The sequence below is a fragment of the Delphinapterus leucas genome, chromosome 3 (assembly GCF_059928025.1).
Source record: "Delphinapterus leucas isolate spDelLeu-1000000601 "Yukka" chromosome 3, BTC_Dleu_Yukka2, whole genome shotgun sequence".
NCBI classification, from domain to species: domain Eukaryota; kingdom Metazoa; phylum Chordata; class Mammalia; order Artiodactyla; family Monodontidae; genus Delphinapterus; species Delphinapterus leucas.
Genome location: NC_143131.1, coordinates 4,119,942 through 4,192,030, shown reverse-complemented (window position 1 = coordinate 4,192,030; position 72,089 = coordinate 4,119,942). Strand labels below are relative to the sequence as shown.

At 44.1% G+C, this 72,089-nt stretch overlaps 1 long non-coding RNA gene across 3 annotated transcripts; it reads right to left on the bottom strand.

The window, feature by feature from the left end:
- Positions 1 to 41,038: 41,038 nt before the first annotated feature.
- LOC115802647 (uncharacterized) lies at positions 41,039 to 46,732 on the bottom strand. Of its 3 annotated transcripts, none has more exons than XR_016392585.1 (4): positions 46,603 to 46,732; positions 44,180 to 44,359; positions 42,303 to 42,686; positions 41,039 to 41,819 (listed from the first exon to the last, which is right to left on the bottom strand). It is a non-coding gene; the product is annotated as an uncharacterized LOC115802647 (long non-coding RNA). The 3 variants fall into 3 exon arrangements; XR_016392586.1 differs by having other exon boundaries at positions 42,308 to 42,686; XR_004023160.2 differs by lacking the exon at positions 41,039 to 41,819 and having other exon boundaries at positions 41,826 to 42,686; positions 46,603 to 46,719.
- Between the last annotated feature and the right edge of the window lie 25,357 nt (positions 46,733 to 72,089).

Sequence of the window (72,089 nt, the reverse complement as noted above, 5' to 3'; positions counted from 1 at the left end):
TCATGCTGTTTTTGTCACGAATTTTAATTCTACATATTCTATAAACCCTATGCAGTGTTTTCTGGGGGGGGGTATGGACTACCAATTATCTTTAAAATTTACTAAAATGTTTTCTGAGGGGGGGTATGGACTACCAATTATCTTTAAAAATTACTAAAATATAATAATGACTGCCATATACATTTATCTATATGGTCATCATTTCTGGTGCTCTTTATAGTTTACATTAATTCAAATCTCTATCTGGAACCATTTCCCTTCTGCCTGAATAAGTTATTTTAATACTTTTTATTGTGCATGTCTACTGTTTATTGTGCATGTCTAGAGTTTATAAATTCTCTCAGCTTCTGCTTATTTAATTAATCTTAATTACTCTTATTTATTGAAGATGTTTGTGCTAGCTAACGAATTTTCAGTTGATAGCCTTTTTTTTTTTTTTTCTTTTAGTTCCGAAAGATATCCTTACTGTCTCTGACACATGCTAGGTTTTTTTGTTTTGTAACAAAATCTGCTGTTTTCCTTATGTTTGCCCCTCTTTATGCAGTGTGTCTTTTCCCCTTCTCTAGTTACTTTTAAGATTTATTTCCTATTCCAGAATTTTGATTACAATATTCTGCAGTGTGTTTTTTCTTTAAGTTGATTTTTCTTAGGGTTCATAAAGATTGTTGGATCAGTGGATTTTTGATACTCATCAAAGGTACAACAATTTGCATACTATATTTTCAAGTATTTTTCTTCATTTTTTCTTATTTCTGAGATTTTATATATATACCTGATATTGTCATCCCACAGATTACCCTTACTATGTCCATTTTATTTTAGTCTTTTTAGTCTCTTTGCTTCACATTGTTCAGTTTCTATCACCATGCCTTCAAGTTTATGGTCTTTCCTTTTGCTTTGTCTATTATGCTTGTATTTCCACCCAGCATATTTTTTTTATTCAGATGTTTTTCTATCTATAGCAATTTCATTTGTCTTTTAGAGACATTCTATTGTTCTATCATATTTATGTTTTCTTTACTTTTGTGATCATACTTTTTTATAGCTGTTTCAAACTCTTTTGTCTTCTAGCTCCATGATGTGTGTCATTTCTGAGTTTGTTTTATTGATAAATTAGTCTCCTAGTTAGTAGTCATACTTTCCTATTTCTTTGTATGTCTGGTGATTATTTATAGATTTCCAGATATTGTTAATTTTTTTCTTTTGGATTGCTGGATTTTGTTGTATTCCTTTAAATAGTGGTGAGTTTCCTTCTGGTACACAGTTAAATATGGAACCAGTTGGATTATTCTGACGCTTGTTGTTGGATTTTGGTGGAGGGTGGCTGGTTAAGTTGTGTTCTGAGAAGCTGTTGCTACAGTGTTAAGTTAGCACCATTACTAAGGTGATAACCCCTGAGCTTTCCTTCCAATGCCTTGTCCATTATGAGAGCTGTTGTTGGGAAAGAAACAATTCCCAGATCTGTGTGAATTCCAAAACGTGTTCCACCTACTTCTTTTCAGTGAATACCAAATGATACAGGTTTCTCTTCATTCCAGTATAGTCTGCTTTGGCCCAGCCTACACTGGTCCTAGAGAAGAAAAAAGACAGTGTGTAACAAATCACCAGGGTGGTTCCTTCACTCTTTGGGAATGTAGATCATCTTATTCTTAGTGTGTTCACTGCTCTCAGATATCTTCAAATTATGATTTTCACATTTACTATGTTATTTCTGATTGTTATAAAGAAATATTAGCTGTCATGACTTACTACCATCGACTTAGAAAAATCAAATAATTCCTATAGACCCAAGTCTGTAGAAAAAAATTTGTACTCAATACATAGATGTATCGTCACTAAATGTGCCAGGTATTCACCAAAGTAGAGTTTATCTATTAATTCTCATAAAAATAGCAGTACTAGTGAGGTATCCTGTTATACCCCGGGGGAGTCAGTTTCCACCTTTGCAGAGCTTACAATCTATTGAAACATAAGAAAAAGAGGAAGACTTTCCCAGCTTGACACTGCCTGTAAAGCAGGAGGACCCATTCATGGGATACCCAGTTACAGATGTTTGGTCGACAGACGGACACAAGGCTGGATGCAGGGAAAGAACTAGAGGTACAGATTGAGAGCTACCCACACAGGTCACATTTTGAACTACAGTCTTAAGATGATATGGTCCTAGCTAGAGATTAATAAATGGATATATATTTCCTAGGAGCCTTGGGAGACTGGCCAGCTTTATCTTGGCCATAGTAGGCCATCTAAATTATGTTACTTAGATCATGGCAGGTATGAGCCAAGCTGTAGTCCCGTCTCATCCTGTAACAGCTCTTGATCTCATTGTCCTCAGTGGGGATTCTTGTTAGGGGTGGTTGTGACCTTGCTGACCCTGGTCTGGTATTATCTTAATCACTCTAAGAGCTTTAGTGCATTCCTGGAATGAACATATCAGTGTGAGGCCAAAGCCAAGGACTCCTGATCACCTTCCAAACACCATCCATGTACTGAAGTGCCGACCAGGGAAACCAACCAACACTTAACATTAACCAAAGGTGTTTGAGTTTGGCTTCTCTGGGGAGCAAGTCATAATTCCAATTTTATTTAATTGGAATGGTAAAGAGAATAATGTAATAATGTTTTATGTGCACAAAACAGTACTTTTCAATACTTCATTATGTATGTATAATTCACTAAGATCCCTATCATGCTTTACTTATTATTTGTGGTTTTTCCCCCCTGGAAATTTACACAATTTATTTTTATAACATTTTAATGTAAAACTAACACCATATTGTGAGCAAGACTTCATAGTTTATATAATTTCCTTGGATTTATTGCTTGCAGTTCCATGTATAAATCCTGGCAATATCATAAATTAGAAATTGCTTCTCTACCTTGTCCATTATATTTATAGATGGGGTCATAATTACCAAAGTATTCATTTTCAAAGTCTCTTGGTTTGACTCCAGTCTCATTTATTATGGTTGCATTATTTCTGTAATGCTGTTTATTAGTTGGTGCCCGTCAATATGATAATACATACCCTGTGCTGGAGCCAAGTGGTAGAACAGATATGAAATTCTGTGAGTCACATACTTTACTGTCTTTTCAGTTGTCTGTGAATGAAACTAATTAAATTTTTTTTTTTCTTGTGTGTTTATAAGATGCACCTATTTGCCATGGTCTGGACAGAGAAATGACTCAGCGACTTGGATATATAGAGAAGGTTGTTGACATATGGTGAATCACATTGTTTTCTCATTAGTAAGATAAGATTCACCTCATTGAGGGGTTTTTAGTCCATGATTTGCAGAGCCCTGAGTTTCCTTGGAGGTGATGTAAGGGATGTCTCTGAGAATTTGAGAGCTTCTTCTCACATCATGACAACAGTGGGTGCATTTTTGTCTTGTGCTTTGGGTATCCATTCATAATTATGTTAGGATAAAAGTTTCTATAGGTCTATATGATCTGTGATGTCATGAGGCAACTACTTAGATTGCTATGGATGTGGCAGAAAGAATAGTTAAATCATGAGCCCATGAAGCTTTTTGCCTACATGTGTGGAGTACCCAGGGTGAGGGTGAAAGGAACGGACCTCATTAAATGAGTGTTAGCTCATTCCCCAAGCCTAGCTCCTGGGAAAACAAAGAGGCCTAAGGTAAGGTTCCCAGCCTCAACAATCTCATGCTTTAGAGAAGACAGACACGAGGACCCCAGGCAGGTCGAAGTAAGCTAAAGTTGGTGTGGGAACACAGAGGAAGTCTCCTGATTCAACAGGTCCATGGTGCTGGGGGTAGGGGAGGATGGAGGGGAGTTGAGGCAGGCTCCCCACTGAACTGTGGTGGAAGCTAGCTGTAGACTTCTTAGCTTAGGGTGCAAAGTACTTCATTTTAAGATCCCAGATGACTACAAACCTACCTGCTTGTTATTTCTGCCCAAATACTTCAATTACTCAAGTCCATGCATCTACCTCCTTCTCTCCAGTGTGACAAACACAAATGTCTCCAGAAATGGCCACATGTCCCCATGAAGTGGCAAAGTCATCCCGGGTAGAGAACCACTGATCTACGATTAGGTGCTAATTAAGGACAGGTGTCCAATGCCAACATACAGAAAAAAGAACACGTAGAAATGAAAGGAATTTTGCGTCCAGAATGTTGACGACTGTCAGAATACATTAAATACATCACATTATTCCAATGCAAAACATTCCTTTTGAGTGACTTTGGTATGTGTCTGCCTAACAGCAATGTCAAAGGAAGATAGTTTTGCTTGAAGTGAGAATGTATCCAAAGGTGAAATAAGAGGATCACATCCACCATTTGCCCTGGAAAGATTTAGAATACTTTTTCTCTAGACAGTAGAGGGAGGCTTTTTTCCCTTCCTCTTTAATTTTTTTTTTTTTTCACGTTTGGTCCACCAGGGATTTTTCAGATTCAGAAGAGAGTATTGATATTTCACAAAAGACAAGTAAAAAGGACTAACACGCAAGCTCTTGGTTGCAAATGGTGTGCAGAAAGATGTCCCAGAGCGCCAAGAAGAGGACATTTTTTCTTCTCAGCAAAAAGTGCAGAAACCTCAATTAACTTGCAGAAATAAAAGGGATGCAGGAACCTGCCTGTCACTCAAAAATAGTGGCAAAGATATCAGGGGTCTATCGCCAGAACCAGGTTTAAATAATTCGCTCTGCTTGGTCCCAGACTCCCCAGGTCTTCAGTGATCACTGGACGGGGCTCCACTAGCTCCATGTCCGAGGCTCCTGGACGGCAGATGTCACCTGGCATCGCTGACCCCACATGGGCGCTCGCCGTGCTTTCGGCCTTCTGCTCACTGATTCTGCCTTTTAATCTGATACAGGTGGTGGAAAACTTGTCCTCAGAGCCGTCCTTGTTCAGAACCTGTGGTGAGAAAAAGATCACCACACGTGCAGCCTGAGCGCGGTGGAATGAAGTTATCTGGATTCTGAAGCTGGCAGAGTTTTGTCCACCGCCAGGGCCCTACAGCAGCCCGATCCTTCCGTCTGCAAATGCCAATTCCCACCAGCTCTGCCCCCAGGCCTCTACTTTTGGCCTCCATCCTAATTGATAACTTGAAGACGTTTTCCTGCTTAAAGAAATCTCTGTTCATCACTTAGAAAGAACAACCCAGAGTTGAGGGATCATCTAGGTTTCATCATACACCATGGATCTCACTTCTCCCACTTTGGAAAATTAATTACATTGTCTGAGGCATAGAGAGAATTTCTAACCAGGGCTCCTTGTTCGGCTATAAGCCACAGTGTAAAGCCTCACCCAGTCAGGACAGAGCCTGTGCACCAGGCATAGCTGTGCTGTCCCGGAGCCTTGCTGATATGCATGCTCTGGTTTTGTTCCTGATGCTCTGACTCTCTGACCTGAAGCTGTGATCCCAGGGGACACGTCTGGGTTCTCCTCATTGGCGCACGCCAGGTGGTGCAGAAACGGAGCTCTCCCCTGCACCCCCCTGTGGCTGGAGCCCCAAGCAAGCCCACACCCTGTGCCTTTGCCCCCTGTGGCATCTGGGGGAGGGTAGCCTTTCTCACACACATGTGTCATAATAACGACCAAACCAGGAACGTGTGCTGGCACAAAATACAAAAGGCAGCCCTGGGGCACAGCAGCCTCTACAGCAGTAGCCATCAGCATTGATGTATTGATACTCGATTCCAGAAAAGCACAACTAGAAAGCTGAACTCACGATGGCCACCCAGCAATTGTGGAAAAGGGTGGCCTTTCTGGGCTGAGCCTGGCTTGTCTTTATTCCACTGTCATTCAGCAAAAGTTTGCTGATGACCACTATGTGTCCTGTGAAAAGCTGGGAGAACATAATGATGACAAAGACGCAGAGCCCTGTTATCAAGATGCTCAGAGATCGCTGAGCCATATTCTCGTGAGGTTAAGGTACCTGCCTTCCAGGAGGGCTGAGGCCGACAAAGCCAGCCTGCTGAGGGGACAGAGGAGAGAACTGACCCAACTGAGCTGGGGAGTCCAGGATGGCAGCGTCAGGAGAGGTTGGTGGAGGAGATAAGGTCAAAATGACTCTAATTTGATGACTAAGCATTTTCCTGAAGGGTTGAAGTCCACAGAATTCTGTGTTTAGCCAGCACCCTGCCCTGCAGAGGGCTTTGCCAGATGGGTGTGAGCGTGCATGACTTCCTGGTTCTGTAGGCATCAGAGGAACAAATCCTGACCAGGGGTGAGGGGATCCTTTTCCAGCAGCCCCACTACTATCTCCTGGATGTGAGGCACATGACCAGGAAAGGGTCCCTGCACACCTGCTGCCCCCGAAGCAGGTGTTGACAGCCTTTCATTTACTGGGAATGTGCGGCCCCTCCTCCATCAACTCTGGACCCCCTCCCTCCTGGCCTGATAGTTCGTACCTGATGCTCCAGACAGTGCCTTCTGGAGTCTTGCCTATGAAGTAGACCCTGATTCCCTTTTGAAGAATAGTCTTCCTTACACACAGAACACAATAATTTTCCCCAATATGGAGTCCTGCTTTCCCCTCCAGGAGGCCTGTTAACTCACACAAGCCTACAGGAGGCGGCTGACTTGGTGAGCACCCCTCCCACTGCCGGGCCGCCTATGGCTGGTGGCCGGTCTAATGTCACTCTTGCTTCTCCATGACCTTGCATTGCCCACCGTGGATCCTCTAGTTAAAACACCAGCTTTGCCACATGCTTTTCAGAGCCTTTGAGACTTCTCCTCAAAGGCTTTATCCTGACCACTTCCTTGGGATTCCACAGAGGCCTCAGGACCCCTGGCTGCTGGCTGCCATCACACGTGGGGCCGACAGGTGACCCACTCAATATGGGCTCTGACAGCACGTGGGCATTGAACTGCCCTTCTTCCACCCGACAGCAGCCCTTTCTCTTTCCAGCCTCAGCTTTTCTTTGCTATCGAGCCCTTGGAAGTCTGCTGTCATTTATCCTCAAAACATCCAGGGGGCACAGGTCACTATAATTGCCCAAGGTCACAGAGGGACTGGCCAAGGTGATGGGAGGTGAGTGATTTGCCCCAAATTACCTGGTAGGAGTGTGGACACTGTTGTAAAATTGTTCCCCTGAATTAGATTAAGCATCAATGTTGGGTGTTCCCTACCTTCATCTCCTCACCTGGGGCCGGCTCCTTGCTATTTGATAAGATGACTTTCTATCCGCCCTACCTTTAATCCATCTTTAAAAAGAATGGAATAGATTGGGTGTACACCTTATTTTAGCTTTATTTGTAGTCTTACTTTTTAAGATCTTTGCTCTGGGCATTGTAATTGGAGAGGTACTTACTACCTTCCATTTGTAATTCTTATTAATTTAAAATCTGTGAGGCAGGAAAAGCCCAGATCATTATCAATATTCTAATACCCACAGAAAACTTAGTCAGGCACCTTCCAGTTATAACTCCTCTACTCGAGGAGATATTTGTTGTTGGCAAAGATGATCCTGATGTAATGGAAGCATTTAATGTAGAAAATGTTGCTCTATTTCTCTTCATGATGGCACCAGACAACCAGGGCGGCAAGGTGGGGGGAGAAGCTGGAGAGGAAGGCTGCCCAAGAAAAGCAATGTGTTGGCTGGGCTGATCAATAAGAAGATTAAGTTAACCCAGTAGAGGACTTATCAATCTTCTTATTGATCAGTTTAGCAAACGTATTAGTATGCTGTTGCAGCGTTGCAGGGCTGTCCTGGTGGCGTTTCATCAGGTCCGGGGTAGACCAGCTATCCCAGCTTGGCTGGGGGACCTCTCCTTATAGCTCATTCACCAACAAAAAAGGCCACCTCTCCTCTGTTCCTGGGCATGATTGTCCCCAGAGAAAGAGGCTGATGGAGAAACTCAAGTGGGATTAGGTAGGCAGCTCTTAGAAGCTGGCTTCAAACTCAATCAACAAGTTCTTGTTTGGTAAGAATTCTGGCGACTCAACTTTTTTTTTTTTAAAAAAAGGATAAAGTGAGTTTTATTCATTGAATATCTAGTGAAAGCTCAAAGAAAATTATTTTAAGTCTTCACATTTGTGAGAGACCCAGTTGTGGTCATTTAACATTCCTTATACGGGCGTCAGAGAAATGGATAAATATTCATGTTCAGCGTAAATGCTTTCACATTTTATTCTTTAAAAAAAGTAATGCTTTGAAATTATTTGGACGAATGTCAAATAGTTTATTTTGAATCACTTGTATGAAATAATGAAGAGGTTTTGAAGTGATATTTATGTAGCTTAAAAATTGTTATTTATTCATTCAATAAATATTTACTGTACATAAAGTCCAAATCTTTCATCTTCTGCTGTAAGGCCATCTATTCTGTACGGCTGGTGGTCAACCCCTCCAAGGGCAGGGGAATGGAACAGAGTCCAATGACATCATTTCCCTGAGCTGCAGTGGAGCTTTGCTCTGTACTCGTTCACCACAGTAAGAAAACAGCAAATCCTGAGCCTAAATGTTCCCAATTAAGTACATCTGCCACTTGAGTAATTTTATTGTAAAAATAAGTTCCCTTTCTAACTAATTCCATAATTGTTTGCCTCATTCCACCTCATTTCATAAAGGGTAAATACTTGCCCAAGATCAGTTACCTCTTATTTCCCTTCAAAACGTTTAGAACTGGAGTTCCATCCCAGAGGGACTTGGATGCCATCACATCTTAATGTATTAGAGACGGGATAAATGTACGGTGCACCTTGCAGGGGGAAACATGCTTAGCTACAAGGAAGAAAGAAATGTCGTCTATTTCTCTGAGGAACTCTTGGCCCCTCTGGGGAATTCTTGTGAAAATCCTGGGGAGAAGAGTCAAATGTCAGAGGGTGTGGACAGTGAGGTTTTGGAGAGAACCCCGGATGGAGACGGGGACAGCCACCTGTGATTATTACATCTTCATCTCCTGTAATTTTATAGGCTTCAATGGAGAAAATGGGGGGGGTCATTTATTGGTTAACTTATCCAGAAATATTTATGGAAAGCTTCATATTTCGCCAAGAATTGGGGCTGAAAGATGAAAATACATGTTCTGTGCCTTCCCCAAATCCAGAGTCTAGACAGAGAGTAGGCATGTGTTGCTGTGCCCATTTTGGGGGAACAGGGGACTCTTTAAGTTGTGTCGCTTCTTTGTGTGGGTGTAGGGACCATCAAACACCTTGCAGCAAGTTGTCCTTATGGGAGACCTCACTGCAGTGCTCTCCATTGGTTGTGTGAAAGCAAGGCAGAAATCATCCTTTTTCTAGAGAAAGGGAAAAACAATGTAACTTTGTCCGGTTTGGGGAAATGTACCATTTGATGTGCTGGCCTGTAGGAAGGTAGAGTTGGGACAGGCAAGCAGGAGGGATGCTGGCCTTCCAGGACCAGCCCGGGACTCTGATCCTTCCCAAGTCTATTTTAGGGTGTGTAGTATAGATGGCCACAACATACTCAGTTTGCCTAAATAGAAAAGCAAGATGAAAGATCCCTGGCCACACACCTCTCTGGGCAGGACTGGGCCCGGTCTGGTTGAAGTGGCTCTGAGGTCTGCAGTAACGTTGGATCCTGGCTCATCTATGGAGACTGTGCATGGCTCTTTCCTTCAGGACAACTCAGCTCTAATTCAAGTCTTAAAGGACACTTTCCAGCTAACCTGGAAACCAGGTGGAATTCTCATATGCAGCAAGCAGTTTTCAAGACACAGCAAGAAATAGTACTTTCCTCGGTTCCTTATACCAGAAATTATGAATTAGTTTCCATCTTAAGATACAGCATTTAGGGGAAGCAATCATTTTAGGGTTTCCTCATCCAGATTGTTAGTTTTGTAAAGCTGGTTATATACACAGCAAATTTTTAGCAAAGGAAAACATGAACTTGAATCATAGAGCACTGCTTACCAAAGGGTGGTTTGCAAGACTGCTAGGATCAGATTCAAATAATGAACTAGCTACAGATTTTCATTTCTAGGCCCTGCCCCAGAACTAATGAATAAAATATCTAGGGTTAGGGCCCAGAAATACTGAATTTTAACAAGTCCTCATAGTAATTCTTATGCCCCTTAAAATCTTAGGGGTAATTTAACAGGCTTGCTTTAAATTTGTTGACCATTATCAATATATTATCAAAGTTTATATATAACTTGTATATATCATTATAAAGTATATATATACACACACATATGGTTATAAATCTGTCAGTTTAGAACATACAACCTTCATGTGACTTGCATGGAAACCATGTCTTGGAGCTTGAGTCCTAGATGTCTTTAACCCAACACTGACCTGCAGTAAGTATATAGTTAAAACCTCAGACAATTTTCACGGAGGTCTGGTGGAGACTGAAGAGTTAAGTCTCAGCCCCAGTTTTACATTACTTAGAATCCAAACATGATTTGTGCCCTGGTGGATGGGGACTAACCACTCAGACAGAAGGAAGCGAAATATCTGAGAGGACCTTGTGGGCATCACAATGGGTCCACCTGCACTGGGAGATTCTATGTAGCACTCACTACCTGTGATGAAACCTAGATGTCCTTGTGAAGCTGAGGCCGTGTGTCTTTCGTGTAGGGCATGTCCCTGGAAATGGGTGGACATAGAGTTTGGGAAAGCACGTGCCTGGGAAAAGGGCGCTGCAGAGGCATCCTAGGGTGGCTTCTGTGAAATGAAAATTCTGTTTCCATTTGTAGATTTGACACGTAAAGATTAATCCAAGAAGGACACCCACACATATGAGACACATTAGTTTCTGCATGAGGCGGAGCTTTCTAACAGTTTCCCCAGGATGGGAGGCCCTGCCTTCCTGTCTGAGAATAGGGCAGCTGCCTACCTCCAGGCAAATAAATCAAGCTTGGGTGGGTTCGCTGAAGGCCGTGACCTTTGTGGTTCCTTCTAAAGCTAAGAGTAATCTGGGTCTGTTCAATGATAGGTGGATAAAAGCAAAATTTCATCCAAAAGCCCCTGTTTACATCGTGAGTAGCCAACAAAGCAGTGAAATCAGTGGCTCAAGAAAGCCAAGGGTTTAGAAACATCATCTCCAAAGCCGCTTCTTACTGAAATACCTGGACCTGACAAAACAAAACATTTGTCTCCGGCTCAGGAGATTTCCATCTGTCATTCCGACCGCGAGGCAACCCCAACCTGCAGACAAAGCTTTTGGGCTGTCAGCTGTTTTCCCAAGCTGGGACGGTGTCGAGCATCGAAACTTCCCTGCTCTTTCCCTCTGTTCCCCTTTGGGGTCAGCATCACACATTTATGGAATCTCTAACTGTGTTGAAGAGGGTAGCTTTTGACCAGGGAATGGAGTTTTTCGCTTTGCTCAGAGTTAATTGGCCATAAGGGGCCCAGGTCTTCATTGTGGTCGCATTAGTGCCAAGTTTTAGCTAAACGACCTAAGTGACCCACGTCCAGAGCCACCGTCCTCATCCACCAGGCCCATCGTTCTCCACAGGCCCATCGTCTGGTAACATCTACATCGTGGTGGCTGGAACGCAGGAGGCCACTGGTCTGAGGAGAACGTGGTCCTTTCCGAATTGGCTCCAGCCTTTGTAAGACTGTGGTGCTACCTGCACTGACTTGAGCTTCTCGCCTGTGGGCTTAATCCAGGTGAGTCTCCTGTGGCTCCCCAGCAGCCCCTGAGAACGTGGACATGCAATGTGTGGACGTGAGGACGGCAGTGACCGTCACCTGCTCTGTGCTCACACACCTGAAACAGCCAAGGGGTGAGAAATAAGTTGTGACTTATCTATACGTGCTCCTCATTTAGAAAGAAGAAATGGTAAGATTATAAACACCCACAAGTAGCTAAGTGTCAGGAGGGGCCATCTCAGCCTGGGCTCCTTGGAGAGCCAGGGCCGGCGGAGTTGTGCGCAGTTGTTTGCTGGGGTGAGCTGGGGGCCGGGTCAGTAGGGAAAGAGGAGACAGGACGGTGTGGGGAGAAGTGACCTGCTCTGTGGTGCAAGACGAGGTCTCACCGGTGCTGGAGCTGGATGACCCTCAGACTCCTCCGAGCCGCTGGGTCTTGTCTTCTTTCACGGCAGGCGATTGGCGGCCCCTGGAAGGGGTGAGACCTTGGGGCAGGCAGTCCTCTAGGCTGTTTTTTAGCAAGTGATATTCCCAGCATCCCATGGGGATAGATGCCTCAGCCCTGAAAAGAGGTCTGGGTGGAGGATCCTAGGATCCCCTACGGGCATCACCCAGTCCAATATTCCATCCGATGGAGGAGTCCCCATACCATTCCTCTGACAGACGGTCACCCAACACATACTGGAAACTTTCCAGTCCCTTTGGCCACTCAGCTTATTTTCTTTTAGCCTAATTATGGAGCTATCAAACGTTGTCTTCCTTTTATCCAGCAAAATATGCCTTTTTATAACTTTCACCTATTACTGATATACATACAAGAAGGGGCAATTAAAAAGCCACCCGTTGGTCTTCTTTCTGTCATAAAAAAAATCTATTTCTTCTTTCCATCCAGAGGTCTTTAAATAATCAGGGAGAGTCATCACGACCCTTGACTAACTTTCTTTTCTTCTCTCAACTAAGCAGATACTACTGTGTCCTGAGAGCAGACGCACAAGAGTGATGACAAACTAAGGAAGAAAAGGTCTTTGAGAAATCTTCAAAATCACTTAGCCCAGGAAAACTTTGGGGAGAAAGAGAGAGTGATGGTTGAAGTTGGGCTCCCGTCGGGGGGGAACACGTTCCTCGGGTGTGATTCTGACCTAATGACCTGGTGCTTGGCAGGGAGGGGGGCAGCCGAGGTTCCCCAGATCGATATCAGACTCACAGATGTTTGCCAGAAGCTAGTTCAATGACAAGCCATTCCTGCCTGCCTTAACCAAGGTGGCCTCCTCTCACTGCTGCCCTACTTTCCTTTCCGAGGCTCACAAGGCAGCTGGGCATGTTCACACTCTTTCTGGCTGAGACATCTGCTCTGCAAAGCAGGTATCCTGGGAGGCAGGGGGCATAAAACTGGAAAACTCAAAAAAGAAAAAAAAGAAACAATAGATTCTACCTCCAAGGCACAGGATAAGGCCCTCTTCCTCCAGGCCAGTATGAACAAGTTCCTCCAAAGGGAGGGTCTGGGGTGTCCCCTGCCATCCCCAGGCCGACACTGTGTAGCGATCTGTCCTTAACACAGGCGGAAACCATCTGGGAACATCAGTCGTTAAAGGTTTGATGTCCATGGAAAAATAAAAATGCAGGTAGCATATCTGACCTAAGTTTCCTCACCTGTACGATAAGGTGATCCTCAGGGCTTCCACTCATATAGAGGGAAGTATAGAAATATTTAAAAATAGGTCACTAGTATCAGGTAGGAAAAGAAAATAAACCCTTGAACAGACCATATCTAAACCCAGAAGTAACATAATATGATTAAGCAAAAGAAATGATTTCTGGCTGTTGAATAATGGTTTTATTTTTGAGACGTGTGTTTTTTAAATTTTACTTATTATTTTTAAGTTTTATTATTTATTAATTTCAATTTGGAGGCATGAGCCCCGTCCTGTTCTTTATGCTGGCTGCCACCCCCTCTGTGAAGCCAGTGGGAGAACCACTCTCATTTCTACTTACAGATCCCGAGGGAAGGGTTCTGACTGGCCAGCTTGAGTCAAGCATCCAGCCAGGGAAGGCATGAGCCGACCTGTGCCAGGCTTCCCTCTGAGCCCCTCACTCATCGTTGCAGAGGGGCATCCTCCTGGTTGGGGTGCAGGTGGGCCCTGGCTAGCACACACTGGTACTTAAATTTTTGAAGCACTTCTATGACAGTTGGCAGATAGCAACTGCCATGAGGCCCGGGATGTCACATCTCAGCCAGTGGGACCTCCAAAGCCCCCAGACCTCCTCACCACCTAGCAACCAAAGGGATACATGATCTGGTGTCCAGGCATCATCCCTTTGGTTGATCAGCGGCCAATGTGCAGGACATTTGTTTGTTTACTGCTCCCCCAGGAATAGGGGTGCTGTGGGGAGGGAGCTTAGGTGGATAGGGTGGTTGTCAGTTTCTAGAAGAGCCGAGTTGGGGTGAAGCAGCAGACAAACAAATGTTTCCAGGACACCCATCCAGCTGACCTGATGTGACCGGTGGGGTCTCCAACAAGCTTTTTGCCTCTCTAAACCTCTGCTTCATCGTGGGTCAGGGGGCAGAATTCCATTCGACCCTGTGGTATGTACAGCACTTGGCATACAATAGGCTAAAATAAGTGATCATCTGGAATGTGGATTTTAGCAACCAGGAACTCCCTCCAAAAAAAACCACATGGAAAATATGTCTCTCTGCTGTCCCACTATTATTGGAAAACGGTAGCACTAATTCTATCAGAAACTTGAAATAATTGAGAATGTTATCAATAACCTGAAACTATTGGAGTGATATGAATTAATTCATTTAATTTAATAAATTATCTTCAATCTAGAAATAGAAGCTCTGACTCTCTTTACATATTTGATCATATGAATAAAGATACGTTGATATCTTCTAATGCTCCAAAGTATATGGATAATGTTTAAATAAATGGGTCATTTTCGTGGCACATTTAAACACTTTTGGATATAGTTGATTGTTCAAATTGTAAAGTATGGTATAAGTAGATTGTATTAAATTTTATAATGCAAAAAACCACCATCCTTGCATCATGACAAACAAGTCTATAAATTCAAGACAAAACTCAACGGAAGTCAATATAGCAGTGATTGTTCTGCCCCTACTGGGTAGAGCCATAGTGAGGAGGCCCATTTTTACAGCTGCTCCAGTAAATGGCACCACCACTGCCCCGGGAGCTCAAGCCAGAACCGTTGGTCCTCCCCCTTCCTCCCCACCCACGTTCATTACACCTCTCTGTTGTGTTGCCACCGCCATTGATCAGGGTAACATCTTCTCATTTAAATCAGGGAACAACCTCTTAACTACACTTCCTGTGTTCACATCAAGCCCCATGATCTCCTCTCATGCATAAAACATCTGTCAGACCATGATGCTCCCACATTTGCGTTTCTTTTGCATTTTGGATTAAGTCCGTCTCCCTGCTGTGACCTGCAGAGCATGGGAGGTGTGACCACCATGGGAGGCGTGACTGCTGTCTCCCCTGTGACACCCTTGGCCCTCCAGCCCAGAGCAGCCTCCTCCTGCCACATCCCACCTCACCACCTTCCCTCTCCTGGGCAAGGCAAGCTCCTTCTCCATCCCAGCGCCGAGCCCCAGCGTAGCTCCCAGGAGCTGCCCACCTGAACTGGCTCCCGTGGCTAGGCCATCTCTACACCCTGGCTGTATTGTCTTCAGCACTCATCACAAGGCACAGTGGCAGCTGGGTTGGATGCTTCATGGGCTTGCTCTCTGTCTCTCTCACTAGGACCTAAATGTCCTGGGGGCAGAGTTTGCCTGTTGAGCTACTACCAAATATTTGATTACTTGCACAGCAGTTGGAACCTGGTAGGGAATTAATGACTCTTTACCAAAAGAATGATTTCAAACTGAGCACATAATTACAATTACTACAAGGGCAACGAAGGAAGAATGCCTGATCTTATAAGGAGGTGTAGCAGACACTGTGTGCTCAAAGCTTGAGATCTCATTGCTTACTTACATGTGTTAAAAAAAAAAAAAAAAGCACATTTTAACAAGCTAACCCCGATAATTAAGTAATCGATGTTTGCCAAGCATGGTTGTAGATCAACAAGACGTAATAATAAGTAAATTCATACAAAGCACATGTGGGCCACAGACACCCATTCTGGTGTAGGTTCTCCAGAGATGTATGGATGTTTTTCATTTAAATGAGTGCACTCCAGCAAGCTATCTTCAAATTCTTCTTGAATCTTGTGACAATTTTTTGGTTTAGGGAAGATCTGCCCTATTCAAACAGTGAGAGATTTTTGTAGTATTCTAGACACAAACAGAAATAGCACTAACAAAAGACCACAATAATATTAATTTGCTAGAGTGTAGAACAGTCATAAAGAGGTTCTTCATGGCCATCTCCTTCAAATTTATTACTACAAATCTAGAGACTCAGGTAATATTACCCCAGATGTTAACTAGCCATACTGTCTGGACTAAGTTGGTCGGAACACTCTTGTTTGTAGAATAATGAGGATTCTAAAGATTAAGTCCAGCCATTAGGGAAGTATTATAAATAAACTAACATTTTAAAAACGCATCTAACTATTTTAATGCAAATTCACATTAGAGGAACAGAAAACATAGGCATATGCATTTGTGAAGTATTTTAGTTTTCCTTTGTAAATAAAACATTATTTCAGAGATAACATCTACCACTTTTACAGAAGATACCAGGAACATAAGGCAAAATTAAGCAAACATTATTTTTATTGAGCAAATAATGAGGCTTCAGACTTGTAAGGGGTAAAACTAGCTTTCTCTCTGAAAAATTGAGCTCTTTTTAAATTAGGACATCAGCTGAGGACTTCTTTAATCACAGACAAAGGAGGGTGTTTTAATAACATGCAACGTTATTCATTCGCAAGTGTTTATGGATTGCGTACAATGTGTTAGACATTGGTCTTCATACTGGGGATGCAGTAGTGGATGAAAGTAGCAGATTCTCCCGCCCTGCCCATCAGGGGCTGACATCCACATGGACAACTGTAAGAGCAAGCAGTCCTGGGCACTTCCACTGCACCAAGAACTTTACATGACTAACTCATTTGTATGTGCAAGCACTCTTTTATTATCCCCAGCTTTTAGATGAGACACTATGGCACAGAGAGTTCAATAACTTACCTGTGGTCACGGGGTTAGTACCCAATCCAGCACTCTTCCCCCAGCTGATACTCCTTTGTGTAGTTAACCAATATTTACTGAGCTCCTGCTATGTGCCAAGCACTGTGCTAGACACTTGGAGATCCCTGGTGAGTTAGACAGAGAACAATTCTGCTCCCACTTGGTCTTACGGCATTTTAGAGCCACTACTCTGCATTGCTCTCATCATGGTGATATCAACTGACAACTCAGTGGATGCTTTGCTTATGCATGGAGGTGGGTGCCTAACCCAGGGGTAAAGTGATGTTTTTGAAACCAAACTGCAATTAGGATATTGACATTGTCTAATGACCTCACTTTCAAATTTTCCTTTATACCTAACTGACAAAATCCCTATGATCATACAGAATGTACTAGGAGAAGACTCTAATGATCCCAAATAACTCAATCTTCTCCTCAATAGTATAAGTTTATGAGGATTTTATCTCTCTGACTCCTGAGGAGGTAGAGGATGGTAAATTAGGAAGTTGGAGTCTACTTCAGGGGCTGGTAGACAGAATAATGGCCCCCAAAGACATCTACATTCTAATACTTGGAAACGTGAATATGTTATGTCACGTGGCAAAAGGGATTAGGTTGCAGATGGAATTAAGGCTGCTAATCGAATAACCTGGACATCCTGGGTTATCCGAGTGGGCTGGATATAGTCACAAGGGTCCTTATAAGTGAAAGAGGAAAGCAGGATGGTGAGACTCAGAGAAGGAGATGGGACAGAAGAAGAGGTTAGAGATGAGATTGCTGGCTTTGAAGACGGAAGGGGCCATGAGCCAAGGAATACGGATACTATGATCTAAATATCTGTGTCTCCCTCCCAAACTTATATGTTGAAATCCCAAAGTGATTGTATTAGGAGATGGGGCCTTTGGAAAGTGATTAGGGCATGTGGGTGGATCCCTCCATGAATGGGATTAGTACCCTTTTAGAAGACACCCCACAGGGCTCCCCTGCCCTTTCCACCATGTGAAAATACAAGAAATCTACAACCCAGAGGAGAACTCTCCCCCGACCCTGCTGGCATCCTGATCTCAGACTCCATCTTCCAGAACTGAGCAATACATTTCTGCTGCTCAGAAGCCATCTCGTCTGATCATTTTACTCCCCTTTGCATACTTTCTTCTGTATTTTGGGGTCATATTTTTCCTCTTTAGTGGTTTAGGGTAAATTTGCTTCTGTTCTTATCTCTCATGCTTCGCTGACTACTGTCAACCAGCTGCTTATTTAGACTTTATAGGACAGTCACCATCTTCACTCTACAAATTGACTCTCCAGAAATTGCTAGCACAAAAAATTGAGAGAAATCTTGGATGTTTTCTGTGGGACTAAGAGATCAATGCAACTGTATGACTCTCAGTTACCCTTGGTGGACTGTGTCTCTCTAAACAGAGTCTCCAGAGAGAAGAGAATCCCTGTGTGTACAGGTAACCTGGGTGTGTAACCAGGGGACTGACCCCTGGAAAGAATGATCCCATTTATAGGAGCTGCACAAAGTGAGGTGGCCGTCAAAAATGCACCTTTCACTTTGGCTCAGATAGCAAACTAGCTTACACTCTTCAGCCCAAGTAGTTAGGGATAATACTTCAGTCTTGGATTTCCTCTTGGCCAACCCAAGCGTAATTTAAGCCACTGCTACCACTACATACTATACCGGGATTAACACCCAAATCTCCCCCTTATTATAATATTTACAGTATTTTAATATCTGATGAATACTTCTGTATAGCTACTGCTCTATCAGATACTTCAACAAATGATTCAAAGGCCAAACAAGGGTAAAATTAGGCTGATGGGCACATAAACTGAAACTCACACTATTTCAAATGGAATATCATCTTCAGGAAAAAACATAACACTGGTGGAGATTTGGATGTTTCTTGGCGGTCTCTTTAGCACTCCAGGGAAGAGATGTGCTTTTGTAGTATGGTAAACAGAGGTGCCACAGTCCCAGATACACAGCCCTACTATGGTCCCCCAGATTCTGCTTAAACCTTGTGATCAACTGTTGATGAATTGGCACCAGTACATACACTTCCAAAAGCCAAACCACCAGTAGCACCTTCGTACTTCTGGAAGTCAGCCAACTGGGAAGAGCCTTGCTCCAATAAACTCACCTCTGAGCACCAGTTAAATCATTGGGGGACCCCCTCCCTTCAGCCTCTGTTAATGCTCCAACCCCCAAGCCCTATACCATGAAGATATCAGTCGACTTTGCTCAGGTGTCCTGTGTCTGAGAGGCACGTCACCCCCCCCCCAACTTATGTAATAAAGTCAGCTTTCTGCTCCAGCTCCTGAGTGTGTGGTCTCTCCTTTGAAGCTAGAACTCAGAGGGTCTTCTGGCACTTGTCCCCTCACAGAACAAGAACTAAGGTAAATCTGTGAATAAATGAGGTAAAAGGAGAAGAACCCAGTAATCAGAAATATAAGATGATAATGACAATAGAACTTCAGTCACTTAAGAATATCCCATGTTAAATCCCAGCATGAAATTCAACAACTTTTTCTAGTGACAATATTAGAGGAACATAAAATTCTTCAACTGTATATTTATATAAACTTGAATTATGAAGTCCTGAGAAAAACAATGTGAGAAATTTCTTATTTCTAATACTAAGCTTTAGAATCAAATGGGCAGATTACCTTGCCAAAGTTCAATTTGGCTTTGGATAAACTTTGGTTATTTATCCATTCATTTAAAAATAAGAATTGAATTTATACTTCTTTTTTCAATGAATGGGCACTGCCTTGATTAGTTCCTTGAGATCACAGAGTACCAGGCTGCAAGGGGTCTGAATATGGGGCTGGACTTGTGGACCTAATTAATATATATTTAGTAGAAAAACATTTTAAAACCATCTTCAGGGAATATTTTATGCTGTGTACCTAACAGAAACATCAGAAAATGCCCAGCTGTGACTCCTTTATCTTCCGCTGTGATATAGCTATAACGTGGCAGTATGCTACCTTCTTCTTGGTACATGGAAAGCACAGTGATTTCTAGATGCACTGGAGCAGTGGAGAAACCATTAAGAAATAAAAGGTGAAATACTATGCTACAAGTATGGGCAAGGTTTTAAAGTTTGTAACTGTGCATGATTTAAAAACATAAGGGATGATTTTAAGTGGAATACATTTGTTTACTTTCTTATAACAGTACAACTGATTGATTGATTGATTTCAGTTAATAGTAGTAAGAATTAGATTTTTTTTTTTAGAGAAGAGAAAAAAATAGAATTACAGAAATCCAATGATTTTCCAGATCGATCTGATTCTCCCAATGATTAGATTTTCCTTTTCTAATTGATCTTTAAGCATCAGCCATGAATTCTTCTATGTAGAAAAAATGATTTTACGAGTCCTGAATTTATATACTATATCAATCAATGTGGAAAAGGAAAGTCAACCAGACAAGAAAAACAGTAAACATCACACAGCCTAAGGAAGGCAGACACTTTCTACATTTTAAAATAGTTGATTTATTTTTAATTACATTTTCTACATTTATTTATTTATTTATTGCGGTACACAGGCCTCTCACTGTTGTGGCCTCTCCCGTTGCGGAGCACAGGCTCCGGATGCGCAGGCTCAGCGTCCATGGCTCACGGGCCTAGTCGCTCCGTGGCATGTGGGATTTTCCCGGACTGGGGCACAAACCCGTGTCCCCTGAATCGGCAGGCGGACTCTCAACCACTGTGCCACCAGGGAAGCCCCTACATTTTCTACACTTTAAAATCAAATTAATTTTATTCAAGGGAGGGCAGGATTCCTGACTGTCCAGAAGCTCTCAGGTGGGGGCTGGGTTGGGTGAGGCAGTGAGATTTGAAGGAACAGTGAGGCATTTAAGCGGCCTTTATTGTTAGGTTGACTGTTATCAGGAAGGCAAGACAGGGTGGTGGAGTAGAAAGACCCTGAGCTCACCTCCTCTCACATCAAAATCACAACTATTCACAGAACATCTATCAATGGAAAAGACCAGAACCTACCAGAAAAGATCTTCTACAACTAAAGATATAAAGAAAGAACGATAAGGGACAGAGTCGTGGTGTAGTCAAGACCCACAAACAGGAGAATAATTATATTGCAGAGGTTCTCCCCAGGGAGTGAGGGGTCTGAGCCCCACCTCAGGCCTCCCAGCCCTGGGTTCCTGTGCCCGGAGGGCAAACCCCCAGAACGCTGGCCTTGAGGGCCAGTGGGGCTACTTTTGGGAGACCCAGAGGGCTGTGGGAAACAGACTCCTCTCCTAACGGGTGCACACATAATCTCACCCACTCTGAAACCCAGGGCAGAAGCAGTAATTTGATAGAAGCTTGCGTCAGACCCCCTGCTGCTCTTATAGAGCCTCCTGGAGAGACAGGAGGCACTGCAGGTCACCCTGGGGACACAGACACTGGCAGCAGCCATTGGGGAACTCCTTCTACTACCTGGATGCTGGTGCTGACAAGAGCCATTTAGGAATCTTCCCCCTTTCTAGCTTATTAGCTTCAGGACTCAGACCTGCCCATGTCCACCAGACTGTAGGAACCAGTACTGGCCAAGCAATCAACTGGGCAGAGACACAGCCCCACCCACCAGCAGAAAGCCTTCCTTAAGACCGCCGGAGTTCACAGCCACCCCTGGGCACTGCCCTGCTCACCAGAGGGCCTAGTGCACAGACACTAGACCTGGGATCCCCAAAGCTCTGCAGCCAGAGAACCCAGGACCCAGCTCCACCCACCAGTGGATAGGTACCAGCCCCAGAATGCCCTGGGCTGCTGCCCCAACCACCAGCCATCCTACTTCAGCCTCTGGACCAGGCTCACCCTCCAGAAGGTGGACACCAGCCCCAAGAAAACCATAGCCTTACAACCTGCTGTGGCAGTACCCATTCCACCTACCAGCAGGCCACCATCAGCTTCAGGACACCCTGGACAGTGCAGCCAGCTGTGTCAGGAACTGGATTTACCCATCGGTGATTCAGTTCTAGTTCTGGGACCCTTGTTGCCTGTAGCCAGACCCCTGGACCCAGCTATGCCCATTAGTGGACCAGCACTAGACCCAGGACCTGGCTTCACCCACTGGTGGTTGGGCACCAGTTCAAGGATTTTTTGAACCCCAACTCCACCCACCAGTGATCCAGCACTAGCCCCAGGTCCCCTGGGTTTCTACAGCCAGCCATCTGTGACCTGGCCCCTCCAACCAGTGGCCAGAAGCCTCCACACAAGGCAGGGCCTGGCAACCAACCTGACCTGGGGCTTGACAAGCCTATCAGACCACCCACAGTGGTCAACCTACCACAACAGAAGTACACGTGCAGCCCACATAGGGGGAACCCCTGGAGCATATGGCACTAGTGATGAGATGAGAGTGGTTTACCTCAAGAAACAAGAAAAATCTCAAATAAACAAATTAACCTTACACCTAATGGAGCTAGAACAATAAGAACAAACGAAGCCAAAGGTAGTAGAAGGAAAGAAATCATAAAGCAGAAATAAGTGAAATAGATACTTTAAAAAAATTGAAAAGATCAATGAAATTAAGAGCTGGTTCTTTAAAAAAATAAACAAAATTTATAAACCTTTGGCCAGACTCATCAATAAGTAGAGAGTGTTCAAATCAACAAAATCAGAAATGAAAAAGGCTAAGTTACAACCAATATCACAGATATGAAGGATCATAAAAGATTACTACAAACAAATATATGTCAATGAAATGGACAACCTAGAAGAAATGGACAAATTCCTAGAAATGTACATTCTCCCAAGAAGGAACCAGGAAGAAATAGAAATTGTGAATGGGTCCATTACCAGTACTGAAACTGAATCAGTAATTTCAAAACTCTCCACAAACAAAACCCCAGGACCTGATGGCTTCACAGGTGAGTTCTACCAAACATTTAGAGAAAAATTAACACCTATTCTTCTCAAACTATTCCAAAAAATTTCAGAGGAAGGAACTCTTCCAAATTCATTCTATGAGGTCAAGATCACCTTGATACCAAAATCAGACAAAGATATTACAAAAAGAGAGAATCACAGGCCAATATCATTGATAAACATAAATGCAGAAATCCTCAACAAAATATTAACAAGCTGAATCCAATGATACATGAAAGGGATCACACCATGATCAAGTGGGAGTCATCCCAGAGATGCAAGGATGGTTCAATACAGTAAGTCCCCTACATATGAATGAGTTCCATTCGAAGAGTGTATTTGTAATTTCCATTCCAAGAGTGCATTTGTAAGTCCAATTTGTTTGTAAGTCCAAGAGAGCTAACAGATCATCAGCAATAGGAGATAGAGAGCAAGTTGCAATTTCACTCATGCCTGACATTGATGGAACACATGTTCACATGTTTGAAAGTTTGCAACTTGAAGGTTAGTATGTAGGAGACTTCCTGTACATGCAAATCAATCACTGTAATACACCACATTAACAAACTGAACAATAAAAACTATATGATCATCAAGTCATCAAGGATGACTGCTTTTGCCACTTTTATTCAACATATTATTGGAAGTCCTAGCCACAGCAATCAGAGAAGAAAAAGAAATAAGCAGAATCCAAATTAGAAGGGAAGAAGTAAAACTATTACTGTTTGCAGATGACATGGTTCTATACATAGAAAATCCTAAAAAATGCTACCAACAAACTACTAGAGCTCATCAATAAATTCAGTAAAGTAGCAGGATACAAAATTAATAAATGGAAATCTGTTGCATTTCTATACACTAACAACAAATTATCAGAAAGCAAAAGAAAGAGACATTAAAGAGAGACAATTCCATTTACAATTGCATCAAAAAGAATAAAATACTAGGAGGTGAAAGACCTGTACTCAGAGATCTATAAGACACTGATGAGAGAAACTGAAGTCAACACAAACAGATGGAAAGACATACCATGTTCATTGATTGGAAGAATTACTATTGCTAAAATGACCATACTACAGATGGTCAATGCAGTCTACAGATTCACTGTAATTTCTATCAAAATACCAATGACATTTTTCACAGAACTAGATCAAAGGATTTTAAAATTTATATGGAAATACAAAAGACCCTGAAAAGCCAAAACAATCTTGAGGAAGAACAGAGTTGGAGGAATTGCACTCCCTGACTTCAGACTATACTACAAAGCTACAGTAATCAAAACAGTACAGTACTGGCACAAAAATAGACAAATAGAGCAATGAAACATAATAGAGAGCCCAGAAATAAACCTACAAACTTAAGGTCAATAAATCTATGACAAAAGAGTCAAGGATATGCGATGAGGAAAATGAGTGTGCTGGTAAATGAGTGGTGCTGGTAAAACTGGACAGCTACATGTAAAATAACAAAATTAGAACATTTTCTCACATCATATACAAAAATAAACTCAAAATAGACTAAAGATGTAAATATAAGGCTGGAGACCATAAAACTCTTAGAAGAAAACATAGACAGAACACTTTGACATAATTTGTAGCAGTATTTTTTTGGATCTGTTGCCTAAGGCAAAGGAAACAAAAGCAAAAATAAACAAATAGGACACAATTAAACTTAAATCTTTTTGCACAGCAAAAGAAACCACTGACAAAATGAAAAGACAGCATATACTGAATGGGACAAAATATTTGCAAATGATATGACTGACAAGGGGTTAATATCCAGAGTTTATAAACAGCTCATACAACTCAATATACAAATAAATGTAAATAACCCACCATTAGTGGGAAAGTAAATTGGTGCAGCCACTATGGAAAACACTACTGAGATTCCTTAAAAGAGTAAAAATGGAACTAACACACACACACACACACACACACACACACACACACACAATGGACTACTACTCAGCCATAAAAGAGAATGAAGTTTCGCCATCTGCAAAAGTATAGATGGACCTTGAGGGTATTATGCTAAGTGAGATAAGTCAGACAGAGAAAGACAAATATTGTATGATTTCACTAATAGGCGGAATCTAAAAGAGCCAAACTCATAAATACAGAGAGCAAAATGGTGGTTACCAGGGGCTGAGGGCTGGAAGTGAGAAGATAATATTTAAGGATACAAACTTGCAACTAGTTCTGGAAAGCCAATGCACAGCATAATGATTATAGTCAATGATACTGCCTTAAGAAACTTCAAGGTTGTGAAGAGACTAGATCTTAATTGTTCTCACCACAGAAAAAGAAATGATAATTAGGTGACATGGTAGAGAGGTTATCTAGCACTGCAGTGGTAACTGTATTGCAATGTATAAATGTATGAGATCAATGCATTGTACATCTTAAACTTACACACTGTTACGTGTCAATTACATCTCAATAAAAAATAAATAATATAAAATGCAGTAAGATATAGTTCATAAAGGAGATAACATGTGTGGGAAGAATATATATTTAATTTTAAAGCCTTAGGAAATTGCTAACTCTTATGGGACATGTGCATCCAAAGTCCAGTCTTGAAGGATGCTCCCAGTACCTGGCTACTCTTTTCCCTGCTCAATAAATGTCCCTGACTTCATCTGTTTACAACACCTCTTGGGAAAGAGGAACTTTGCTTATTAACTAGAAGGAAAGCGCTTTCTTGTAAGTATTTAAAATACTACCGGTAGTTAAAGGGGGGTAAATGATGATGATTACGTCATTGCAAATGCAGACCCTCTATTCAAAGACTTACATTTGCCAGCTCCCGACGCTGATGGCCATGGTATCTGGACTGTAGGTTTTCAGGATGGCAGATGCATATGTCAGTGCAATTATATATTTGTATTGTAGCTCTAAAGGCGGCTGAGCATCCATATTTATGCACACTCTCAGGAAGGAATAAATAATAAAAAGCCGATAAAGAAAAAATGGCCATGGAGACAACAAAATGTCAAGGGAGGAATTTGGCGCAAGAGAGATTACATCTGCCCAATAGCAAAAAAGCCACCAAACCAGGCCCAGGATGGGCCAGACATGGGATTTCCCTTAAACTAAGCAATTGGTAAAAGTAGCTATTACACATATTGATTTCGTAAATGTCTCTGTAATTCTGAGGTGGCTGCATTTATAATAGGTTTATAGAAGCCTCTAAAATCTTGAAAAAGGGAAGAGATGCAAAGTGTAAATAACACGTGGAAAATTGCAAACACTGCAGCCTTGCATGTGGCCCACTGAGACTGCATGCCCGGCTGGGTCTCCACTTCTGCCTCTTTTCTGCAAGAGGCCATGTGATTTCTGTCCTTCTTGGAAACCGTGAGAGGCCCTGACTGGTCATGTCACATTGTACACACATGGCTGGCACATTCAGAGGAGATACCCTGACCCTGCTTTACATGCAATAAAATACTCAAAAATTAAAGCAGTATGTCTATCTTTGCATTGATTTTTCTGGGCATGTTTAAAAGGATGTTGCCTGTTAACTTGCTGGTAGCAATAGGCAAAGAAAATCTCCCCAAATCACTCCACGTGGTTTAGGATTTATGAAATATGCGACCTGGATAAATATTTCCTCTTAAAAAAAAAATCAAGTAGCTTATAAATTGCCACTACAACACACTAAGGCAGTTTAACTCAATTTAGCAACAAAGTCAATGTTTAGTGCAGCCGTCATGCGGGGGCCTTATTAAAATCCCGGAGGCTCTGGAGTGTCTGAGGTGGGGAGAAAGGTTAAACTGCACATCAGCTACTGAAGGGGGCTGAAAGCAGAGCGAGTCCAATTAAACTTTCAGCCTTGCTCTCCCGCATAAACACTTGCTACTTTATTCCCTCTGGATCGCACCGCAAGGCGGCTGGAGAGAGGACCAGCAAGAACCTTTCATGCCGCATCGTGCTGGCCGGGGGTCTAGCCGAGCCCTTCTGGGTGAGAGACGCCTCCATCCCACTCCGTTAATCATCATCTCACTCCCAGCACCTGGGACTGACCCCAAGTCCCCTGGTTGCTATATTGACAATATTCCCTGTTGATTTCCTCATTTTCTCAGCCAAGGCTAGACTGACCTCTTTAAAATTCTTTATAAACGTCAGTAATTGCTGCATCCAACTTCAATTCATTACTTTCCCAGGCCTCATGTATTTTGATGATATGAAAGTTGACCACATTTACATGCAAATTGAAGTTTTATATTAATAAGGGCCAGTGAAAGGAGATCGCATGGTAATGCTCCATTATGACTTTTAAATACATTTGCCCATGTCTCGGCTGGCATTAGCATGGTCAGACCATGAGGAAATCATGTTGGTCTGACTGCAATTTTGTTTTCCAATTGAAAGTACAATTTCATCAGGTTTCCCTGTCATTTCTAATAATGACTTAAGTTTGCTCGCTAAATTGGAGAATTTCTCAGGCCTGAGGATGAGCTGGCAAACAGGTGAGGTGGCAGCTGCTCTGGGATGAAGTGCCTCATTATGGGTACGGCCAACCGTCAGTCCCAGGGGTCTCCTTTGGTGACGGGGGCAAAATCACCCAGGGCTGCACGAGCAGAGATGGATTATCTTAAGCACATAAACTTTCATCCGAAAACTTCACAAGCCCAACGATAGTTTGTTTGCTTGTCACCTTCGAATATCATGACCAATGACTGCTTCGTCTTCCCAAGTGTAAGTCCGGTGGTTTCCATCACAGTCTGTATATTTGTATTTGGCAGCACGGAGGGGGGCTGATTCTTTTTCCTTCCCTCAGAGTGAATTATCTGTATAAATCAACAACAATGGTATGCATCTATGTCATGAATAAGACTCAAAGATCCAGGACTCCACCAGAAATAGCTCTTCAATAGGGACGTTTTTCTGACTTAACCCCGTTACACTGAATGTGGGTTGTATGGCTACAAACAAACCCAGATGAGTCAGGATGCCGCAAGGAAGTTACTGATGACATCCTCGCAGTGGGACAGTAGAAGCAGCTAAGTGACAGGGCTGTCTGTCAGAAAGAACTTAAACATAGTAATTTTCCTGTGAATTTGAAAGAATTGTGGAGCTTCTGCATGGCTCAATTTACACAGTGGTAAACTGTGAGAGTATAAATTTTACTCATCTGTAAACTTGCTCTCGGTTCTGCTAGTTTATGAGCCTGTGAGTGAGGATTTGGGAACTGGATGATATTGGGGATCAAGTTTACGTTTCCCCAATTAGATGCCACTTGCCTTCATTTCTATTTTCTTCCCCATTAAATAGACCTATTGTGTGTCACTTGATTTAGATAATACAATAGACTTTTAGTCAACAAATCCTTAATGCATTCAACTTTGATCTGATTTGTTTTATCTTTGAGGAGATAAGATGCTGATGGCAGATCGGAGGTGAGAAAGGCCACTGGGTGTACAATAGGGTTCCATTGTCTCTGACCAGTACAGGATTTACCCATAGAATTGCCCAAATTAACACGTTCTATTCTCAGTTCCTCCCTTTGGAGTCTCAAGATAAGCATTATACATTTAATAAATAAGTCTAGGGTTTGTGGAGAGCCATGGACATGCACATAAAATGACTATGTGAAAACAGAGAGGATGGCTTGTCAGTTGACCAGTTTCTGGTTTCAAAGCCACATAAAACCCAATACATACAGTGTGATTTGTTTGTTTTAATCTTTGTCATTACAGGAAGTTCTAAAGAAAATATAAGGTAGGTGGTAATATGGCAATGATACTTGATCTGGGAAAAGATGGAACCTTGCCTTTGCTGCAGAACGGAAAGGAAAGCTCGGACTCTGGTTTGCTTTGTCAATCAATGTTTGATTGATGATAAGCGTTTGAGGATTAATAAAATAAGTGGTGGGGACTCCCACCCTGCTGGTGTGTGGACAAGTGTCTTTTGTGTGTTTGTTCAAACAGTGGTTCTAACCTTTGCCTTGGGCCACTAACTCCTTTGAAATTTGATGAAACCATGGAGTCTGTCCCAGGAAAAAATAACTTCAAACTCACATACCCGGTAAGTTTTGCACACAAGTCCAAGATTTTGGTAGGAAGAATAAGGCCCACCAGAAAATGTCTACCTCCCAATCCTGCCACCTGTAAATATACTTGGTACATGACAAAGGAGAGTAAATATTGCAGATGGAATTAAGGTTGTTAATCAGATGACCTTGATGTGGGGGGGGATTATCTTGGATTACCCAGGTGAGTCCGATATCATCACAAGAGTCCTTCAAAGCGGAAGAGAAGGCAGAAAAGAGTCCGAGGAAGAGATGTGATGACAAGCATGTTAGAGTGATGTTGTACAAGGACTCGGCTGGCCATCGCTGGCTTTGACTACAGAGGAAGAGGCCCTGAGCCAAGAAATGTGGGTGGCCTAGCAAACGGCATGAAAATAGATTTCCCCAGATCTTCCAGAAAAGAGTACAGCCCTGCTGGCAACTTGATTTACACCCATTGAGACCTATGCTGGATTTCTAAGCTGCAGAACTGCAAGATCATACACTTGTGCTGTTCATTTAAGGCACTAAGTTGGTGGTAATTCATTGCAGCACAAAAGGAAAAATAATACAGCTCCTTGAAACCCATCTAATACATGCTTTCCTAAGGTTTCAGTAAAGCGTAGATATGGTGGCTCCAAACATACAACAGAGTGGGATAAGCAAGATCAGTCATTTCCAAGAGCACCAAGAATTTTTGATGGAAGACAGCAGTGTGCTTCCTGCAGCAGATTATTTTAATGCCTAACCTGAGGCTGAATCTACATGGGAGAAGTGGGCCACCTGGGTGGGGAAACAGGCACCTGGGACACAAGGATGAATAATACTTTAGCTCACCCAATCAACTGAAGATACGGGTGACGTAAAGAAAGGTGGACCAGGACACTGTCGTAATTGCCTGCACCGTGTAGAGACATCCCGCCATGGTGTCCACGCTGTACCTTTCCAGTGCTTCACGTTCAGTGTCTGCTTGTTGCTCATAACATTTTGAAGTTTGTGTAGTTATGTAGGCTGAATTAGAAAAATCTCACTTGAGACCCCATACTGATGGCTGGAGGGTCTGGGTTGAAAGCCAGGCAGTTTTACCTTCTTCTTTGCTTCTCAGGACACCACACTCCTGGTTTCATGTGGTGGCACCAGCTGCTCATTCTTGCTTCTGTTTCCTCACCACCTTCTCTCTTCCTGACGTCTAAAGTCTGGAAGGGCCAAAGCTTGGTGGCAGGCTCTTCACTGCGCAAGATTTCTGCCCTCGGGAGCTGACCCACTCCCCGGTTTCATCTCCATCTCTGCAATGAGCTCCAGAGTCAAAGCCAACTTGACCCTGGGCGTCTCCATCTGGGCATCAGTTGGATGACTTGAGTGGAGCCCTCGACCTCCATCCTTATCCCAGACCTGTCCCTGCCCTGGAATCCCCCATTTCACTGTCTCCCACCAATTGTTTATCACAAAAGCCTTGGAGATGCCCTCTGTTTTTCCACACGCTATCTCAACACAAATCCTTCCAAAGATTATTCTGACTCCTTCCACTGCCCACACTCTCCTTTGGACACTCTTGTCTGGATCACAGTGCCTTCTCACCTGAACTCCTGGGACGATGCCCCCATCCTGTCCATTCTCCACTCGGCATCGGAGTAGTCATCTGAACATGCAGTAGAATCATGTCACTCCTCTCCTAAAACCCTCCAAAGACTAGCCCCTCTGCCCTGTGGCAGCCCCTTCCCACGACCCCTCAACCTCCTCTTGGGTTAAGTCCACTTTCATGTGCTCCCAGGCACCCTCACCTCCAGCACACCCTGCTCACTCTCACGCAGGGTCCTAGCACAGCGGTCCCTCTGCATGGAGAGCCCTTTACCTTGGTTCTGGGCTTCCTCGCTCCCTCTCTGCATTTCAGACTCTCTTCAGATGCGCTCTCCCCGGAGAAGCTGTCCCCAGTTCCTCCAACCCAAATAGCCCCGCCCACCTCAGCACTCTCCCTGCTAGTACTTGGTGTGTTTTCCTTTTTTGCAAATGAGACCAGTCCACCTCATTCCTTCATTCACCTCCTTGTTGGTTTACAGTCGGCTCCTCCATATGTCTGGTTCCTTGAGGGAGAAACTTGGTCTTGCTCTTCTCTGAATCCCCAAAGCCTAGTTCACAGCAGGGATGCAATTGATGTTGTACAATGTTGCTGGGGCATTGCTAGCACATGTGCACACCTGCATATGCATCTGACAGCACCACAGTCCCTTGGAAGAGTGTGCGTGGGTCTATGAGCGTCCAACAAAAGGGGGTCCCATAGGAGAGTGCGCGAAGGGGTTGGAAAGTGGTGTTTTGGAATAAAACTGATGACGGATTGGTCTGTACCTTTGTCCACACTCTTTCTTCATTGGGACCACCTCCATTCCTGGCTGTACATGGTCCAGCATTGGCCACTATGAGTCCAGTGGCCATGGGGTTTCCTCTGTTTCTCCCTGGTGGCAATTATTTTCCCTAACTCCCAGACTTGTGGATACATGAGTTCTCAGAGGTTTTAATCTCTCCCTGGCTTTGTAGTTATTCTAGGCAGCAAATGCTGCATGTGAAATCAATCTCACCTTGTGAACCCTGGGGCTGGTTAGGTGCCCAGGGGTCATTCACTGAATTCTTCGGGAATGAATGAATCAATGAGTTGATGAGACATTTAAGGTGGCATGCAATAGATAGACAAGGACCTGCTGTATAGTGCAGGGAACTATATTTAATATCTTGTAATAATCTATAATGGAAAAGAATCTGAAAAAGAATATATATATGTGTATATATATTTTTGTATATATATTTGTATATATATATGTGTGTATATATATATATATGTACAACTGAATCACTTGGCTATATACCTGAAACATTGTAACTCAACTATACTTCAAAAAAAAAAAAGATAATGTTCAGCCACAAGACACAAAGGGTGACCTGTTAACAGCCCCAGTTTACCTGGGACTGCCCAGTTTTATCAATGGTGGTACCACATCCCCGAATTCCCCTCATTCTGGGGAAACTGAAACTGTGGGTCACCCTAAAGATACATCATCTTAATAACAACAACTATGTACTGTATATACCCAGAAGGTTGCAGTTATTGTTCTGTCATTCAGAAAGATTCAGAAACAGGATGCTCTGCCTATTTGAAATGATTTGCTAACCAATGATCAATTTTTCCAGAAATGGACAGGGCACTCCCCTTGGAAGAATGGGATTTCACCCTTCCCGAGTGCAGAAAAACCTGTACCAGCAAACTGTACTTTGTAGTAAGTCTAAGAACAGAGGAGTCACCCTGGGAATGGGTAGCTTATTATACGTATTTTGGGTTTGTGCCCGGGATGAAAAGGGAGGCCTGGCTGCTCGTAAAGAGACTTTCCGTTGCTGTTGGGTTTATGTCAGTTTCACCCGCCCCTTTCAGTCATGGTCAGGTGCTCAGGAGATGACTTTCCTAGTGAGCGTAGAAGCAAACAACTGACACCAGTGGAGACGAATCATCATCTAAATCTCTTCCTCCTCCGTTTTTCTCCCTAAAGCAGTGTAACCCTTTATTTAAATGAAAACATGTCTTAATCAGATGCCCAATATGTAAAAATAAAAGCAGCAGCTCTGACTGAGGCCGGCGGGTGGGGGGGAGGAGGTGTGAGGTGAGCTCGAGCTCCCAGCCTGGCTCCTCACCTAGTAGTGCCTGGTGGACGTGGGGAGGAAGGAGCTTAGGCCCCAGTGTGAGGACCCTCATCAATTTAAGCCCTAACAAGAACACTCTGGGGGAGGGGCAGGGCTGAGCGTAGGGAAATCAGGGTCTTTGCTGGCATCAAAATCACGTGTGCTTTCTTCACCATGTGGCAGAATCAAAGGGCATTACAAGCAGAAACACCCCACAGAGTATATATACTTTGACCATGTTTGTTGTGTCTATTTCCTTACCATTAACCTCCACCCACTCACACAGAAAAATCTAAAGCCTATTTTATGGGCTAAAGCATGATGACAGCTAACAATTATCTAAGAGAATAATGTCAGCTTAATTCCCCCAACAAACTTATATTTTCTTGTACTGTTGGTATAATTTAGGACATAGAAAGACACAGAAGAACCATCCTCCTTGATGAGATACATCATTCAGGGATAAAACTAATAACCCATTGTGCATCACTTTTAAACTTTTAAGTGCTTTCTTGTCCATTCTCTCATGTTACTTTTATGGCACCCCAGTGAAATGTGCCATGTTGCTGTAATTAGCCTCATTTTCCCCCCTCATTTTTTTTTTTTTTTTTAACATGAGGCAATTAAGAACAGCAACAGGCACAGACAAGCCTGAAAGTCTGGATTTTTGGTTTATGACTCTTTTTACCCCAGGACAAAGTGAACAACTGCAGAACAGGGGTTGTTTCATTTTTGGCTCTACTGTCAGGACACTTCTGTGTCTCCTTACATGATTTGCTGTCCTATAGACCCTAAGAGAAAGCAAGACTTTGATTTTTGGGTTTTAATTTACTCCTGCTGCCCAATGACCTTGACCATGACAATCGGGGAGTCTGGTTAACTCTCTATGCCTTTATCTGTGCAAGAAGAAGCTGACTGGAATACTTTACTTGAGTCAGATGATTTAACTTATTCAAAATCATTCAATTCCACAAAAAAGTAAGACAAAATACAACTCACAGAATGGGAGAAAATACAATATCTGATAAGGTGTTAATATTCAAGTACCCAAAGAACTCCTACAACTCAATAACAAAAATAAACCTAATTAAAAAATAGGCAAAGGACTTGAATAGACATTTCTCCACAGATATACAAATAGCCCCTAGCACATAAAAATATGCTCAAAAACAACTGTTTTTCTAACAACAGAAAAACTGATTCTTGGAAGATTCCACACAGCTGTGACTTATCCCCTCCTACAGAGCACCCATCTCAACTTACTTGTCCACTTTCTTCCTTTTGGGTGTAAATCCAGATGTGGAAGTGCTGAATCACATGGTAATTCCAGTTTTAGTTTTTAGAAGAACGACCATATTGTTTTCCACTCTACATTATCACCTGCGGTGCACAAGGGTTCCAATTTATCCACATCCTCACTAACACTTTTTTTTTTTTTTTGATAATAGCTATCCTGGTGGGTGTGATATGGTATCTCATTGTGATTTGGTTAGCATTCCCTAATGATTAATGATACTGAGCATATTTGTATGTGCTGGGCTATTTGAATATCTTTGGAGATCTATTTCCCCAAGCCCTTTGCCTAGTTTTTAATTGGGTTGATTTTTGCTATTGAATTATAGGAGTACTTTATATACTTGAATATTAACACCTTATCAGATATTATATGTATTTTCTCCCATTCTGTGAGGTGACTTTTCACTCTGTTGACTGTATCCTTTGATCCACAAAAGTTTTTAAATTTTGATGATAAAGTCCTGAAATCCAATTTATCTAATTTTTTTTTCTTTTGTTATGTGTACTTCTGGGGTCATATCCAAGAAATCATTGCTAAGTCCAAAGTCATGAAGCTTTTCCCCTGGCTTTTCTCCTAAGAACTTTATAGTTGTTATCCTCGCGTTGAGGTCCCTGACCCATTATGAGTTAATTTTTGTATATGGTGTAAGATAAAGGTCTATTTTCACTTTTTTTCTGCATGTGGATATGCAGTTTTCCCAACACCATTCCTTGAAAATACTTTCCTCATTGAATGGTTTGAGACCCTTGTTGAAAATCATTTGACCTTATACCTGAGGGCTTATTTCTGAGTTCTCTATTGGTCTATATATCTGTTTTTGTGTCAGTACCACACTGTTTTGATTTCTATAGCTTTGTATTAAGTTTTGAAATCAGGACATGTGAGACTTTTAATTTTGTACTTCATTTTCAAGATTGTTTTGGCTCTTCAGTGTCACTTGAAATTCCATATGAAATTTAAGAGTAGATTTTTCTCATTCTACAAAAACTTTGTTGGGACTTTGAAAGGAATTTTACTGACTTTCAAGATCACTTTGGGTATTATTGACATCTTAATATTAAGTCTTCTAATCCATGAAAAAGGCATGTCTTTCCATTTAAATCTTTAATTTCTTTCAGGAATGTTTTGTAGTTTTCAATATACAAGTATTTTGCCTGCTTGGTTAGATTTATTCCTAAGTATTTTAGTCCCTTGGATACTATTGTAAATAGAATTTTAAAAAAAGTTTCCTTTTTGATTGTTCATTGTCAGTGTATAGAAATGCAACTGATCTTTGTGTGTTGATTTTACATTCTGCAGTTACACTTGATTCATTTATTGGTCTGACAGTTTCTTTTTTTTTTTCTTTTATGGAATCTTTTGAGTTTTCCCCATATGAGATCATGTTATCTGTGAGCAAGTTTGTTCTTAGAGCTATGCACAACTATACTTATGTATTGAAAATAATCACCAGCCTGTTTTAAAAGAAGTAAAAGGGCACAGACACCCCCTTGCTCATGGTGGGAGATAATTCACCATCTCAGAGATCCCCCTCCATATTTATCTGTAACAGGTCATTTTCAAACAATTTTACGGTTTAATTTACAGGTTCATTTCATTCATGGCTTGGATTTATGTGTTTGTTTTTCTAATAACAGCAGCAAAAAGACCACCACGTATAAACGTATTTTAAGACACTTTAAGTACTGAGTGATCTTCCTTGGCTTTACTTTCTAGAGCCAGGGGCCATCAGGGAATGCGTCCCACTCTGCAAGCTCACGGCCCCCACTTTGCTGACCCAGTTGGAATTATTTTTATTGACTCTGTCTGCTTTCTCCTCTCCCTCTTGGCAATGACGACAAACTTTGTGCAACCGACAATGGCTTCTGTATTCACAGCTCCCCTCGGAGACAGGGGCTGTTACATCAAAGGTCTGCAGTGAGCTGCCCTTCCTATAATATTTCAATTTAGACACTGCCTCACTGCAGTGGCGTCACATCTCATTTACGCCGTGGCCTTTGTAGGAGACAGGGATCATTACAGAGCGAACACTGAGAAAAAACATATTACAGGCCAGCCAGGTAGCGGAAGGGAAGGAGACGGATACAACACAGAGGAGCAGCAAGGGGAAGGGAGGGTCTCCCTGGGAAATGGAAGGGCTTTAGGTGGACAGGACCCCCGGCCCTCCAGGTTGTCAGGCTGGAGTCAAATGATGTTGCCACTGATTCCTCTGGCTGTACCACGTTGCTCGAAGATGCTGTTTCTCTACTTTTCTCTGGTTGTCGCAGTAAAGGCAATTCCCCTGTGCTTCCAGGGCTGAGATTATCCTCTTTTATATAGATTTTCCCTTTTTCTTTCTTATTTTTAGTCCTTTGTGCCCGCACGGAATGGGTCTCAGCATGTATTATGTGGACTACACTTTCCCAGGCCCTGCCTTTAAATTGCATTCATTGGTTTGGACAGACCATCCAGCAAAGCAATAGAAATAATCTTTTGTTTGTTTGTTTGATTTGCTCTCCAGCCTCTGCAATTCACAGTCTAATAATTTCATTTTAAAAGGAACAACTGTCAGGAAGGCTTGCTCTATTTACTATTAAAATGGGAAGAAGAAATATTGAATCTCAAGCAGAACAAGCCTCGTTCCTTTCTTCCTTTTTCTTCCTTTCTCTCTTTTATTCCCTCTCTTTCCCCTCCCCACCATCATTTCCCTAAATAATGTATGCAGAAATGTCACCAGGGTGCAGCACAACCCTTTTAGGAAAGGTCCAGAAACATGTTCTGCAGGACCCTGGGCTGGTTTGCCTTCAGATGTCGATAGCCATGTCCAGGCACAGGAAGGTACCGCTGGGTGTCTGGGTGGATGCATTGATGGATGTGTGAGTTTATTTCTGTAAAACTATCAGTGGAAGGAGTCATGTGACCTCGCCCTTCCAGCCAAAGCACCACCGAAACTACCCAGGCACAAACCTGGTCTCACGCTACATCAGATTTTTTAGCCCATTAGCTGATCACATTTCTCAACTTTCCAAATATTGCAGGCAATTCTCAGGCCCCCAAGTGCTGTGGGTCACGGCACTAGTGGCTGCAGAGAGGGGCCATTCAGCCCTGTGCCCAGGAGCCAGGCTTTCTCACAAAGACAGGGCTGGAATTCACCTCATCCATCTGCTGCTCTGAGCACATGAAGGACTTGCCCAGCTGTCCACACATCAGGGTTCTCATGGGCACCAGGAAGGCCCTTCTCCCAGCCCATGATAAGTACTGATAAACACTCAGTTTTTTTTAACCATATTTTTTAATGAAGTATAGTTGATCTACGGTGTTATGTTAACTACTGCTGTGCAGCAAAGATACTTGGTTATACATATATATATATATACATACACACACACACACACACATATATACACACATATTCTTTTTCATACTCTTTTCCATGATGGTTTATCACAGGATATTGAATATAGTTCCTTATGCTATAGAGTAGGACCTTGTTGTTTATTCATCCTACATGCAATAGTTTGCATCTGCTAACTCCAAACTCCCAGTCCGTCCCTCCCTCACCCCCATCCCCCTTGGTCACCACAAATCTGTTCGCTATGTCTGTGAGTCTGTTTCTGTTTCACAGATAGGTTCATTTGTGTCATATTTTAGATTCCACATACAAGTGCTATCATATGGTACATATATACAATGGAATACTACTCAGCCATAAAAAAAGAATGAAATAATGTCATGTGCAACAACATAGATGCAACTGGAGATTATCATACTAAGTGAAGTAAGTCAGAAAGAGAAAGACAAATATCATATAATACTGAGTTGTTTTGAATCACTTGTTTCCTTTAAAGACTACCTAGTGAGCTCCATGTGGTTTGTTATAGTTTGGATTGATGGAGCTGCTGGAGAAATCTGGAAATACACTTATTTATTCTGTAGCACACGCATACTGGTCTCTGTCCACACCATCCCATGTGTGATCCATCACCTGCCTGCAGCCTGATCCCTTGCCCAACCCTCCGGCTGAAGGTTGACCCTGCCGTGTTCCTGAGGAGGCCCAGATGTCAAGGAGAGAGAGGTTTTCTTCAGCTACACCCCCCCGTCCCAGCTCTCTCCCCCTCCATCTCCTGTGTCTTCAGCCCCCTTTCTCTGACAGTATCAGGAGAAACCCCATAGAAATTCAAGGCTGTCACTGGGCTCACGAACTAGCTCTTCCCTGTGTCTGGGGAGCGTGTGTTTCCCTAGCTGCCCTTCTCTGACCCTCCATCTCCCCCTCCTCCACCTGGGGCATCCTTCCCATCTCCCCCTCCATCCAACCTCCCTCCAGAGAGAAGGGACATAGACACTGTCCTCTAGGAAGAAGGGGATTTGGGCTTTTCTTGGAACTTTTAAGAGACTGGTGTGCTTGATGTGCAGAACACACATTAGGATATTTTAGTTTTAGGGAACCTGAAGTCTCTTTACCAAAAGCATCCCCTCTGTGTGTCTCGGCCTCTCTCTCTGGCCTGCATCCTGGGTGGACTGTTGTAGGTGTGAGGCCCATGCTGCAGCCCTACAGGCAATATTGTGTTAGATTCACGTGGTTGCTCAGGTGAAAACATTTCATTAAGCATAATCACCAGTGGGCACAATGACTCCACTTGTTGTGGACATGACTTCTGGCCACACCCACCTTAGCAATCGGAGGTGGACACCAGGCGAGTGCATCAGACAATTCCTGCCAAAACAAATACTCCCATTCATTCCTTGAAAGTTTTGATTTTTTTCTTGACCAGCGGTAGGTTATTATCTTCAAGTGTCTGTGTTCATGCCCCCCTGAAAGCATGTGCCTGATTCCATGGCCACTTTCTCTGCAATGGTGTGGTTCAAGGACAGAGGCCAGGCATCCACCCATGGGTTCTCACATGAATCCTCTCTGTGTGGACCCTTAAACCATTCTAGTTTTGTCATCCCTGTGTTGAGAAGGCAACTCTGCTCACCCTGCACAATCAGTGCTGTGGTCTTTGTCCTCAGAGTAAAACCTCAGGAGTGGATACATCCTCTCCTCACATGCAGTTTTGCCTGGCAAGTATCAGGAGGGGCCCTGCTGGCATTCTTTGTCTTGACCGCTGCCCGTCTGGAAGCGCCCGCCTCACACCTGGAGACCATGCACGCTTCCATTCCACCTCCCACCATTGTGGGCACATTTGGGGTTGAGAAGGTGCCCCATGGATTGTGCTTCACCCAGGATGATGTTGGGCTGTGGTCTTGGATGCTCTGGCCCTGACGATGGCCCCAGAGCAAATCCCATTACTGAGAAGCCAGGTAGTGGTGGCCTCTTTTGATGAGCTCAGAATAAAAGTTCAAGAAAAAAATCAGGCAACAGAGAGAACACTGACCTGGGGCTGGGGAGGCCTGGGTTCCAGGCTGATGGCTGTTTTTAGTCATCATATCCTCACAAGTCACTTAATCTCTCTGGGTCTCACTTACTTGTTAATGGTAAAGGGTTGGGTGGAATTATCTTTCTTGTCCTCAGCAGATCAGAAATGTGTGGTTCTCACCTAAGCCACTGGGTCAACACTCAGATGACCCACTGCCTCAATCTCCACATCGTCATGTCCTGGGGTGTGTGTGCTGGTCTCCTTGGGCTGCCTTAACAAAGTGTCACAAACCACGGGGCCTAAACAACAGGCATTTACTGTCTCTCAGTCTGGAGGCGGGATGCCCCGGACCCAGGTGTGGACAGGGCCATGCTCCTTTTGAAAGCAGCAGGGTGGGATCTGCTCCAGGCCACTCTCCAAGCTTCTGGAAGGTCCTTGGCGGTGGCTGCGGAACTCCAGTCTCTACCAGGTCTTTTCCCTGTGTGTGTCTGTGTCCAAATTTCTCCTTTTCATGACACCCGTCCTATTAGATGAGGGGCTCTGCTCCACTACGACCTCTCCTCACCTAGTTACATCTGCAATGACCCTATTTCCAAAAAAGGTGACATTCTGAGGTCCAGGGGGGCAGGGGGTGAGGACTTCACATATGACTTTCTTGGGAGGGGGTGACACAATTCAACCCATAACTGTGAGTCTGGCATGAGGATGCGTCAAGGCGATGGGGACAGGGGGGGCAAACACACCCCTTTAGTAAGCATAACGCGAGCCGCCACGTGGTGGCCTTGGCATGGCCAGTGATAGAGAGCTCAGGTGCATGTCAGGAGCTCGGCGGAACCGGAGTCACCTCTGCCTTTGTCACCCGTGTCAGTCTGGGAGGGTGACACCACCCCTTCTCCCACTGCTGCTCTGGCCAGAGCCCATCAGGGGAGAGAAGGCGGCCGGGGGCGAGGAGGGGGTCGGGCCAGAAGCAGAAGACAAGAGAGGACTGAGACTCATGCTCACTGGCTGAGGCCGCCACCCGCCTCTGGAGCACAGAACCCTCTGGTTGCCCGCTGTTGGAAACTTGAGCTGGAGTCTGGTGGAGCCTGGAGAGTGGGGAAGGTGTGCGGGGAGTGGGCTCCAGGCCTCAGCGAGAGAGAGTCCCCGGGAGCAGGGCGCCACCTCCAGGGCCCACATCCCAGGGAGCATCTGACCAGCATCCCAGGCCGGCCCTGCCCTGATTTCCTGGGAGGGACATGAGGAGATGACCGAGGCTTCGTCTCAAGTCCCTACACTAAAGAGCAGCCCCCGTGGGGAGAAGCTACCAGAAGTTTTCACTTGCTTGTTTGCTGCTCCAAATGCTACTCTCGCTGAATCCAAGCTGCCCACCCCTCCCCCTCCCCCTCCCCTCCCCCTTCCACCCTTCCCCCTCCACCCCACTCCCCTCCTCCCCTCCGCCCCCCTCCTCCCCCCATCCCCCCACCCCGAGAAACGCACTGCTTTTCTGTATCCATGAGGGCCATCCTGCAGGGCCTGCTCCTATCTCAGCTGTCTTAACAGTGAACCATAGAGCTGAGCGGCCACAGAAAAGTTAAAGATCTAGAAGTTCGAAAACATCGGGCACTTCCCCACGTGGGTGACTTGAATGACTTAGTGACACTTAGCCACGTTCTTTGTGCAGAAGTGGCCCATAGTGAGATCCCCGCTGGTTTTCAGGGGCCCATCGGGGACGTAGGAAAGAAAGGAGGTGACGTGTGGGCCCTATTGCCTCCACGTGGGAGGACAGAGGTTTTGTTGTTTTGCTTTTTTTGGAAAAAAGGCATTCCTTTGAGAATGTTCTCCATTTGTTACTGGGATATCCCCGCGGGTCTATCACATCTGCCTTGTGTCCTCGGGAGACCCCATGGAAAGGGGCAGAGCTCGGTGCCCTGGGGATGGCGATGGGGGCACACAGGTTAGGAGTCCCCAACACACACCCCACAAGATACATGCATTTAGCCCGTCATGTGCTTGGCAGGGCTGCTCAGTGTCAGGGGTCCCAGGGCATCTGTGTCCCCACCGAGTGCCTTTCCCACAACATCCGGAAGCCTCCTGGATGATAGGGTTGCGGGGCGGGTTACAGAGGGAGCATGTGGACTGCAGGTGCTCTTGACCTTCAGCCTGGTGGCCCTGAAAGGCCTAATGACATTTTAAGAATTTATTTATTCGACAAATACTGATTAAGGACCTGCTGCAGGTAAGGCATTCTTATCCTGGACACAGAGTGGACAGAATAGGAGAAAAGCCTCCTCTCACTGGAGTGGACACAGGTGTGTGGGGCAGATAATCAAAAACTAAATAAACGATGCCTCCATGTGTCTGAGGCAGATCAACACGGGGCCATGACTTAGGGATGGGGACGGAGGTGCTGCCACTTTTAACTAGGACTGCGAGAAGGCCTGGCTGCAAGAGACCAGAAGACAGGGAGGGAGAGAGAGCAGGAACGTTCCAGATGGTGGGAAGAGCAGGGTCAGGGCCCCAGGGAGGCCAGTGTGTTTGAAGCCAGTGGGGTGAGTGAGGTGACTGAGAACAGCCAGGTAGGGAGGGTGGGCGAGGCTGGGACCTGTGGGCACATCAGGACCATGGTTCTTCTCTGGGTGCTCCAGGGGGCATTGAGGGTTTGGGGGGAAGGGCAGATCTGAGGTCCATCTGCAGTGGATTCAGGCCTGAGAATGGACAACAAGGACAAAGACAGACCCAGCTGGGGAGAGAGAGCCACAGTCCAGGGTGTGGGTAGGGCTGGGTGGGAGCAGAGGAGGAGTCCAGTGGCCCTGTTGGGATGGCTCCAAGGCTCTGGACAGGTGTTTGCCATGAGGGGCCCTCAGAGTAGCTCCACTCTGAGCAGCTTCACCATGAACATTTAGGGCCTGACTCCTAGGAAATGATCCTTCCAGGACACCGCATCTCTTGCTTCCACTTGCTTCCTATGAGAGAGGTCAAAGCGATAGCTTTAAAAAATGGATTTATCATACAGTTGAAAACACGTTAGCCTTTGTAAGTGAAAACAGATAAAGGATGTCGAAAATGCTGGAACCTCAGAGTGTGTTCTGTGCTCATACAGGCTATGTGAAAGCATCATTTGAATATTTTAAAGCCTTCTTTTTCTTTTTGTTAAAAACACACTGTCTTCTAGAACGCAGACCCCATGAATCACCTTTTTTAAAGAGGGGGGTGTGGTTTAAAGTTCCCATGCAGCCTACGTCACGAATAAGCTGCTACTGAAACATCCTGTGCTCTTGATAAAGTTCTAAGACCTTGGCGATTGTCTTTAGCATGAGAATCATACACAAATCCCACATGTGAACTGTTTAGACTTCCATTTTTAATTATTCATGAAATGTGCAGAAACATGGTCCAATGCACATTTGAGCAAAATTGGCTAATGCCCGTGAACAAATCATAATCACCTCACCAGGGGGTCGGGGTGCAAGCTCCCCTTGAATCTGTGCCTTATTAGAACCTGCTGCTGCCACACTGACAGCCAGCCCATGGTGACGGGTCCCCAGCTCCCAGACTTGGGGGCCTCGGCCGTGACGTCTCTACTCTCTCGACCCAAAGGGAGCTGCATTCAGCAGGTTTCTCAGATTCAAGGTTGATGTATCTGTGCTGAAGATACAGCCCGGCAGAAGGGCATATTTCAGCTTTGGCTCCTGGAGGAAACTTAGCTTCTGGTGTGACATCATACATGACGTGGCTTCCCTGTGGGTCCATCTGTGCAGAAGCAGGGGTAACCGCCAGGAGACTCCAACTCTTATGGGATGGAATGAAGTGAGCTTACTAACACTGATGGTCTGAAATTAAAAGGAAAAATATCAGGAAGCCAAGATGGACACAGATATGAACAGGTCACCCACACAAGAGGAAAATGTTCAAACTTATTAACTAGCAAAGAGATGTGAATTACAATGGCACACATCCAATTGCCTTTGGAAGATATTTATTAGCACTAATTATTGTCAGGCATTCTTCCAGACTCTGAGGATACAGAGATCTATGAGATAAGTGTCTGTTCTCCAGGGATCCTACTCCAGTGGAGAGGGATGGACAAACAAACACACAAGACCCCAGGGAATGATGAGTGATGGAGATAAAGCAGAGTGAGGTGTCAGGAGATGTGGTCTTGGGTAGCAGGCTGGAGTTTAGCAGGGACCAGACCAAAATCAGCTAAGGGAGTGTCTAGGCAGAGGGAGTGCAGGTGGTCTTGGCAGGGTCTTCTGCAAATTCAAGGACAGGGGGAGGTGGTATTGTGGTAGCAGAGTGAGGTAGGGATGATAAGATGGGGGGAGTAACAGGTAATAAGGCCAGAGAGGAAGCGGGGCCAAGCCTCCACACTCAGGGAGATGGGAAGTCCCATCAATGGGATTCCACATTGTAGTTGCAATATGGATATATTTTAAAGTAGAAATGACAGAATTTTTTCTTGAGTTACACATTGAGTGAAAAAAGAGAGAGAGAGAGGGAGAGAGAGAAAGGATTTAATTATGACTCTAAGATCTTCGTTAAAACAAATTGAAGAATGTAGTTATAACTTACCAGGATGGGGAAAATTATGGGAGAAGAATGTTTGGGGATAAAGATGGAGTTCCTTTTAAGACATGAAGATTGAGATGCTTCTTGAACATCTAAGTGGAAATATTGAGAATGTAGCTGGACTTACAGGACTGTAGTTCAGGAGAGAGGTCTGGATTGGAGGGATAATTTGTGAATCATCTGTGTATAGGTGGAATTTTTAAATGACATTTGAGTGTTATCCTCTAAGTAGTGCAAGTAAAAGAAACACTCAGTGAGGTAGAAGAACTAGGAGTAACTTTTCAAGAGCCAGTGAAGGAGGTTTTTTTTTTTTTTTTTGAAAGAGCAGTTGATCACATGTCAACTATTATTAACAGCTCAGATAAGCCAAGATCAGAGAATTGCCCACTGGTTTATGTTCTGGACTGAATTGTGCCCCCCGAAAATTGATATGTTGTAGTCAAACCACTGGTATCTCAGAAAATGACTGTATTTGGAGATAGGGAATTTAGAAAGGTAATTAAGGTAAAGTGAGGTCACACAGGTGGGGACCTAATCCAATATGACTGGTGTCCTTATAAGAATAGGAGATTAGGACACAGACACAGGGAGAAGACAGCTGTCTACATGCCAAGGGGAGAGGCCTCAGAAGAAACCAGTCCTGCTGACATCTTGGACTTCCAGCCTCCAGAACTGTGAGAAAATAAATTACTGTTGTTTAGGCCACCAAGTCTGTGGCACTTTATCACAGCAGCTCTGACAAAGGAATACTCACTTGTCATATGCAGTGACTCGGCACAATGTTTTTGGCAGACTTTGCTGGTTAGCAGACCAATATTGATTCCTCCTTTCTCTACTGAACTGATCACTTTTGGGTGACCATGTACCTGACTCTGAAGGATAGTCCATGATGGTCCTTTCCTCTTTGCCAGTGATTTAGTCCAGGGACCAAGTTCTGTTAAGAGATGTAAGAGGACATATGCTAGGGCTTCTGGTAAAGGGCCTCCTCCTCGACAATGGAGAGATGCATGAGTAGATGGTCCTGATGCTGCCCCCTCTTTGCTTCCTTCTCTGGATTCTGACAGCCAAAGACTGAAACTAGAAATTAACAACTAAAAGTGCCTCCATCCCGACCCATTCAGAATCAAACAACCCACATCCAATTCACAAGTTAAAGAAATCACAGTGGAGTTATGACCATACATGTAAAAATATAAATATTGTAAAAGGACAGCAAATCAAATTTAACAGAAAAAGGCAGAAAAAAAATCAAAACTCTTTAGGGGAAGAGAACATAATTCAGAAGCCCTACAATAAATCATACACTAACTCCAGCACATGTTAAAATTATATATATATAATCAAAAAGCAAGAAAAAATGGCAAAGAATCAAGAGATAAAATATTCAATAGAAGCAAATAAGAGATAAATCAAATATTGTCATTAGTGGGTAAACACTTCAAAATAAGTATGACTAATATGGACAAATGGACAAACAACACTGAGCAAAATATAATCAATAAGCATTCTAGAAAGACAAACTGCACAATATAATTTTTTTTAAAAAGTATATTGACTTAATTTTAAAATTAAAGCAGAAGATAGAATTTATAAACTTGAAAATAATTCAGAATATAGTACTTGGGCTCGACTTTAAAGATAAGAAAGAATGGAAACAGCAGAACAGAGCATGAGCGAAATATGAGTGAAGATATGAATGAGAGAATGAAACAGAAGCAATATTGAAAAGTAATTTCCCAGAACTTTCCAAATGATAAGACATCAACTCACAAACAACTAATCTGCTTACAACTCAGCAAATTCAAAGCACAATGCAGAGATAACTGCAATTAATCACATCATTGTCTGATTGTTTAAAACCAAAGATAAAGGGGAATATTAAAAGCACTGGGGCTGGAGTGGGCATCCATTAACTTCAGGGGAAGAGGAGGGATGACCACCTGAAGCTCTGAAATTCTATCCTCAGTGAAAATATTGCTCCAACATTACAGGAAAATAAAGATCTTTTTAGACAAAAGCTGAGAGGATTTGTTTCCATCAGATTTCACACTACTGAAAATATGAAAGGGCCTTGTTCAGGAGCAAAGACAAGGATTCCAGAAAAAAGTCAGAGAACTGGGGAAAAAGAAAGGTCATTGAAAAAGAAACATGTATCAATAATTTTATAATATATTGTCTTTAAAACAAAAATAATAACAATGAGGGGCTTATAACCTGTATAGAAATAAAACATATGACAATATGTGAAAGAAGAATTGGTGTAAAATCAAGTTAAATTGCTCTTAGAGGTTTCATTGTTTGGGATGTAGAAAAGTGCCAACTTAAAGGAGTTAATGATAGGTAAGGATCCATTTTTAAAAATTTTTGAGATGACCACAAAGTGATAATAAACAAAATTAAAAAATCTACTAGAACAGATAAAATGAAATAATATACTGAATTAATTAAAAAGAAGAAGTTTAGTGGTGTATATAAAAGTAATATGTAATTAACAAGTAGCATTTATATTTGGATGATTTGGCATGTGAAATTCTATCAACCTAGTTCACCCAGATTAATATGTTAAAAGAGAAAAAATAAAACATGTTATCTCATTAGAGAGAGAAAAATATATAAAATTCAACATTCATTCAAGAAAAATTCTTAGAGAACTAGGAAGACATCTTTATTGCAATAAAGCTATCCACTAAAGGCTGCATACTCCTTAGCAATGGGAGATTAGAAGCATTTTTATTAAATCAGGAAGAAATCAAGGTTACCTCTCATCACTCTCTTCTATTTAACATTATTTTTACAATCGCCAATTCAAAGACATTATATATTTAAAAAATAAATATGATGAATAGGCATTGGTAAGGATGAGACACTATTTTCCTTGTTTCTAGAAGACATGAGCATCTATACTGAAAATTCCAGAAAATCAACTAACTCTTGCTCACTATAAACTATTCATCAGGATTTCAGGATAGAAAACAATATAATACCAATAACAAGAAAAACAGCCGTATTCACTTCCTCCAAACTCACCATACACACAAAGGTAAAGATACAACTTGTACAACAGCAACAAAAATTCTAAGAATAAATCTATGAAAATAGGACTGGGAAATTTATGGGAGAAATTATAAAAAAAAATATTGAAGTCTTTTAAATATAACTACTTAGAAGTACCCTCACCTCAAGTGTGTGAGTTCTGTATGAAGAAAGTTGAAAGCTTTACTGGCAGGAAACATCATGACAAATGAGGAGGGGTCTTTGCTGTTTCTGACTTGGGGAGGGAGGGACTGGGTGGGACGTGTCGTCACACTGCCTGCACCATGCGTCAGCTCCTCCTCTGTTCATTGTGAAACCCAGGCAAGTTGCCCAACCCCTTCTGCCTCAGCTTTCTCTTCTAGAAAATGCTGACAACAGCACTGATGCAATCAAGGTACAAGGATACATAAAGCACAGTTGCTTTGTTTCTCACCACACAGAAGAGCCCCAGAAATGCGAGCTGCCCTCTCCCACACTTGCCCAGACATAAGGTTGGTCCCCAGCCCAGGTTTTCACCAAGACACAAAATGTTCTAAACTTCAGCTGGAACATAACAACAAGAGTTGACAACAAAATGTTTAAAAATGAGGATGCAACTAGAGGTCGTCATACTAAGCGAAGTGAGTCAGAAAGAGAAAGACAAATACCACGTGATATCTCTTACATGTGGAATCTAAAATATCACAGAAATGAACTTATCTACGGAAGAGAAACAGACTCAAAGACATAGAGAACAGACTTGTGGTTGCCAAGGGAGAGGGGGAAGGGATGGATTGGAAGTTTGGGGTTAACAGAGGAAAACTATTATATAGAGAATTGATCAACAACAAGGACCTACTCCATAGTGCAGGGAACTATATTCAATATCCTATGATAAACCATAAGGGAAAATAATTTTTTAAAAAGAATGTAAAAAAAAATGAGAATGTTGAAGGGGGTCTAGTCACTCTCAATATGAGATGACATTGTCCACTGACCAGTACTCACCCCCAAGCCGACGGTCAGGAGAACAGAACAGGCTCCTTGAAGCTGACCCTACTCTGGTTCAGTACTTGTTCTGTGGCTATAAATGCAACTAACAGAATAAGGAGGGACACATTATTCAGAAAATAAATTCCCAAAATAAGTATTTGAAAAAGATGATAGAAACTCAAATTATATCCTTTGAAAAATATTCTTCAAGTGGATTAAGAAATTACTGTACAGAATAAACTATTTTATCTTTATCTGATCTGAGGAATGAGACATTTCAAGCACATTTAGCAATGGAAAATCTCCACTGCAATGGAAGGTTATGATATTAAAAATATCCTAAATGGAGAAAAAAAATATTTTTACAAATCCATTTTTTTCAAGTGAATTTGTAATCCATGTGTCAGATTATTATTCTTAAAGCATAATTTCTACCAAAAAAATCAATGGAAATAAAAAAAGACACACATGGAAATATAAGGTTAGAAACAAAAATACTCCAAGTTAGGAAATTATTTTCCAACATTATTGCATCCAGATAAATTGCAAGTTAAAGCTTTGCCTGGTCTGCCGGGTTTCAGCAGGCAATGCTGAGTCCTGTCCATGACGCCCCGGGCCACCTCTGTCTGAGTTTCAGCAGGATTTTCAATCTGGCACACATTTTCCATACAGCAGTTTGACGATGTGTAGTAAGAGCTTTTGCACGTCCACAATTTCAGCCCTGCAATTCCACTCGAGTAATCTCTCCTAAGAAAAGACTCAGGGATACAGTCAGCAGTCTCAGCTGAGATCATGGTCTCAGCCTTGTTTGTAGGAGTGAGAAATGCACCTATGCAAATGTCCGGGACAGAGAAATGTAAACATGGGAGAGTGTATCAGGGAAATGTAGGTACCCATAACAGCTGCAATTTTCATGTGCTAGAGAGACATCTATGCATTACAAATATTAAGAAGTGTTTCAAACATGAATCATGATTACTTCAGAGAGAGTCTTCCACTTTACAAGATAATATAATAATTTTATAATTGAATAAACATCATTACAGTAGCTTAAATTAACTTTAAAAATACACATTGTGGGCTTCCCTGGTTGCCCAGTGGTTGAGAGTCTGCCTGCCGATGCAGGGGACACGGGTTCGTGCCCCAGTCCGGGAAGATCCCACATGCCGCGGAGCAGCTAGGCCCGTGAGCCATGGCCGCTGAGCCTGTGCGTCGGAGGCTGTGCTCCACAGTGGGAGAGGCCACAACAGTGAGAGGCCCATGTACTGCAAAATAAATAAATAAATAAAAATACACATTGTGACCATTTAAAACCGTACCTGTGGGGAGGGAAGGAGAGAGACAGGCACCCAGTAGATGAAATTGAACAAGCATGGTCCCCCCAGGAAGTCGTCCCAGTAAGGGCACCCCTCTACCCAGGAAGCCCCAGAAGGCACATGTCCAGTGGTTTCCCAGAATGGCCCCACCCCCTCCCTGAGCCTCTTCTTAGGGTCTCCACTATAAACTCAGGAGAAAGACAGGACTGCAGTCTTCCTTTGTCGCGTCTTCAGAGGCTGCACCTTTGGGGCAGGGAACATCAGTTAAAGATCAGGGGCTTAGCAAGAGGCTGGGGGTTGCCCTGCAGTTGGCTGACCTTGCCTGCTGCACCAAAGCCCCATGTCTATCTTTATTGATTAGCTTCTATTAATAACCCTGTAGGATTGGCAGGCATGTTGCAGGGCTGGCTGAGAGACTGTGGCCAGAGGGGTTAGGGAAACAGTCAGCATCCCTGACTGAGGCCCTGAGTCACTAATAAAGAGCCCGTGGTGTGTTTTGTAACTTGGGAGCCTGGGCCACGGCTCACTTCAGCTGGGTAATTATTGAACTGACCCTTGTAATATTCAAATAACTATCACTTCCTTTCTAAGATCTGACCTTTGCCTGGCTCTCCTTGGAGCAGTTTCCCAACCCTGGGGATGTCTTGTTGTGGAGTCTGTGTCTCAGGAGCCCCCTGAACACCAGAGGCAGGAAGGATGAGGCTGTGAATTAGAGAGTCGAATCAGGCTCCAGTCTTCTGCCTTCAGGTGAGGAGGACCTGCAGCCACCATGGTCCTGGGAGCGTGTGAAAGCTCCGTGAGACAGCAAAGTAAAGAAATATGCAGTGTCTAAATCAAGGCACTGCACTCAGCTAACCTAAGGGAATTGTCCGATATTCTGCAATGCAATGAAATGTGACTTTGGTAAACCTCTCTGTTTGAAACAACAATACACAAATGAAGCAGTAAAAATTCCAGGGACATCATGAGGTGGTCACATAGATGTATGGAAACAGAAAGGCATAGTAAACACATTTGCTCTGTAGAGATGCAAAGGGAGGGATAGAGATGGGAAACATCCTTAAATGAAGGGATTTGAGACCTCAAAGTAAGTGAGAGGGATGAATAGCTGTCTGTTTATGCCTCAAATAATAAAGCATTAAAAATGTTGATTTGCCTTTTTATCTCAATTTTGTTGTTGTTGTTGCTCGTAATAACTATTTCACAATGAGCTACTGTCAAGACAGAAAACTCACAAGGTCAAGATCTGAGCAGGTTATCTGGGTTCTAAAACTGCATAAAGGTAACCTGGGAACTTGTTAAAATGCAGGTTCTGAGGCCCTGGACCAGACTTACTAACTCAGAATCTGGATACGGGATGTGAGAATCAGGATTTTTATCACGGTTCCTGGATGAGAAATACTGATTAGAACAGATCATATCACACTTAGGCAGATTTGGTTATGGTAAATGATAGTAATGTTAAATTTTGAAAAAAGTTATGTAACCATTTACCTAATTTATTTAAAGACTATTTGAAAAAATTGGATAATTAAATAATACTGAAGTAAGCATCATGTCTCTCTGGGCTATTGGAAGGAATCGCTAGCATTGTATACATAGGTGATGTGCCTAGAGTGGTGTCTGGTACCAAGTAAATGCTCAATAAATTAGTTTTAAGAGGAAAGCTCTGATGTAATAGCAAAACTATAAACACTGGAATCAGACTTGTGTGCTTTAGAATACTTGCACAAGATAGTCAATCATTTTGCAATGCCATTATTATTACTATCACAGTTATTGTTATACTTCTTTTCCATTCCCACTGCTGCTACCCAATTTAAAGTCTTACCATCTCTCACATGGTCTCTCGTTATGACCTTACTTGCTCTCACCTGCCTCCTGTTCCTCTCTAGACTCTGAAGTTCTACACATGCTAAACTAGGGGGTTTGTGCAAAATGCTAAGGTAACCTAAACTCTCCCTATGGCATTTGTCGTAATTCTCACTTGTGCTAACATTTCATCTTTGAGCACAGGGTGAAGAGGAATCATTGCAATAAAAAATAGGGATTTATCTACCTTTTCAAATATTCACGTATCAGACCTTCAGCTTCAGACATTTGTCCTCTGACAGTACAGTCTCCCAGCTGCAAGTTTGGATCAAATAGCCTTGACGTCCAAAAGAAATGCCCCTTTTTCTCCAAGACCTCCCCACGTCAAGGTCTTCCTCAGCTTGACTTTCCTCTGAAGCTGTTCCAGGATCAAACCATCCTTGCTTTCTCCCTTTATTGGCCATTAATCTGCAATACATCTGCATGACAGACATTTTATTTTTTAAGTGAACTACCCTTTCTTATATTGCTCTCCTTATTCCTTTCACATCTGTTCCCCATCTATGATAGGGCCTGTCTCATCTTTTCACATTTTCTATGTCATCTCTACTAGAACCTGACACACAGTAGCTGCTTAATATATAATATAATGTTGCCAAGAACTCAGTTTGTTCCTGGCACTAAGACTCAAATCAACCTTATGAGTTGGGTGCTATTATTGTTCCCATTTATAGATGAGGAAACTGAGGCAAATAAAACTTAAGTAGCTTGCCTAAAGTCTCAAAGCAATAAAAGGAGTGAAACTGGGGTTCCAAACTGGGAGTTTGACTACCCAGTATTTAATCTCCTTATGTTCATCAAATTATCAATCATCTTGAGTTGATCTGTGGCAAATCCTCTTCTTGCTGTGAGAAGAGCACACAAGGGGCCCAGCCCCAGGAGAGCATGAGCTTGGAGGTTCTCCATAATACTGACTGGCCAGGGACCTGCTCCCTTGTATCCCTCAGCACATCTCCCATGACTAGCCAATTAGTACTGAAGAAGAATGACGTACCAGGACAAAATGTGGGTCCTGGGTCCCATTTGCACAGTTTGCCTGTGTAGGAAGAAATGGCATCCAATGTTCTATCGTCACCTGAGAAACCACTGGAAGTCACAGAATCATCCTGTGAATAGCATGCAAAGGCCTTGGGTCCCACAGGCAAACAGGCCCAGCAAGGTGAACCAACCCTGTTGTCTTGCCCTCATGGGCTCTGGGTTATAGATGCCTGGCGGTATCCTTGGCAACCAAATCAAACTTCTCCTGCACTGTACACTTTCCTGTTGAGAACTTGGAGCTTGAGCCAGGTTCCTCTCCCCTCCCCAAGAGGACTCTGAGGGATTGAGGAACTAAGTTTCCAAATGTCCTGCTCATTAAGATACTTGAACATTTCCTGCGGACAGACAGGGAATCCCTGAGCTAGCCTGAAACCCTAGACCCAGGGGTCATGTAGAGTTGCATGGTGTTTATGGGACAAAGGGCAGATTATGTTTCAACTGGATACTAAAGTCTCAACAAAACTCACAGGAAAGTTAAATCATCATCACAAACAAAATGAAAGTAGCCTGGGTTCATATTGTAGCTACACGGATATGTCATCATTAAAAGACAATCAATAAGCTTCTGCCATTTTTGATGCACTCCTTGCTGTAGAGATACTTAGATGTGCTTCAGTACTCGTTCCTGTTGACCAGTTTGTTTAGACTTTAAGTTGCAGCCCCATGTGAAATCCTCCAGATGCTTGTGTTTGTCTGTCGGTTGGAGGTGGGTTGCCTCCAAATGCCTCTGACCTCTTCTGCAGTCGGACCTCAACTCTATTTTGTAGCTTTTTCCTCAGCTGCACCCCTTACCAACCCTCTGGTTCAGCCACATTGAATGAGGCCACCAGCAGTTGGTGTATTGGCATGGCAGGCTCTAACCCTGCCTGGAAAGCACGCATCCCAATCTGTGTCCCTAAAAACACTCCGAGGCTCAGCTCAAATGCCACCACCTTTAAAAAGCCTTACTCCTTCCTGGCTCCCAAGGAAGTGTGTCCTTTCTCTGAATGTCCACCACTCTCAGGACAAGAGGAAGTTGGTGTGGTGAGGAGGGACTCTGGAGCCAGGCAGCTTGATTCTCAGCCCAGTTCTGCCACTTCCTGCCTGGTGTGATCCTGGACACACCACCCCACCTCAGCTCCCCCCACGTGAAACGGAGAGCATCATAATGCCATCTCACAACGTTATAAAGCATATATAAAACATATATATAGCTCTTAGAACAGACGGTTTGTTACTGTTTTGAGGCTCTTTTCTTGTCTTCCTCCTGCACACGTGCCCACACTCCCATAACTCTCCAGAGGTCTAAAGTTTCAAGAAGCCTCTTACCCACATGTCACCTTGATACCTAGTGTGATGCCTTGAATATGGTAGTAAGTGAATATGTAGAAATATGAATTATTTCTATGAGAATACAATCTTTCTACAAGAAGTAACCTGGTCTAAATTTAGACAGATAATATCTGAATGAACTTGACCGCCACAACAATGACCTAGATTGTTCCTAGCACCTCATACCCCACCAAGCAAAAGCCTATTTGTTTACAATATTTTGCTCTCTGCACATTAGTCAGAATTTTTTTTTTTTTTTTTTTTTTTGGCGGTACACGGGCCTCTCACTGTTGTGGCCTCTCCCGTTGCGGAGCACAGGCTCCGGACGCACAGGTTCAGCGGCCATGGCTCACGGATCTAGCTGCTCCGCGGCACGTGGGATCTTCCCGGACCGGGGCATGAACCCGTGTCCCCTGCATCGGCAGACGGACTCTCAACCACGGCACCACCAGGGAAGCCCCAGGAATTTTTGAGCCCAGAGTGAATACAAAAATGTGCATGGTAAAATGTCTAGGTATAGAATTGAGCTCGGTTTATCCTTCTAAGCACTGCATTTGTTTCCATAATTTAGGTAAATGTTATAGTTAATAGTTAACTAGGATGACTTTAACAAGGATCACAAAATTTACCTACCTTTACAATACAAATTGTACTGATTTTTTTCTATTTACTACTCCTATTTTAAAACAAAGCACTGTCTATTTGGGCTTTGCCTCTCAGTTTTTCTTGATCTTCACTAGGTGATAAATGCACCTTAGTAACAACATAAAAAAAAAAAAAAAAAACTATTCTATTCAGGGAGATGCAGGATGCTCTGTAGATGGGTGGATTGCATTTCTTTTGCATTTTCAGAAATAAGCCCAGAAAATCTTAATTGCTATGAAAATCTAGTCAGCATTTATTTTTAAAATATAGCATAATAAAAAATGTTAATCAGAAAATAAACAAGTATATAAAAGAACTGTAATAACCTTTTCCACTAAAGAGATAATTACATTTTTTACTTTCACAATCTAATTTTGATGTTTTTCTTAACGGTATGTGATTAAAAATATTTATATGTTCAGATGTCTGATTATAAGTTTCTGGATAATTTAAAAACAGATTGTTAGAGCTACTACTTTCCAATAGAAGGGTAAAAACACACAAACACTATCTGAGGACATAAAAATAATGATCTATATTCTTACCTTATTTCTAAAATATTTGGCAAGATTAGAAATCATCATTATTTCTGATAGTACAGAATCTGTTTTAAATTTCATAATTATTATTTACCAAAAGCAATTCAGATTGGGTAAACACAATGAAAAAATACACAGTAATTAATTTTTCCAAGCAACCTCCTGGATAGAATCAGGGCAGGCAAAATGCCAGATAACAGAGAACCTTCAATAACCTACAGCACAAATGTATTTGAAATACAAAAGCAGTTCACGCTCTCTATTCAAACGGCTGTCAGTGGTGCTGGCACCTGGGCCGTAAACACCCAGGGTCAGTTACTCTTACCCAGAATTAACTCGGATGGGAAACTAGCCGCCTGGCTAATTCCCTCTAATTGAATGTTGTTTAATCACATCGTTTCCCGGACCAGAATTCTTAAACTTACTATTTTTTTCTTTCTGTTCCTAACTTGTTTGCCCTCACTAATTAAAGAAATGTGCCGTGTTTGAAAACAAACAAAAAATAATTGGATATGCTGGTAGGAAAATTGCCCAAGAGATCATGCCAAAAACGTGTGGGTGATTCAGAACAAGCACTTCCCCTCCTTTTTTGGTTTCAATCGCTATTTTAAGTTGCCGGCTGAATAGGCACAACTTGGCAGAGCAGCTAAGCATAGATGTCCACCCGTCCCTCTGAAATGCAGGGGAGGCTGGCTCGGAACCTCCCGATTCCTCTGGGTTTCTGCAGAGATTGATCTAAGGAGAGCGCTGTCACTTAAGACCCAACTTTCATTCCACGCTGTCTGCAGTTAGCAGCGGAGAAAGTTTAATTCTGAACTGTGAAAAGATTCAATAAGTCACCACAAATCACCCCGGCTGAAGCCCAAACTGAGTAATTTACACAGCACTTTGTGATCTTCAAACAGTTTGCAGTGGGCAATTATTCATGCCCGACATGGGGCCGCTGGGTCCAAGCTCCCTGTTTGTTCTAAGGCCGAGGAGAGGTGTTTGAAAACCGCAAGAGACGACCAGGGGCCCAGAGATCACGGCTAATGTGACCCCCCCCAGGCCTAATCTTCTTAGAGCACTGGGATAAAATAAGTATCCATTACAAAATCGCCCTTCATCCTGCCCCCTTCTGAGCCCGGCCACTCTGATAGTCAGCTCAGAAACAATTGTGCGATTCTAGACTTAATCAGGTATTAGGCGCTGAGGCAGGAGGAGAGGGGCTAATCTCCATATTTAGTCCATCTGTACTGGTGGACCTGACTTGCCTGGCCCCGATAGATCAAAAGGAATTGGCAAAAATCAGATTAAGGCTGGAGAAAGGGGGGAGTTTCGAGCCGTGTAACAGGCACATGTTTTCCCCCTGCCTTGGATGCGTGTCCATTTGTTAAGACCATGCGGTTAATCCCATGGGCTTACAGCGCATTGTGCTTGCCTTTTCTTCTTCTGCCCCTTCTTTCAATCGAAAAAAAAAAAAAAAAGCCATTCAAGTGAAGTATTGTATTAATTATCAAAATATGAGCCCTGCACATCAAGGGCTGGTGGAGTTGCCTGGTTTAGAGAAGTCCAGCGATTTGGGTGTGCAATACAGCCTGTGGGCTCGCTTGTCTGCTCGGGAAGGGGCAGAGGCCTGGCATTTTCTGGGGCCGAGACACACGGTGGAGCAGTGTGAAGTCAGCGGAAGAGAAGATGCTAATTATTAACACAGGCTGCCACGGAGCCGGGCTGGCGGTGGGGCAGGTGTAAGCGCAGCTCCGCGACATCTGATCTCCTGGCGTCACCACCTTGCTGCAGATCTCTGAGACAGAGCCCGGGAAACATATGGGATTCAACAATTAAACTGGCTCCTGTTTCTTCCTTTAAAACGTGCTGCCACGTTAGACACAGTCGGTTATTTTCTTCCCGGCTCCTCCGTGTGGTTTTGTCTGCAATACCATCTTTGCCTCTGTGGTCCCCGCCGCTGCCTCTACCCACGGGTGCTTCCAACCCAGGTCGCGTGGACAGATGGATAAGGAGGGCGAAGGATTCACACTCTCGCCGCTGTTGGCCGTCACCCGCTGTTTGTAAACAGTGACATGTGGCCACCAGCCGTGTCCTTCAAGCGCCGATAAGTTAAACGTGCAGGCGGGCAACCTTGAGCTGGCCCCCATCTCATGATGGACACTGCGCACAGCTCAGCCTGTCCCAGGCGAGGATGGAGAGAACTTGCTGCGAGAAAGGAAACGTGGTCAAAGGAGCGCGGGATCCTCTCCTGGAAGGCTGACAAAGTCCCTTCTTTTTCAGGAAGCCTCACACAGTGCCAGAAGACAGCCGCATGGCCGCTGGATTTTGGCAGTCGAGTCACCTCATTAGAGTGGATTAAGTCGTGATGCTGAGAAGGATAAAAGGTGAACAGCAGAGCGAAAGGACCGCAGCCGCGGCAGCGCCGAGTGTCATCTGTGGCCGACGTGTCACCGACTCTCACCCATGTGGTTCACACTTTCAATTTCCTTCTGCAGGAACCGGGCGGTAATTGCAGAGGCTGGTGCTGGAGCCGCGCGTGGGGGGCCTCCCAGCCTTCGTCACCTCCTCTTGATGCTCAAATCCAGATATGTTCAAAGGCAAAGGTCCAGAGCCTGCGGATTCCCCGCGGGACCTGGGGAGGGGGTGATGCCGTTCAAAAACGAACAAATAAGAAATGCACCACGCTTGCAGGATGGCAATTAAATTAGCCACCACTGTCTGAGCCTGGCTCAGTCTCCAGCGTTTGGCAGTGAGTCGCACTGGCGAATCCCCGCCTTTGATTCTGCCTCACAAGACTTAAAAACACAACACAAGGACAAACTCAGGTGTCCCCTGGCGTCCTGCCTCTGCCGCACTTGTGTTTCTGCAGGTGCGTCTTTATCAACTGGGGTCGCGTCTGCGTTCCTCCCAGACGCGGTGCCATGTTGCAGTTTCCCCGTCAATCTGGCTGTGCTTTTCTTCTGCTCAAATTATAGGAAATAAAGAAAACCAACTCCAGATGTAAGTGATTTTATGAGCAAGGGGTTAAGGGGTTCAAGAGGATTTTAGATTGTTGGGAAGACAGAATTGCATGGGGCGAAGCCAATCTGTGGTCAGGAAGGAAGGAAAGGACAGGAACAAAGCAGATCAGATAAACACTTGGAATAAAAATAAGGAATTGTCGGACAGCTCTCCTGACTTGCCCATATTTCCCTATCTCCAGCTGTTAAGGGGATGTTTTTTTTTTTAAGTGGAGGGAGGCTGGGGAGGGGGCTTGCATTTCTTGGGAAGATTAGTGAGAAAAAACTCCAAGCGCTCTGAGTTGCACACACGAGGGTTGGTACGTAATTGTAACTTATCATCTTTTGGGGCTTCAGGACAGGCAGAGGGTCACCCTCAAGGCACCTGATCTCACGACGCTGCCTCTGAATCACCAAGTCTGGCCAATGCAGGAGAGACGCAGGGCAGAGCCCGCAAAGACGGTATCGCTAACATTGGGAGAATGTTCCTGAAAGGTGGAGTCTTTGCTCATCGACACACCCAGGCATTTTTGTAAACAATAAATGAGATTTTGATGTGGATTGAAAAAGTGCACTGTATTGTTAGTAATTTGACCTCCACCGCCTAAATAGAGAATTTCTACTTAGACCAGGCACCTTTTTAATCCTCAGCACAGATTAGCACAGAGAGCTGGTTTCCTTATATTGTGTGTGTGTGTGTGTGTGTGTGTGTGTGTGTGTGTGTGTAAGGCTGCCATCCATCCTACCCCTGTGACAGCGAGCCTTTCAGTGACGATTCCGGACTGCACAGCCTCCAACCTAAGGAAATGCTGCATGCATCCAGACCCTTGTGCCGGCCAGTCAGATGCTCGTCCAGGGCCTCACCGTCCTCTCTCTCTAAGCCAATTCCGAAGGTCCAGCCCAAGCCAGTGAACACAGTGTCCTGAGATGGAGCCAGTCCCCAGGAGAGGGAGGCAACCCAGCATGCTCAGTCTAGGAAGGGACCTTGAGAATACACAACGGAACACGTGAATGGCTGGCTGGAGGTTCCTGGCTCGCTGGTGGAGCCACTGTAACAGAAGCACCATTCCACCCCCGAGGTCCAGAGATGGGGGACAAGAAACCTTGTTGTGCAACCGTTTACCTCTCGCACCCTTCTGATATGGGAGGCAGGGGCCCAGCAGTTGGAATCTCTTCTCTGAGTAACTGCCAGATGGCCTCCGGCAAGTGTAGACTCTTAGACATCAAACCAGCATCAGCTCAGAAGCAGAATTTCTTCCCTGTTTCCGGTGATGGACCCAAGTCCAGCTCTGGGCCTCGCTTCCCAGTCTTATTTTCCCCTCTTTGATCAACTTCCTTGGCGATGGATAACCAAGGAGACAATGGAGATGGAGCCCACCAGATTCCAACACCATTTCTGTTCCATCATCTTGATTATTAGGCTTGTCCTGTACCTTAAACCCAAGGATTCTGCTAATGATACATCAGAGAGGCCTGGAGGAAACAGGTCACCCTGAACTGTCCACGTTTTGGAGGCCAAGCCCTTGCTTTCCACGAGCAGGGACATTGAGCTGGAGGACCTTTGCCTCAGCAAGTCCAAGTCCCCTAGTCTGTGATGGCTCAGCTCAGCCCCACTGCAGGACACGGGCGGCCAGGGGCCTGCAGTGAGATGGTGATGGGTCCCAGGGAGGTGGCACTGGGTGATGTGGTGATGGGTCCCAGGAGGTGACACTAGGTGACACAGTGATGGGTCCTGGGGAGGTGGCACTAGGTGACATGGTGATGGGTCCCAGGGAGGTGGCATCCTGCTGTAACAACACCTGTGCCTTGAGTTCTACAGGGAAACTACACCCTGTGCCTTAGTCTGACCATAACATTGGAGGACATATCTGGGTTCATACAAAGAAATCAAGTGCGAACATAGCCTTGGTCAGCTATAGGCTTTATTTCTTAATAGGATCAATTAATAAGATTTAGTGATAGTTCTCCAATAGATAAAAATGATATAATTAATACGTGTGAATACATGAATTCTCATCTGTATAACCAAGGTAATGACATAAATCAAAGGATGCTGTAATGTAACAATGTGACATATACAGAAATGTGTAGGTAATGATATAAATCAAAGGATGCTGTAATGTAACAATGTGACATACACAGAAATGTGTAGAAAGACACACACGTTAATATAATCGTGCTGTATATTTATTGAATAAGCTCATTATTCTTATTCAGGGGATCCAGGATACTTGAAGAGTTTTGTGTTTTCAGATCACCTTATTAGAAACAGGTTAAGAAAATGGTAGCAGTTATATCGGATGATTAAGTTATAATTCGCTGTCCCAAATTATGCATTCTTTTGCGGCTGATCCCGGCCCGAGAGCTGTCCTCACCACCACTGTACTGCAGATCTGTGGCGCCCGATACCACAGGCCCACAGCCGTCCACGCAAATAAAGCAAAAGTGGACAGAATGGTTTTAGCATCTACTGTAGACCCGTTGCTGTTCTTTCAGAGAAAAGACAAGGCAGGCCAATGTATTCCCACTTGAGACCAATCTGACTGCTGGAGCTGGTGGTGATAAACCCTGGCTTTTCAGGCTGGAAGGTGCGGGAGCTGAAAGAGGGACCACATGGATCACGGGATCAGTGGAGACTACACCCAGGCCTGTGCCCCGTGGACCTGCTGTGGGTACACAGGTAAGAATGTCCACCTGTGTTGATGCCTAGTAAGCAGGCAGCTGTCCAGAGTTGGGTCTTGTCTTGGCTGAGTAAACCCTCCACAGATGAAACACATTATTTAACCTGAATTATCTAAAAATTACATATGCTACTGTTCTTCCCACATGAAACCATGTTCATCTGATTAAAAAGGGTGCCTTCATGGCAAGCCACCATCTCTGTCACACAGGGCCTCAAGAAGTCGTCCTTCAGAAAGCCTGGCTGGCTCACCCCACTCCATCTCCCTGAGGTGGGGCTAACCCTGTCCTCTGAGCTCCCAATGTCTTTGGGCTGTGCCGTGTCTCCCACTGTCTTGTGCACATTTGGTTTGTCGTGTTGTCCAGTGAATGTTTGTTGAATGACGGTATGTGATCCATTCAGGCATTTGCTGAGGGATTGCTGGCCAGATATCCAAGTCATGGAAACATGACGGTACTTAAAACCTCTCCACTGATTGATCTCAAGACTGTGAATCTCTTTAGTTCTTGCTTGGGAGAAAACACACGTGTCGCCTAAAGCTCACAGATTCGCATGCCAAATCTTTACAGCGAAGATCCTCAGTTAAAATGATCTGGTCCAGATCCGTACGTTAGTTCAGGCTCCTTTGCCCAGTGTCTCACGGAGCTGGGTGTCTCATGGTACCATGCCCATGTCACAGTACCCGTGTGTTTATTGGACTCACAGCAAATATGCATCTAGTTGTGGCTGCCTTGTCATGAAAAGTGCTTCTTTGCATGCAGGAAAGTTCTGCCAGTTCTGGAAACTCTGAGGAACTCCTTGGGGACGAACTCGAGTCATGAATCTGTGTTTGTTTTCCTGGAACGGCAGCACTGATACCTGTTTAGTTCCTGATTCAATACAGCTTTACACACTCCAGGGAGAGGACCAGTGGCCTTACCACGCATCCACCTTAAAATACAGCATCACCTTCATGTCATAAACCGGTTTATTTTCTGTGTTGTACTGCATACTAAGGATGACACAAAGTCCAGCTTTCATGTCCAGGAAGGCCAAGCCCGTGTTGGACAAGGCCAAGTGTGTGGACAGCCTGTCAGCACCGGAGGACGTTTCTGCGAGAAGGTCACAGACCTGAATGCATTAGTGAGGTGGGCGATGCACCGTGGCCCCGGCTTCCCCTCGGTCCCTGGCAGCAGCTGCACATCAGATGACACCCCCTTTCAGCTCTAAGTGCTGCTTCTGCCTGTTATCGGCCAGTCGCCAGTGGGCTCAGGGGAGCAGCGCTATCTCCTATGGCCATGAAAATTGATATTGAACATGGAAGGGAAAATCTCACAAGCTGATAGCAATTAGCTAAAAAGGATTTGCGACTCCATGATTCATCACTCCAGGGGACCAAAGTCATTTGCAGACGCTGTTTCCAGAGTCCCCGCGTGCCGCTCCGAGCTCTGCCTCTGTTTCCCTCCCACTGGGGTGTGACATTTTCGGCTTTCACAGCCCCTTTCCAGAACAGAGGCTGTCGCAGGTGGGGACTCTTCTGTCACAGATGCTTTCATGAGCAGGTGCTCAAAGCCAGGCTCAGATGCTTACTTCTATTTAGATATTCAAGTCGGAAAATGGAAATCAGTTTCTTTAAGAGTTTTTGTTTAGGAAAGTACTTTGTGACTCTGGGTCAGTAAGAAAATTTTACCTAAGTTAATCAGAAGGGTAGTGCTAAGGTACCAAAAGTGTCTCGGGATTATTTTCCAAAAAGAAACGCTTGACCCAGGTAGCCACCCCTTTATTCTTGATCGCCGAGCTGCACAGACCCCTGGTATGCGACCCCAGTGCCGGCCCAGTGGAGGTTGTGCTCCCTTCCGTGGCAGCGGGGCTTCCCGGCCGCCTGGGCCCACCTGCACCTCTGGCTATTTAATCTATGTATCTGGTGCCAAGCATTCCATTAGAATAATATCCCAGACCTTCTCTATTTCTTAAACAGACAGAGAATTTCTGTGCAATTTTGTCACAAATGATGCAGAAAATCATGCCCTGAGTGTTTCTCCATGTAGAACTGTGACAGACCTGAACAGGAAAGTTAAACATAAACGCTTTTATGACTCCAGAGAAGGGAGAGAGCGCTGGAACTAGTATTATAGAGCAGAAATTACAAAGGAAAATTTTACTTATACAATTTTCTTTACTATTTATATATGTGAAATAAATCATATATTTATATACTCTAATTTTAATGTCAATGTGCATATATGTGTATATACATATATCTGAATACACACACACACACACACATACACACACATGCATCAAAATTAAAAGCTTCTTTATGACAAAAAAATACCATAAACAGACCAAAAAGAATGCCACATGTAACCTCATCATCAATTAGGGTGGCGAGATTCATACAGCAATGTCCTCTTGTCCCCTCCAGTGACTGGTGCCTAATAGCACATCTGACCACAGGAAGGCTTGGCCGGGACGGGTTGGGGGGGTTCTGTGATGGCCGTGTAGACCGGGGGGAGGGCCAGGGTGGGGAGCCAGAGAGCCCAGAGCCAGCCCCTCCCTTCGGCCCCACCTCAGCATCCTGTGGGGACCAGTCCCCCGTTGTATGGGTCAGGGAGGGTCGGCCATCCATCCATTTCCAGCTACGGGTTCTGGCTTCCTCCTGCTGGGCACAGAACCACCCTTGCTCTACTAGGGTTCATTTTACCTTGAATGGCCTGCGCAGTCAAGTGTGCTTTAGCAGTGATTTTGTGGCCAGCAGGAAATTGTCTGGATGCGTGTGGAAGATTAGGGACAGGAAGGAACCCACTCTGAGAAATGTAGGTGCCTCGGCGGGCTGGAAACAGGGTGGAGGGAGCATAGCCAGGTCGACACAGTTGCTCCCCAGAGACCAGGAGACTCTGGGAGGTGGACTTTAGGTGGACGAAGTGACCATGGAATGGACAGGACATTGAGGGTCTCCAGAGGACCAGTTTCTGCAGCACCTGTGGCATACCTAGAAATGGGTTAAAAAAAGTAGCGGGGTAAGGGGTGAATAACAGCATGGAGAGAGCTTTTCTTCTGGGTTTGGAGAGGAATTCTCGGTGGGCAGTAACATTGCATTCAACACACAGTGGGCTTCAGGATGATTCAGAGATACTTCATGTGCCTGTGATCTTAGAGCTCCAGCAGGTCTGTTAGTTATGTCATCAACTGCATTCAGCTTATGTTAATGTGGTGATATATTCCTTAGTTGCAAAACTATTGCACTGACCACCTTTATAGGTCCTAGAAACCAGGGGATCATATGGGTAACACCTGGAAGTTTCAGGATCTCTGAAATCCATCTCTTGCCAATTCTGAGCCAATGATGGGTGATACCGACATCCTTAGGCCAGGCTTCCTCCTCCCCATTTCTTCCTCTGGCTCTTTCTTTCCCTCTTTCCCCAGAGGATGGATCTCCTTGTGTGATAGTCCCCATGCTTGACTTCCTGCTGATTATTTCAGAAACGATCTCTGCCCTGCACCTGGAAATTCCAACCCCGAGAACTTGGAAACGCCCTCTCAGCTCCCAGAAGGGAGCTTCCCCTTCTGGCTTGGTCTTGTGCACATATTTCCTCTTTGGATGGATGATGTGCTTGCTCAGGGCCCCCAGGGCTATTTGGACTTGGGAACCATGTCCTCCCCCATGCTTGGTATAAGCCTGTGAGTTCCCAACAAATAGCCCTCTTATCTCATGGATGTGCTCCAATTAGAGGGCAAATTGTCTCCTTGCGTCTCTGACTCTGAGATGGAGAAATTTCACCCCTCACAGCCCAGGGCCAGAGCAGGTCACAGGGCAGCGCTGCAGGAGAGCTGAGCCACGTACCGTGTGTCCTCTGCACCACGCTGGCCGTGTGATGCCAGCGCTGCTCTGTACAACATCTGCTTAGCAAGCCGTGGTCAAAACTGCTGACGGCTATGATCCTGGCGGGAGATGTGAAAACAGGTAAACGGATCCCTCCCTGGGAACTGGATCTCATAACCTTGTGTCTCAGAAAGGTCAAATAAGATAGAGAAGAAATATGTAAACGCAGAGGAGTGCATTTGGGAGAAGTTTGGGGAGGGAGAGAGCTTGGCTCGCAGAGTGGGGACAGGAAATGTGAGCTGTGGGTGGGATGGCACTCTGGCTCTGCAGCCGCTGTTCCCAGCCTGACAGCTTTGACCTTGAGAAGGCCGGTTCTCCACCCTCACTTCTCCAGTGCTCAGGCTAGGAACCTACAACTGCATTGGTGATTGGGGTGAGCCAGCATGGGCAGCAAGAGAGTTGGACCTGAGCTGGGGAGACTCTGATTGGTGGGGCACATTCTGTTCCCCATTGACTCACTCTTCCAGTGCCAAAGCGCATGTCCTTTGGGGTGGAACTCAGAGCGCACCTCTGCCTCTGCTGGTCCCATATTGTCACCACTACCCTTCTGCTTCCATCAGCATTTTATTTCTCTTTCTTGGGCACTTACCATTTCCTTCCCCTCCACATAAATGTCTCTGTTAATCCACTACCCCTAAGGATCTCAGGGAGGGGTGGACAGGTGTGGATGCTGTGGTGTGGCTCTGGGCCAGGGGTCTGGGTCTGTCTGTACCCTCGATCTAACGCTGGCCCATGGGGGACCTGGAGCGGGTCCCCTCTGCACGCGGTGTTCTCACCACGAACAGACCTCAGTACCATACCCCTGTCAGATGGTCTTATTTGAGTGACTTAACTGTATTTGCAATGTACTTAAAGCAATGAAAATGATACACATGCACACACACAAGTTACTTGTTCCTGAGGACCCAGCCATGCCTTCTTCTTGTTCATGTACCCAGTGCCAAGCTTGGTGACATGCACAGGCTGCAGGGTCAACTGGCTGAGTTGCACAAAGAAGTTCAGGGAGGCCCTCGGTAGCCACCCAGTCCTCTGAGAAGGCTGTGTGCCCATGGGCTCTTGTGCCCCCTCCTTGAGCCTCTGGATCCACTGGCTCTTCAGGTTCTGTGGCCTCCAATCAGCGAGGCCTTAGCCCAACCTTGTGGTCTGGAGCTGCACACGCCCCAGGCAACTCGGGTGCGTTCACCTTCCAAGGACAGGCTTTTGGTCAATGGAGGCAGGCTGGATGGACATGTCCTCCCTTTGACACCCCTCCTGCAGCCCCTCTGAGTCCAGGGCACAGGGATCCTAGCAGGAAGGTCCCAAGGGATAGGCAGCCACTCCACGAGGCATCAGCCTTCGGCTCCCTGTACAGGAACTCTCCGCCTGGACCCTGCTCCCTGGGGAACCAGGGCTCCCACCTGCCTCACAGGCTCTTCTGAGGCCAAACAAGCACAAAGCCAATGCTTCAGTGAGCTCTCACTTCTTGAAAGTGACTAACATAGGCCATACACGTCAAGGAAGCCATAGGTCCAGAGGTGTCCCTTGCATAGACCAGGGCCTACTGGACAAACTTAGCCCTCGGGGAGGAGGTTTGCACCCTCTGAGTCCAGCTCCAGTGGTGTGGACCCTCCAGGAGAAGCCCCAGGGCCCACAAGAGTGCTTCATCAGGGGTCATGGTTGGCGTGGCTGGTGGACCCTCACCCCTCATCATTTTTTCTGGTGCCATCTTGGCTTTGATTCAAAGGATGATCATAGATTTGTATGTTTCCTGGAGCTGAGGTAACAAAGTGCCACAAATTGAGTGGCCTAAAGCAAGGAACATTTACTTATTCTCTCTCAGTCCTGGAGGCTAGAAGTCTGAAATCAAGGTGACGGCAGGGCCACACTCATCCAGAAGCTCTGGAGAAAGTCCTCCCCTTGCCCAGCTTCTGGAAAATCAGGTGGCCCTTGGCTTGTAGCCGTGTCACTCCAGCCTCTGACTCCATCCTTACATGTCTCCTCAGTTTCTATCCGTGTCTTTTCCTCTGTGTGTCTCTGTGCCTTATTCCCTCTTTTTTCTCTTGTAAGGACAACTGTCACTGCATTTAGGGTACATCCAGATAATCCAGGACAATCTCTTCTCCATATTCTTAACTTAATCCCATCTGCAAAGACCCTTTTTTCATATAAGTTCCCTGGTCTGGACTTGAACAAAATTTTTTAAGGGCCACCATTCAATCCACTGCAGATGCCTTTGGAGACGTTGAAGAAATGGAGTGAATTTGAGCAAACTGTTCTATGGAGAGGTAAAGGGGACACAGGTAAGTCACCACCTTTGGCCCTAGAAAGTACACTCTTAGGAGCCACAGGTTCATGAGTGAAGAAGGAGGCAGATTAATTCTTCACAAATGGTTTCATGATTTATTTAATTTTTGTACAAAACTCTATTGTGTATTCTACCAAGCCTTATTTTTTACTTTTTGTGAGCACGCTGTAGGCTTAGCATAAATCACGGTGAATACTAGCACTGACTTTGCTCTGCCACTGAGCCTTACGTTCACAGGATTTTGATTGGTTTGGAACTACGTTCATTTTATGGCTTTAACTAAACAGAAAAAGCAAAGTCCTAGCATTAGGCCATGTTCCAGTATCCATGGATTTTGTAACTCGTGAAGAATCTGCTGTCACTTCATCCTTGCTTACTCCTTGGGTCATTGTCCCAGCACCTGGGACCTGGTGGGTCCCCACTTGTTTGTTGGTTGACTTCTCACGGAGAATGAGGGCAAAGTGGGACTTGTGGGTTGGAGAAAGTTGTGGGAGACGTGGTTGGAAAGTAGGTTGCTTCCACTCTAGAAGCCACAGGCTGGCAGTTTTGAGTCCACTCTCTGGAAATTGAGGAACTTTGGAAAATTCTAAAGCAGAGAAGTGCCAGAATTTGAACAAGAAGATAAGAAGGACAAGCCATTCCCATGGTTGTGGTCTATTATGGCTTGAATCGTGAACTCCCCAAATTCATGTGTTGAAGAACTATTTGGAAATAGGGTGATTGCAGACATAATTAGTTAAGATGAAGTCATGCTGGGGTAGGGGGGGATTGTGTCCTGAAAATTATGAAATGTGGAGGAGAGAAATCAAAGGAGATTTAAATAAATGGAGATAATCCTGTTCAAGGATTGAAAGACTCAACACTGTGATGATGTCGTTTCTCCCTAAATCGATAGATAAGTTTAAGATTCTTTTTGTAAACAGAGACAAGACTTTTCCAAAATTTATATGAAAATCTAAGGTACTTGAATAGCTAACATTATTCTGAAAAAGAAAAATAAAGTAGGAGGAATCACTCTACCCTATTTAAAGACAGTCTCTGTCTCTGTCTGTCTACATCATTACACACACACACACACACACACACACACACACACACAGTAAGACTGTGTGATCGTGTGATACTGGTGGAGGAATAGGACATAGATTTATAAAACAAAATAAGAGAACCCAGAAATAGCCCCCTACAGCCAGCTGATTTTTGACAAATATGAAAAAGCAATTCAATTGGAGGAAGGAAAAACTTTACAGCAAATGTCGCTAAAGTGATTGAAGACCCCTAGGAAAAAATTAACTCAGCGTAAACTGTATATCTCATACAAAAATTCACTCAAAAGGGATCGTGGATTTAAATGTAAAACATACAAGTATGAAACTTTTACAGGATGGTATAGAAGCATATCATTAGGAGCTAGGGCTGGGTGAACAGTTCTTAGACATGATCAAAAGCACAATTTGTAAAAGATAAATAAATACGTTAGACTTCATCAAAATTAAATATCTTTGCTCTGGGGTAAGGCAGATGACATTACAAGCTGTGGGCTGGGAGAAAATATTTCCAAAGCCCATATCTGACAAAGAATCCATACCTAGAACACATAAAGAATTCTCAAAATTCAACAATTAGAAACCAAATAGTCTCGTTGGAAAATAAGCAAAATATGAAGATGTTTCACCAGGAGTGTGTATGGGTGGTAAATAAGCACGTGAAAAGAGGTTTGCCATCACTGGCCAGCAGGGAGGGATGAATGAGGACCTCGATGAGCCAAATGCTGTGGAAATGAGACTGAGGATGTTCCCTGCGTTGTGCGGGGGATGTAAAATGGTCCAGCTACTCTGGAAAGTAGTGGAACAATTTCCTTAAAAGAAAAGCCAAACAAAAACGTTAACCACACAATCCAGCAATTGTACTCGCGGGCACTTACTCCAGAGCAAAGAAAATTTACATCCACGCAAAAAACCACAGGACTGTGCAAAGCAGCGTTATTTGCAACAGCTCCGAACTATAAACTGCCCGAATGTCCCTCTGCAGATGAATGGTCACACACACTGTGCCCATCATACTTTGGAATTCTTGAACATGATTCAGCAACACAGAGGGAGAAATTCTGTATGTGCACAGCTACGTGCATGGACCCTCTGGGTACCATCTGAGTAAAAATAAACCCATCCCGAAAGGTGACATATTACATGATTCCATTTGTGTGATGTTCTTGAAATTACAACATGATAGATGGAAAACAGACCAGTGATTGCCCAGATTTAGGGAGGAAGAGTCTCACTATAAAGGATAGAGTGGGGAGATCAGTGTGGTGCTGTCACAGTCCTGGGTCTGGATTATGACATGGTCACAAGGATTTACACCTGTGATCAAATGGCATCATATCATAGACATACATCACATCAGTGTCAGAGTCCTAGTTTTGAAGTTGTGTAATCATGTAGCATGTCATCACTGAGGAAACTGAGTGAAGAGTACAGGGAAGCTCTTTGTAATATTTTTGTAATTTACTGGGATTTATAATTCTTTCAAAATAAAACATTACATGCAGAAAAAAAGGAAGACAAAATGAATGAATTTTAAAATGAAAGTATGCGTAAAGAAATTAAGCCTTGGGTACAAAGAAATATACCTCGAAACACAGGGTGTTGAAGCCACAAAACAAAGGGCACAAGGGTAGACGCTTGTGCTCATGTGTGATTGTAAAGCCAGTAACACCATGCTGTAAAAAGTATATTGGCACAGCATGAGCAGAAAGGGTATTAAATTGTGCATGGGAACAGTCAACACCCCATTTAGGATGAGAAGGAAGTAATACAGAGAAGGACTCAAACGTAATCTTTAAGATGTTACTTCTTTAAGAACCCTGGAACAAATATGGGAAAAATGAGAGGTTTGGGAAGGCAAGTGGTTAATGAAAGCATTGCTTCTATTTTTCTCTGTACTTTTCTGTAATCTTGAAGTACTGTATAAATTATGAGAGTGAGTCACACAGAGAGAAAGACAGAGACATAAAGAGACAGAGATACACTTAAGGCCCTTTTCTAGAGAGCAGAGGAGGCTGAGGAAGGCTGTGACAGCTTTAGAGGCAACGGATAGAGGAAACAACAGTGCTCTGAGCCTGCTGATTTAACTGCATTTTGCTTGTAATTGAATGATAGATTAGAGTGATTTCTGATTCGATCAGAAGAGGCAAGTGTAGATATTGTGTGGGTTTAGTAAGAGAAACACAGAGGGCACATCTCTCCCTGCAGGCTGCAACTCCTGATGGCAGGTTAAAAGGGAGACAGAGCTTTCTCTCTGGCTGGGGTTCAGGGTAATTCTGGAGTCAAGAGTGAGGCCACAGGAGCGGAGGCAGCAGGAATTGCCGGCCGCATGCCAATAAGGGCCTCTGCCTTGGATGCTCACCCCAAACACCCTGCCAATGTGCGACATACCGCCTCTGGGGCCCGGTCCTCAGAGCATCTTCTCTTCCTGTCCTTTCTCCTGGGTTTGGATTTGGGGGTCTCAAACCCAAGGAGCTCATTGAATTTAACTTTGCGTGGCCTCAGACCAAGGTACAACTTGTGATATGTACCAGTGTTCTGTTCTTCTCCTGAGCAGAGGGACCACCCTGCATCCCCATCACCACACACAGAGGTTAACGCTCTCTGATGAACACCCGTTGGTTAGGCATTGCATTTATTCCTCTGAACAAAGAGGCTTTGTGTTCTTTAACCACATGGACCGTTGGCTGTAGAGGGCTGCTATCCACTGAATGTTTGTGCTCCTCCCCCCACAATTCATGTGTTGAAATCTTAACTATACGGTGATGGTATTAGGCAGTGAGACCTTTGGGAGGTAGTTAGGCTGGGGCCCTAAGGAATGGAATTAGTGCCCTAATGAAAGAGGCCCCACAGAGTCCCTAAATCCCTTCTGCCATGTGTGGCCACAGAGAGTATACAGCCATCTATGAACCAGGAATCGGACCCTCAGCTGACACCATATCTGCCAGTGCCTTGACCTTGGACCTCCTGCCCTTTAGAACTGTGAGAAGTAAGTCTCTGTTGGTCATCAGCCAGCCAGCTTATGATATTCTGTTATAGCATCCCGGACAGACAAAGGCAGTGGCACCAGAAACATCCTTTATTTCAGCTCTCCTAGTTTTACAAGGGAAGGAACTGAGCGTCAAGCAGTGGAAGGATTAGACCGAGGTGATAAAGCAGCAGTGAGAGGTGGACCCAGGGCTGGAATCTGGGCCCCTGACAACATGCCCTGACCTTCAGGGCCTCTCCTCAGGGCCGTCCACCTGCCCGGCCCCCCTCTCCTGCAGCTACACACTTTACAACACCCACAGAGCCCAGCACGACACTGAGCAACCCCATCTAGAGGAAAGTTTGGTTGAGAACTCAACAACAGAATAGAATTTGTTTTCAACATGGAAAATAGTTTTTTGAAAAATAATTTATGGTTAAATATTATTTGATTAAAAATAGAGGGCACCATGCAACTTTGGCAACAGTGTTTGACACTTGTGCACATTGGTACTTAAGATCGTGTTCTTTGAGGACTTGACACCTGAGGCCTCCATCCAAGAGCCACTGAGATCTGAGTCCCATCAACAACCAGGAGAGGGACATCAGAAGGGCATCTGTCCCCAGCTGACAGTGAGGGTGAGATGACCCAGCCCCAGGTGACACTGTAATCACAGTCTGTGACAAACCTCGAGCTGGGGCCCAGCTAAGCTGCATGTGGATGGCTGACTTACAAACACTTTGAGAAAATAGATGTTCATTGTTTTCAGTCACTAAATTTGGGGGTCACTTATTAACAGTCATCAATCACTAAGACAAAAACTTTCCCAGAATGGAGTTCAAAAATAAAATGTAAGTATATATTTTAAAATCTTTATTTTCCCTCTCACTAAATAAACTTCCAAATTTCCCTGACCATAATAATTTGAGAGACATTATCCAGTTCTGCATAAAATCTTGTCCCTCTACAACATCATCCCTAAATGGGATTATTAATGCAACTCTAGTCTTTGAATGAAAAAAAAAATGCTCAAATTGATTATAAAGTAGCAAAAGCACCTGAAGAAGTATGTTCCTAGGTGGCTTTGTCAAAAATCACTGGGGTGGATTTGATTTGTTGGGCAGATTCCAGTTTGGCTAATAGTGAATATGTGATGTTTAAGTATTTTATGTACACCCAGAGGCCCTTTTCTGATTTACAGAGCTTTTGCAAACACTGAAATACATATACAGAAATGCTGAAAAAAATTAAAGAAAACATTTCCACCTCCTGCAGTTCACTTGCGACTTGCTGCTGGGCTGAGCTTGACAAATATGCAAATATCCATCCAATTGCCACCACACCGCCAATTTCACAGGGTTTAGAGTTTCTTATCAAAAGGTGTGCAAAGGGTTCTGTGCAGCAGATGAAGTGATGGGCACTGACAATCTGACTTTGCTCGTTTGATCTATCATGAATTAGATGGAAATAAACACGCCTATGGGAGAGAAAGTGGCTTGGTTTTTATGGCTGAGCCTCTGGGGGGCAGTGACCACTTTCTACACCCCCAGGCAATATACGGACTCACCAGGAAGGAGAGAGCATGGTGGTACTCGGGTATGGCCTGGGACATCAGCTGGGAGTCAGCAAGTGTATCTTCAGGATTTAAAACAAGAGGGGACCTTATTCACACTGCTGCTGGGAAACATGTGCCTGGTTTCCACTTGCTGGGGAAGAGGCCACGGTGGGGATAAAGCACGTTAAATAGTAGAAAAGCAGTAAGGAAACCACAGCACCATGGAGGAGGGGGATCCAGGAGTGCAAACCTGTGAGCATGGTGGGATCCCAGTGTGAGCTCCCCAGAAGCAGAGCTGGAGACAAAGGTTTGAGTACAAGCAGGTGCTTTGAAGAGAGGAAGAGAGGAGTGAGGAAGTGATACAGGGAGTGGAGGACACCAGTAGAGGATGCACCAACAGACAGGTGAGCCCTACAGACCCTGATGGCCTGGGATACCATGTGTATCGTTCCGGGAAGTGGGGTTGTTTTCCGTCAACTCCCATCCATCACCAACGGCTGCCCTAGGGAATTAGTTCTCAGGCACCTCTAGCCCCCTCCACACGTGGACCAAGCAC